This window comes from Pagrus major, chromosome 2 (assembly GCF_040436345.1).
Source record: "Pagrus major chromosome 2, Pma_NU_1.0".
NCBI lineage: Eukaryota > Metazoa > Chordata > Actinopteri > Spariformes > Sparidae > Pagrus > Pagrus major.
Window position 1 is genome coordinate 3,758,002 of NC_133216.1, and position 67,031 is coordinate 3,825,032.

A 67,031-nucleotide genomic window follows, 5' to 3' on the forward strand; every position below is an offset into this window, starting at 1 on the left:
CTCCCTCCTCATAAACCCGTCCTTTAGACAGCTTATATTTCTTCATCTATACACAACAATAGGCTTATTTTCTCAATGTAGATCTTTTTTATCTCTATATTGCCTTCTTTACTTGATTGATTCACCGGTGAGCAATGTGATAACGTGTTGATTGTCTAGTCAGCTCAAGAGTAAAAACAGGGTTGAAATTCGTGCTTGTAACTCGTAGCCTGTGCACACAGAGATAGTACATTTGTATTTCCATCACTAGGACTTTATGTGACCTCGCAGTTAAAAATGTTCCTGCACAAATTTTAATTACACATCTGTAAAGCTTAATGTAAATGACCGGTAAATAAATATTTCTTTGTTAATTATTTTTATTAAAAACATCCATCATGCGGATTGAACTAAAGACGAGATAAGGTGTAGAGTTGTTTGCTGTTGGCTGTATTATCTCTGGTTGCTAACACCCGACAAAGCATCTTTATCATCCCATCAGCACCCTGCTAACATTTCAACGTACATCTGATAAGGCAGCAGTGAGCTTTGGGGCTCAGATTGCTTTACCTTAACTTGATAACAGGTAGCTTCATGCCTGCTGCCAGGTCACCTGAAGACAGAGACAGGTTTGCCCTCCACTACCTCTCCTGCTTCACGTGGTGTCTCTTTAGCAGGTAATTATCACAATAACAGCGGGAGCTGCTTTATGACATGCAGGTGAGAAAAGAGAGGGGGGAGGATGATAAACAAATGAAGACACCAGAGAAAGGGAAGATGAAGGCAGAATTGAAACAAGATGTAGGTTTTGAACAACAGGAGAATTTAAAACACAAAGAATTAAACAATAAGACAGAAGAAATATAAAGGAACCAGACAGGCAGTTGTGTGTGTATTTGAAGTTTTGTGTGCAAAGTTAATAGGAAGGAAGGATGGAGGGATGACTAAAGCTGAGATTAAAGTAAATAAATCAGTCAGTACCTGTGGTGATCCTCTGACTTTTCATCCTGCACAATCTTTTACTTGTACAGCCTCATAGAGCCACAAGTATGGCTGTAGGAAATGCAACCAGAAATGCAGCTACCTGCAAATGCAGTATCTTTTATAATAACCTGTTAATTGATCTCTTGTACTTTAAAGTGGCTGCTATTTATATTGTCATATCAATGACAACATTGTTGTTATGATAAACCTGCAGAGAATTATCATCTGAATCTGCAGCTCCGCTCAACTTTACAGAGCTGAGTTTCAGCTCATTGCTTAGATTAGTTTTGATTCACTCTCACAGCTCTCAGAGCAGCAGTCACAGAAATACTGACAACAAACAGATAATTGACTAAAAACAAAACAGAGAACAAATAAAAAGATGTAAAACCAGAATGACACTCACATACCTCAACCAAGCCCAACAGTCCTCTTTAATTCAATCAAGTCTAATCTAATATTAAATACAACATATCTAAATCCACTAGACCAGGATTTTTATTAGGATCTGGATCAAATTGTTCTCACTCATATGTGCCAGCCGCCTAAATGTCATCAGGGTCCATGCATTATTGCCCTAACGGAAGTGATGCAATAACACCCTGTCTCACACCGTTAGAGAAAGAGAGAAAAACTTCCTGGATCCTTCGCTTCATCTGGACCCACACCAAAAGTAAATGGGGTCAGTTCTGGGCTGAGACTCATCCTCCATCCAAGTTTCCATGAAAATCTGTTCATTAGTTTTTGTGTAATCCTGCTGTCAAACCAAACAACCAACAAACCAACCAAAAAACAACGGGACACGGGCGAAAACACAACCTCCTTGGCAGAGATAACACCTAAGAAGAGACGCAGAACGGTTTAAAAAAAATGTAAAATGGCTGCAATAAGAAGTTAGATGAGATAAAACGACTACAAAGAGAATTTAACGACTAATGAGACGTAGAACGACTAAAAAGAGATGCAAAATAACTAAAAAGAGATTTAAAACTACTGATAGGAATTTAAATGAATAAAAACACACATAAAATGGCTAAAAACAGCTAAAAAATATACCTAAAAGGACTCAAGAGACATAAAACAATGCAGTTGTACTTTCAGTTGAATTTTGCTCCCCTGTCTGACCCGTCTGTTCAAAGGTCTCTAACCCCCTGGATGAAGGCAGTGGGTCAGTGTGTGGAGGAGGTGAAGGTGAACCGAATGATGTCATCGTAACAACCCAAACACTGGCTCAGCTTTCAGTTGTGGGGACACACGCTGAGGCCTTCTGTTATGGTTACGACAGGACAAATATCACACACAGACACTTGACGGGGATTTCTCCTCCCTGTCAGAGGTTCTCATCATGTCCATGTCTTCCACCTGCTACCAGATTCAACTATGGTGAGAGAGAGGAGAGAAAAGGAGAGAGGCCGAGTGTAAGGTTGACTCAGTCGGCTTTGACCTTTTACTTTGAAAAAGAGCAGGCGAGAGGTGTAGTTATGGTAAAACGGTAGAATAAAGACACTGCTGAGATGAAAACAGACCACACTGATCACATCCATGTGCTGTACACCTGTCACATGATTAAAATGTGTGTGAGGATCCATGTCACCAAACACCACCCTCTGATTTCCACTGTCAGTGGGCGGGTGAACGTCTCATCCCTGAAATGTCAACTTTTAAGGAACTAAGAAAAACAAAGTGGCCCAGTTTTAAATCTAACAACCACACGTTTCAGTTTCTTTTATTAGTTTTGAGAAGGTTCCAGACGCCTGAATGTTTTTGAAGTTTTTCCTCAAACCACAGAGATTATATAACTCTGCATTTAAAGTTGGACACCAGTCACAAGGCTTTCATGTGAGAGTGATGTAGGTGCAGTCATGATCTTCAAAGTAGAAGGATTAAGTAACAGAGAGCAGCCACAACATGTTCACCATGAAATACAGTTTGATTAAAATACGATCATAAAATCAAACACATTCAAGCTCTGACATAGTTTTATTTTGTATGCAATGACAATAAAAACAAAACAAAACACTATATATCAGGCTCTCAATGATAACAAACTAAAGTATTACAAATTCAGCAGTGAGCTGGTTACAGTTTGTAAATCATTTCTTCACAACAGTCTGGATTTGAATTACACAACACTTGTGGTTCTTCTATTTAAATCACATGAGCAGAATGTGAAGAGAGTTCATAGACATATTTATCAGAGGTCAGAGGTCAGAGGTCAGCCTCGTGGACACAACAGTAACAATACACCAGGTCAGTGATCATCCAGGTGGCTTGAAAGGTGCTTTAACACAGAATATTAAGAGGGGCTTTGGGAGACATTTGATGATTGGTTATTCTAAATGTAAATTTTTCATATACTGGAGGGGATTATAAACTTGACTGAAGGGCAGAGAGAAGAGAGGAGCGACCTGGTTGAGAGTAAATGAGACACAAGGCAGCAGATCTCATTTACATTCACAGCTGTGACCTGTCGAAGCATGGAGTGTGTGTGTGTGTGTGTGTGTGTGTGTGTGTGAGAGAGAGAGAGAGAGAGAGAGAGAGAGAGAGAGTGAGATGCAGGTGAACACAAAAACAGGCTCAGAGCTGTGGGTTCACCTTATCTGGTGCCGTCATGTCTCTCTAGTTGCATGGCTGCACTCATGTTACAGTGTGTGTAACCCCTCCAATACACACACACACACGCACACACACACACACACACACACACACACACACACACACACACACACTCTGCAGGACAGAAAACAATGTTGATGGAACCAAAAACCTGGCAGGTGACATCAGCACAGGTGGCATCAGTCCTGGACTGGCATCAGCAGGTGTTTTGGCAGCCGAGTGTTAAGCTGATGTGTGTCTGACCCTTTAGACGACACTCGTTCTCCTGTTGAATCTGCGTAGTAAGAACAATCAGAATCAAAACAGTTTATGAGTCAGCAAATTCAGATTAAGATGATTAAGATATTTGACACAATAACATTTTATTGCACTATGATCATCTTTATTTGTGGGATGAGAAACAGCCACAGAGAACTTTTCATTTAAAAAACTGTTTAGATAAACACAAGAATACAAGGCTGCCCAAAGTTGGACCGCCATAATAATAATATTCGGTTCGGCCCGTCAGTTTGTAGCAGACTAAAACTAAAAGCATTAGCACACACCACGTCTGAAGTGGGTGCAGAGCTCGACCGCATGTCAAGGGTGTGAAAACCGTCTTTTCATGTCAATTTTGGATCTCAGAGCTTCCATAGACTTGGATTTACTGGACAAGTTGTATGGAGCCATTTTATTTTTTTAAGTATCTAAAACAAGATACTTCAGTTTTTTTTAGGAGAATGCTGCAACATTGTTTTGCTGTGAAGCTCCAGAAATGTTTTGTGGGCTACAAAAATGTATCCAACTTTTCATCAGCATGGGGGGAGGAGATAATGACAAAATTTTCATTTCTGAAGTACATTTGGACAATTCATCCAAGACGCATGCTGAATAGAGAGACAGGTGGTTAAACTGGGCTTTGCAAAAATGATTTGATGATACTGAGAAGAAAAAGAAAGAGATGACTGACGATAAAGTTTAAGAAAAATAATATATTAGGATTATATCTTGGAAGAAATTACTGCAGCAATTATCACAATTTTCACCAAATGCTGTAGGTTGATTTTTGAAATGGAGGTTTTGTTTTGACTTGTGTGCAGGTTGTGCCTCTTGAATAGTGCAAAAAGATCTGAGAAGCTTTTGACAGCTAATTATCTAAAAGTAATTCATGGTTTTCACAATAAGACAGCTGTAACAGGAGAACAAAAGCACTCTAATCAGATTTGAACCTGCATTAGCAGTCATGATCTCATCTCTACAAGATAACTGTTGACCACATATCAGCCAGTCTGTTTGTCTGTCTGTCTGTCTCAAGGCTGGCAGAGGAGGATGTTCGCCCGGGCATGTACCTGAGAGGAGACCCACCCCCGTCCTCCCCAAACAAAGGGGTGTGCACCAATCTGCTGCGAGAGGAGGAGGTTGGAAGGGGGGGACCCTGAGACAAGCTGCCATTTCCAGCCGATTAAACAGCCTCCGACCCGCAGCTCAGCTCAGCCTCCACTGTCTCATGCCCTGCAGCTGAGGGGTGTGTTCAGGAGACAATGATCCGAGGGTCAGGGGTCAGGGGTCGAGACGGCGGGGGTGTCTGAAGTCATTTGGGATGCTAATGTTATGCAGGGTTTTCACGCTATAGGGTGTAAAAGCCTGAACAATTAGGCTGCTGTTGTGACTTTACTGCAGGCTTCTCTCATGAATAATCACTGTAATAAGTGTGAATGTTGCAGTGTACAAGTGAAGTGAGATTAAAAGCAAATATGAGTAAAAAGAGACGCACATAAGCACAAACAGATGTCTTTTAAAATGTGCCTGTGAACTACCCAATAAATCCATATGTGTTTAACGACTGACTTCATATTGGGATTATACGATTTGTCATAAATGGATTCCAGTGTTAACAAAACATTCACTAATCCCAGATTATAGTCTCTAATGTTTGGGTTTAGGAAATCAATCCTGAATGCCATCAAAAGGATTTCTACTGAATCTGTAAATGCAGGGAGTCAGTTTGCATTTCAAAGGATTTCTGCTTGTGTAGCTGATACAGTCACTTCAGAGGGAAACTGATAAACACACAGATCTGTTTGGTTTTTCTCTGAAGGTGGACTCAAATCTGCATTGCTAATCGATGACATGATGACATCCAGGAAGAGAAAAAACCTATAACACAATGTTCACCAAGTAACTAGATCAAAAGCAATGAAAAATATGACAAAAACATTTTATTTTGAAGGGTAGCTTGAGCCATATGTCCTCATTAATATCTGCAAGGATACAATCTTTATTACTGATGCACGTGTATAAAAAATGAGGACAGAGAATATTGAATATTCATTGTAAATTTGATGTCAGAAGCTTTCTCATTAAAACTGTTTCTGGGTTTTTTTCGTCTACTTAATAATGCAAGACAATCTGTTGGACAGCTCCAACATCTGTGCAGCTTCAACAAATGTCTTCACTGGACTAGATTAAAATTTGATGAGTTTATAGACTTATTATAAAGCATTATATTTGTGTACACCTTAATGATGAACTTAATCTCCTTAATGCTGATATCAACCTCCTTTAGAAATGATGTAAATCACTGAATATGATCTTTTCAGGATCAAAATACACAACAGTCAAATCAGCATCCTTCATTTTATTTTTTGTTTCAGTTCATTGGTTTGACAGTGATGATACATGTAGGCATTGTTACAATACATTGTTCTAACAACATGTAACTGATGTAATGTCTATAGGACTTCCAGCCGTAGCTAATTTCCAGTCCTTACCCCTGGTTAGAATTTTAAGGGAATAAAATACATAATACAACAATAATATGGCATAAACAAAAACAATAAAACAGACATAAACTGGCAGCCACCGCAAGCGATTGTAACAATGACAGAGAACAACAATGAAAAATAATGACTCAAAATAATAATTATCTTAATCATTATTTGCAGTCCATGTAAAATGCATAAAATGTGGAATCTAATCACAGTTATTCGAGAGCAGGGCTGTCCGAAGAGGAGCCTGCGAGCCAAAGTTGACCCGCGATAAGGTTCAATTTGACCATCTAATTAAAAAAAATTGAGAATAAATTGTAGTTTATGCTGTTTTATTTTTGTGAGGTAATGCTCTTTACAAATGCAGGGTCTATTATTATCTTTATTTTGTTTTGATTGCATTTATCATTATTATTTTCATAATTAAAGCATGGCTGACACAGTGACACTTTACACAGGGTAGTCAGTCAATAAGGGGACCTTAACAATACAATACAATAGGTGTACATTTTTGACCAGTGGCCGAGCATAAATTTGAGTTTTAGTCCTCCAAGTGAAAATGGTTTGGCACCAGTGGTCAAGAGTAAGTAGTGTTTGTACAAGGCTACGATCCAGAGCTATAGTTACATGTCACTTAACCACCTTATAGCTTCTTCATGCATCAACTGGAAACCTTTGGACTTGCCAAATAATCTACAGGGATGAAAAGTCTTCTACAGGGGAATCCCGGGAATCCTAAACCTCCACAGGGTTGTTTACACCCTGACGTCACACGGACGACTGGTGACCCATCAGAGGTTTATCTCTCTGCATGAATCAAACTACATCACAACTGTCAGAACTGATTTCAGGTCCTAATGGTTTCGACACTCTCAGTTCACTTAAATTAGTGTCACAATAAACAGAGTTGCCTCACACTAAAGGCTGACTCAGCTACTCTCCACACAGCACATTGTGTTCATTTACAGCCGCTGCACGTGTCAAGCCGAGGAGGAAACTAAGGGGGGGAAGCCAGAGGTGGGTGGGGGGGTGTTTTGTTGATGAGGAAGTGTTGTTTGTCCTGAGATAGGAGATAAGATTTTAAAGAGTGAGAGGAGGGAAAATACAGGATGTGAGGAGTTCATCCCTATAAAGTACAGATGCACAGATGCAAGTAAATAAAAAAAAAATGTTTTTTAGTGCTGCAGGAAGTCTTAGGTCAGATACAATTAAAAACAAGAGAGGAATAAAAAAAGACAGAGATAATATGTGTGTGTGTGTGTGTGTGTGTGTGTGTGTGAGTGTGGGTGGGGGGATAGAAAGGGAAACAGCAGCATCCTGTCATGTCGGGGAGCATGTCAGCACTTGTTGAGGAGGAGAGAGGGGCGTGGTGACGGAAGTGGAATGAACCAGACAACACTGTGGTTCGGGCTATCAAAATAAAAGCATGTTGGAAAAGAAGCACATTTGCTGGCGAGGACTGACAGAAATTTAAATGGAGATAAAAATTGGTATCGAAAACGCAGCTGGTACATTTATAACTTATTATTATACAGTTATGGTCAGCCTGGAGACTCTCTCCAACTCCCAACACTTGCCTAAAAAGAGACAAAACACATAAAAAAAGAAAGAAAGAATCACTATTATGAATTCTTTGTGGTAAGATTATGGTGTAGTGAAAATCTGATGTGACAATCGACATGTCAGAGCGTGCATGCATGTTGACACACACACACATATATAACTATCACACTATATCAATGAACCACAATCATGTTAAAATAGTGTTTATGTGTCGGTTCTGCTGTAAAACAAACACGATGGAGGTTGGTGTGTGTTTTATTTTGAAACTTCCCACCGGATACCCTGTCTTCTTCTTCTTCTTCTTCTTCGTTGACAAATACATCAGCGTTAAAAACGGAGAAACCCGCTCAGACCGTGAAGAAGCTCTGACAGGGAGCAGCTCCGCCACTAAGCTGCTCCGCTATTCGTCTCATGTCGTCGATATTTGTGTCTTGATGGGTTAATCTGCGACGGAACCACGAGCTGAGACAACCCGAACCAGGACACTTGACATGGAATGACACATCTCTCTCCGAGTTGGACTTTTTCCCTGAACATCGTCTTGTGGTCGCATCAGCTGCTCGTTCTTATCCCCTCTGATGTCCACCTGTTACCGGCTGGCTCTTACCTGCAAGACAGCCTCACCACGGATCGTCAGATAGACCAAGTGAGTTGCCCGTGAAGTTGTTGAATCGTGTGGGGTTTGTTTGTGTCGCTGCAGAAGTTGGTGTTGGATCTGACAGCTCGACGTTGCATCATCTGCCCAGCTGTCAGGGAAAAGCACGCCGTGTTTCTGCCGCTGTGTCCCGCCGCTAGCTTACAGCTACTGAAGTTACCGAACACAACTCAAACTTACGGGTTTCTTCTTGTTGTTAACCAGTGAGCCGGTCTGACTAAGATCGTTTTCGTGTTTGTTTTACTTTCCCGACAGGTCCCGACTTGTTGGATACAGAAAGGTGAACAACGAGCTGATCAACAGAGGAAAAAAACTCAAAATAGACTTTAAACTTGTCGATATTAAATGTGAAATAGAAATATGTCTCATTCAAATCGTGTTTCGCGGCGATACACGGTCATAAAGTCGTTATTAACACCTCCGAGTCACACGAAATGACCGACGTTGCTCCCAAGAAAAGGATTTTATTTTTTTTTTTTACTCGTTTTCTATGTTTTACGTCATTTTGAAACGTTAAACTCGACATTTTCCTCAGAAATACGCGCCATTTTAAGTGTTTCTGACCATTTTTATCGTCTAATCTTCACGTCTCTCCAACAGACTAACCGTTAAATGCTGCCGTTAAAACTCGCCGCTGCGCTCGAGCCAAAAGCGCGCGTGTGTGTGTGTGTGTGTGTGTGTGTGCGTGCGCGCGCTTCCTCGTGCTCGGGCGGCACGGATTTGTTTACAAACACGAGTCTCGTGCTGTTGGAGGGAGGCCGCCGGGCTGCCCCCTAGCGGCCGGCAGGAGATGTAGGTCGGTGGGTCAAAGTGGTGACGAGCAGGGCGGAGAGAAAAAAACAACAATGGTGCTAAAATTAGAACTGGATTTATGTTTTATACCGGAAAATACTCGTTTTATTTACATTTAAAATAAAAAAAAAATCAGATCATTCAGTGGCTATTTTTCTCGAGTAAAAATATAATTGTGCATAATTCTTATTGGATTTAATTTAATTCAATTTAATTTAAAATTAGCATTTAAATGTGTATCACTATCATATTATGTGTTGATTTGAATAAAGATGCATGTATTTCTCAGATGACCACGTGTTTAAACGTGCACTTACTGGCAGTCTGTGTATGTATATTTGTGCATGCATGTGTTCTAGGACTGCAGCCGGCGATTTTTTTCATTGTTCAGTGAATCTTGTCCAGTATTTTATTAGTTATCAATTAGTTGTTTGGTCCATAAAGTGTCAGTAAATGATAAAAAAAAAATGTCGGTCAATGTTTCCGAAAGCCCAAGATGACGTCCTCAGTTGGGTTGTTTTGTCCACAACCCCAAATATATTCAGTTAACTGTCATACAGGAGGAAAGAAACCAGGAAATATTCACATTGAAAAAGCTGATTAATCAATTAACAAAATTGTTGGCAATTAACTTAATACTTGACGATAAATCGATTAATTGTTTCCCTTGTGTGATTCAGACTTCTACTGAGATGGCCCGTGCAGAGACCATCGAGAGCGCCGGGGAGACCGGAGGAGGAGGAAACGGCCCTCTTCCTCGCCACAACACCTGCCGCATGGAGCTGCCTCGTCCATTCCACACCTGGCCGGGCCTGCTCACCACCACCATCACCACCGGCTCTGGGACTGGCACCGGTCCCATGAACCTCCATCATAATCACCACCATCTGCACCCTTTGCAGGCCATCTATCTCTCGTACCCGCTGCCTTACCCCCACCCAGAGGGCCAGGATGAGCCCCAGTCCCACCAGCAGTTACCTGCGTTATCGCCATCACCAACGCCTCCGTCTTCGCCACCCTGCAATCAGAGGGAAGAGAGAGGTGGAGGCAACTCAGGAGAGCAGACAGGTAAGATAATGGTGTTCACTTATAACCAATTATAACTGTGCTGAAGAAGCTTAAAAACAATGTTAAGTGGTGGAAAAAAATCTTAATAGAAAGTGAGTTGTAGCATGGTGTCTTTAAAACCATGAGGGTTACGTCTCCCTTTGTTATGACTGACAGGGAAAGGGCAAATGTAACACCAAGATCTGCATCAAGGCATGTCAGTACTCATTTATCCTGCCAGAACGAGCAGCAACAGGGCCAACATTGATTTATGGCCGATGTTGGCAGGTTCACCACCGCAGGAACAAGCTGTAGATATAACAGACGAGCAGCAGTGGGTGCAGGTTCTGACAAAACAGTGCTAAACGTCAGCCACAGCTCAGTTTGCCTTTTGGACCTCCACCCTTAAATAAACATTGAAGTTATCAGTTAGCAGGAGAGTCATGTGCACCCGCGGCTGTATCTCCATGACAGGAGACTGTTTGGGCGGTGTTGATGGAGGGCAGTTGAAGGGGGGAGTACAGTATGAGGAGATGAGGAGGAGGAGATGTGTTACAGCTGTCACAGGGATAATAACATGAGACTCTACTGCTGCAGACTGGCCTTGTATCCAGCTGGTGTATCAGGAAGCTGCAAAAGACTCAGACAGTAAAACAGGCCAAACCGGTTTTCTTCACCAGACGAAGTATAATGTCTGTCTTGTGTTCACGAGGTAGCAATCATAGACGTTACTACGGAAAACAAACTCTCTTTCTTCATTTGTGTCAAATTTGGGCAAACGTTCATCGACTTTGCACCTTTTTCTTGGCTATGCATTGTCAAATAGAGGAGATAAAGGATAAGTTCACAAAAAATGACAATTCAGTCATTATCAATTCACCCACATGCTGATGGAAAGTCAGGTGAAGTTTTGTAGTCTGTCTGCTGTGAAGCTCTAGAAATGCTTTGTGGACTACGAAACTTCACCTGACTTTTCATCAGCACGGGCGTGAGTATAACAGTTTTTTGGGTGAACTGATTAAAGTAGAAACCTTGAAAGTAGCTGGTTCTATTTATGTTTGTATCTTGGGGAAAAGATGTCCATCTGGTTGGTAAAAATGTCTATAAATTGTTGATTTATGTGTCAAGCAGTTCACTATCAGTGAGTCAATGATTTCACAGTTTGTTTGATTTGGGCTCTTGTGTTTAGTCAAAACAGGAGAGCTTTGAGTGCATCATGTATTATCCTGGGATGGATCATGTTGAGTCAGTCTAAACATTCAGTATCCTGGAGGGATGGAAAGGGAAATTCAGGTGGCAGCAGCAGCCCAGCGGGTTTCAGGAAAGGCAGGTTTAAATGTTGGCACTGATCCAATGTGTTATGACAGATTTGAAGCAATGTAAACAGATAAGTTCCCCTCCTCCTCCTCCTCCTCCTCCTCCTCCTCCTCCACCACCGGCTCAGCTGTAGGTCAGCTGTGCATCAGACATGTTCAGACTTGTCCTCTGCCTGCTGGCTGCAATGAGAAACAGTGTGCAGCATTTCCTGCCACTCTGAGCGGCTCAGCTAGGCAGGACAAAGTCAAGTCAACCAGTCAGAAGTCCTCCTCAGTGTGTCACAGCAAACAGGAACTGTGTCCATTCAGAAAGCTCATTTTAAGCCGTTTATTAGTGAGGTCGTTAAGTTTGTTAGTTAAAGGGTCAGATTGAGAAAAGCCAGTTTGTCAGACTGAAAGTTTTTTAATCAGGCTTATCAGTCCAACAGGGAATCTGTTTGTTATCCAGTTAGTAAGTGGGTCAATTATTCAGTTATCTACCCAGCAGCCTGGTTAATCAATTAGTCAGACACTAATCCACAAGTCTCCTAATCAATGAGTCAATTAACCAGTAAGGCAGAGAAACAGTCAGAAACAGTTTCACTGTTCTGTTCACAGGAACATGAAAGAGATGAAAAATAAGGTGTGCGTCAAAAAGTTAATCAAACAAACATTGAACGATCCTTCATTGATCTCACTATTTAACAGCAATTTTGATCATTTTTGTTTGTTTTTATTTATTTTTTTGAGCCCTGTGTTTTTGACAATGTTTTTCTTTCCGTCGTGGGTTAAAGCTGTTTTTCAGAGCAGGTATTCAAATTATGTTGGTAGCAAAGAGTTATTTCATGGATTGATACCACAACATTTTTATTTGTACATTTATGTGGTTGTTGCTAGTACCGCAACTATTTAATTAATTGCCAAATATTTTGACAATCAATACATTTTCTTCTTCTACTACTTCTTAAATGTGAATATTTTCTGGTTTCTTTCCTCCTCTGTGACAGTAAACTGAATATCTTTGGGTTGTGAACAAAACAAAACATTTGACGACGTCATCTTGGGATTAGGGAAACACAGATTGACATTTTGCACCATTTTTTGACATTTCATTGACCAAACAACAATTGATTAATCGAGAAAATAATTTCCAGATTAATCAACAGTGAACATAATCACTAGTTGAAGCTTAAGGTTGAGCAAACACTTTGTGGAAGCTCACGTGAAAGAATAAACAGTCAGTGAGATACTGTAATTAGCTAATTAGTTTATTAGTGAGTCATTCAGTCAGGTATTAGGCACACGATGTGGATAACCGGTGTAAAGTTGTCACTTAATCAAGATTATCTGTAAACCTGCTGGCATGTCACGCTGTCAGACAGTCACACAGTCAGTTGTAATTAGGGCTGGGCGGTGGGGCCGTAAAATAATATCACGCTGTTTTTAAAGCTACATCACAGCATCGGATTTATAGGTCAGTGCTTTGAAATCTTCTCCGAAGCACTTCACAAATATTAGGACTGTGCTACAAAATGAAACATCAGGATACTTCTGACCAAATACCTTGTTGACGATATTGTGACAATACTGTAGTGTTGACTATTGGTACATTCACAAAATACTAACACGGTGAGATGTTTGATAAATAATAATTTCCAGTTATGTGTTTGGTCAGTCTGTCAGTGAATCAGTCTGTTTGTTGGGCTGTTGGTGGAGGAACAACAGAAGTTTGGGGGATTTCAGTCCCACCATGTTCGTGTATCTGCTTTAGTCTGTTGTGATCTTTACCGTCTCTCCTGCCTCCCTCATGCGACTGGTCAGTGGATCTCTCTGTCACCTTGTCAGGCTGTCAGCGTATCACACAGACAGGTTCATCCCCGGCCCCGCCCCCTTCCCTCCCGTCCACCCTATCACAGCTCGGCCCCGCGCTCTGTCGGCCAATCACACTTAAACTTCTCCAGGAGCGCTGCCTTAGAGTTACCTTGGCAACAAGCCAGGGTTTTCCACTTGTTTTTTTTTTTTCTAGCGCTCTCTCCTTTCTTTCTTTCTCCGTCTCTCTCTCTCCGTCTCTGTCTGGTCACCTGCATCTTTAAAGGATCAGTTGTAATCCTCTGAGCAAAGCAGATGCTGTGGTTGCCAGGGGCGCTTGTTTCTATGTGACGGAGACAGAAATTCAGATTTAATGCAGTGTAATTTAGGATAAACAAACAAGAGAAATAACAAGATCACTGTGCCAGTCAATTAGATTTGGGTCGTACTTTTCAATTTGTGTCAGCACTCTGGATTTCATGCAGTTATGATGCGTACAATCTTCTACATTGTTATTGAAGAAACAAATTTGAGCAAAGAAAAATAACTAAATAAGCAGGCTAGAAAGCATAAATAAACAGTAAACAAACAAATACTGTTTCTGAAACAGCCATAAAATGATTTAATCAGAAGAATCAGAAGCTTCCAAAAAATCATAATCTCTAGAAGTTTTAGGTCTGTTTATCACGCTAATGAGACCAGACAGACGTCGCAGGTATCTGTCTGTGAGAAACAACAAACACAAAGCCTGTAAACACAAACACACACACACACATACAGTACCTCTCCATACCAGACTTATTAAGCAGATTAAGAGATTATTCTCCCAAGTTCCATGAAGAGGAAAATAAGTCAGACCGTCAGGCTCCTTAAGAAATATTTGTGTTTGTGCCAGAGACTAAACAAGCCCATTGGCAAGTGCAGTAAATATATTTTTTATATATTTTTAAGGTCAAAGGTCAAGACAGAAGTTTAAACGTACACATTTCTTGTATCTCATGAAAACTCACTTCATCTCTTCCTGTTCTTTCTGTGTGATTTTTTCCACTTTATGCAAGCAAAAACACACATTTGCACACATTTGAAAGCAAAATATTGAACCTTTAAGGAAATAATTCTCTATATATTACCGCAAGATACCTGTAAAGTCACACTGACTGTCAGTGACGTCTCACGGGGGATTTCTTGGAAGTGTGATATCGTGAGTGTGTTTTGGGTGTGTTCTGGTGTGTTTGCTCGCTAAACAGGTCTCTGTTGCTTGGCAGCCCGGCCTGTACAGCCTGCCCATGTGTTACTATGTGTGCAGAGATTCCCCTGACTTGAACTGTCTACTGAGTGTGTAACGAGGCTATTAATGTACGTTGCTTGTTAAGAATCAATTAAGCATAACCAGAGGCTCTGCGCCTCTGTCTCTTCATACATGAGTGTTTGTTCTCACGAGAAACACAGACAGAGAGTCAGACATGAGGAAGAACAAAGGTGAAAAATAAACGACAGAGAGGGAGAAATGCTTTTTTTTCTCCTTTAATATCCTAATTGTTGAATTTATTTTGTCTTTCCTGCTGCAGACTCGGACAGAGAGGAGCTCCAGGAGGCCTGCAGCCGGCAGGGACCTCTGCCTGACCTGCTGCCCCAGAATGAGCACCCATCCTGGGCTTCACCACATCACAGAGCCCCCAGGGAAGAGGCAGTGCAGGAGCTGGAGGTCAGGAGAGTGGCCAACCAGCTGAGAGCCATCGGAGATGACTTCAACGCCACAGTTCTCCACAGAGCGGTAAGAGGAGGAGCGGGGCTTAGAGGTGTAATTTATTGATAGTTTAATAATGACTTAAGTTAGTTAGTTTGAATTGTGTAAGTTTTAAGGGGAGAAGAGAGAAGAAAGAGAATTATGTAGATTTTTGCTGCAACTAACTAACTTATTTTCATTGCCGACTAATCTGTTGATTATTTTCATGATTAATTTTTTTGCTTTTTGGTCGATAAAATATCAGAAAATGTGCGAAAAATGTTGATCAGTGTTTCCCAAAGCTGAAGCTGACATCCACAACCCAAATATATTCAGTTTACTGTCACAGAGGAGGAAAGAAACCAGAAAATATTCATATTTAAGAAGCTGGAATCAGAGTTTTAAGACGATCATTCAGTTGTAAAAATCATTGGCAATTAATATCATTGTTCGCATCTAATTGATTGATTGTTTAATTGTTGCAGCTCTATATTATATAGATTAATATAGACACTGAAGGAATGAACTTTTTTAGGAATGAGTATAAAAAAGACCCTTTCAGCAGATATGGGATATCAGCATGTTTAGCTTTGTGGCACTTTTCATGCGTTTTTTTGCCCAGTTGTGTGAGACTTTTTTAGTTTGCGTGCGCAGAATTTGCCACAGCTACGACCATTTCACCTCAGTCACAATATTAGATGTTATCTCTGCTTCCTCACTTACACGAACACGAGTGTAAGATATATCAGCAAGAGATGAAAAGTGTTAATGCCAATGTCCCAGAGCCCAAAGTGACGTCTTCAAGTTGCTTCTTTTTTCCAAACCAACAGTCCAAAACCCAAAGACTCTTTATTTATTCATTAATGACAAAGAAAAGCAGCAAATCCTCACATTTAAGAAGCTGGAACCGGCAAATGTTTGACAGTTGTGCTTGAAAAATTACAGAAAAGAGTCATCAGTTACCAAAGTTGGCAATGAGTTTTCTTTTGACTGACTGATCATTGCAGGTCTAGTCTAAAATCATATTTTAAATGTTTATCAGTTGAAGTTGTGAATGAGATGTTGGCTGTCAAAAAGCTGATAAAAACAACAAACTGTTGACGGGAGAGATGTGGGCGAACGTTGTTGTGGAGACATTTTTCCGTCCACCTGAGTTGAGCTGAGGTTGTGTGTGTTCTGTGGTTTCTGTGTCCTTGAATACAGCAGTCACATTGATTCTTATCAGTCCACTGTGTTCTTGCATGAATGAGCATGTGAGTTTGCATGCAAGTGTTATTACACGTGCGTGTGTGTGTGTGTGTGTGTGTGTGTGTGTGTGTGGAGGCAGATCAATACTTGCGTGTGTGTTAGACAGAGTGAATCGATGTCAGCTGTGAGCCAGATTTTCTCTTCCCCTTCCTCTCTCCCTCTCATTTCACTTTTTCTTCTTCTTTTAACGTTTTCTCTTTCTTTTTTTTATTGTTGATCTTTATATAAATCATTCTCTATTAAGATTCAATAAACTTTATTAGACACTATTTTTCAGACACAACAGTGACCAGTAAACACGCAGATTAATCGACATATTTTTCTCCACTGCTGTCAGTCTGTTTCACTTTATTGTTATTTCTTTATCTCGCCCTCTCCCGCCCCTCCCTCCCTCCCTCCCTCTGTACTCTAGATCGCGTGAGGAGTTGGCAGCAGCTCTCCACACACACACACACACACACACACACACACATGCACGCACACACACACACACCTCCCCACTTCTCTCTCTCTCTCTTGCACACAAACAAAGATGACGTCACCCACCCATGGCTCTGACTCAGACGTGGATTGCACACACACACACACACACTTTCTGAGGGTGTAACATCCCCTCTGCAGACATGTGTAGCAGGTTTCTGGGGTTGCTGCCCTCATTGAACTGTCTGTCGGCTGTGTGTGTGTGTGTGTGTGCACAAGAAAAACAGACAGATACTTTATTCTCCAGGGGAAATTGAGGAAATTATGTGTGTGAATGGTGTGTGTCTGTGTGTGTGTGTGTGTGTGTGTGTGTGTGTGTGTGTGTGTGTGTGTGTGTGTGTGTTGTTTACGACCCAAAAGCACAGTCAGACACTTTTTCTAAGCGGGCAGTTTGGAACAAAAGGAACAGGGGAAGGAGGGAAGGAGATTGTAAAGGAAGGATGGAGGGAGGGTTAACCACAGGCACGTGAGGTTCAGGCAGTTCAGAGTCGCATCCTGAACACACACACACACACACACACACACACACACACACACACACACACACATAGACACACTTGTTTATCCTCTTGTATGAGTTGTGCTGATTGTCTTTATAATTCCATTCAGTCATGTAGTCTCTCTTTCGCTCCCCAAATATGACATCATACTACATTTTATTTAATGCTTTTGCTTGTCGAATCATCTGTCTTTAAGAGACACTGAATAATCAACTTCAGGTTTTTAATATTTAGTTTTCAAGTGGTCTTTTTAAAATATTTGTTCAGAGACGCTGCAGCAGCCCAAACAATCAAACATTTACAGGATTCGGTATCTTTGTGGATATCAAGGTTCACTTCAGTGCCTTTTAACACTGTAAACAAGGACAATGGGGAACCGCATTGACTTGCATGAAGTTAAAGATTAAGTCTATTATGTCGTACGAGCTGTTTGTAGGTCACTCTGTCAATAAATGCGCATTTTTTAGCATCTAGGCCTGTCTGAAAAGGTCAGACATTGAATAATCCAGTGTGTCTGTGTTTTATAGCCATCATTATTGCAAAGCAAACTCAAAAGTCATACATGAAGATAAAGTGTTAAAATATTACTTTGGAAGAAGTGAAAGTCACCCATATAAATAGTACTTGAGTAAAAGACTTCAAGTATCTGTGTTAAATGTATGCACTTAAGTTTCAAAAGTAATTTTCTGGCAATAACTACATAAAAATGCGCTACTTTGGCTCTGATGGAGCAGGTCGTCACTAGTCACTAGTAACTGAAGTGATCAAATAAACGTAATAAATGTAGTGGAGTAAAAGTACTTGAGTAAATGTACTCTCTCTCTCTCTCTCTCTGTCTCACAGCATGCTGCCCCCCACTGGCAGGACTGGAGAGACGCCTGCCGAGGACTCCTGAACTTCATCACCCAGACTCTCAGCACTCTGTACAGGCTCACGTAGAGCGCCGTCGCACCTGGTTACCATGGCGACTTTTGACATTCAGGAATCGGCCGCTAAGCGAACAGAAGCACAGCGACTGGTTGATGCACTGATGGATTGAGGCGGCCTGAAATCAAACGTTTGCTTGAACAAAGAGTTTTTGGAAGATGAGACCAACAGCTGGAGGTGGCGGCGCCACCTGTGGGCTGGATCAGGGTGGTGTTACCTGTGGAAACCGGGACCTGCCTGTCTGTCTGCCTGACGGTCTGTCTGTCTGTCAGTCTGCTGGTACAGACTGCAGCTGATGGACTGACGGTCACTTTCCTACCTGTATATTTTGTAAAATCCACTTTCTTTCTCTGTCTTTGTCAACATCTCGGGGGCTCGATGTAGCAGAGGTGACTCACGTGTGTGTGAGTCAGCGTGTGCATGTGTGTGTGTGCACGTGGCAGACCTGGGTCAAACCGATGGGTTGTGTTTACTGATTGAGATGTCACTGCAAAAACATTTTTGTTCTTTTTTTTGGGAAATACAGGGGTTTTATGCCATTTTCATTCAAGATATTTCATTTAACTTTAAAATGTGTCTTTTTTTTCTCAAAATGGATGATATCTCATCAGTTCTTCCCTTCGATTATGGAAGATTATCTGGTTATCGTATCTTTTTATCCACATTTCTGTTGTGCTGCCTCACATCACCTGTGTCTCGGCCAAAAAGCTGCACTTGAACACACCGCAAAAACTACACCCAACGGCGTTCTGCACCTGCGTGAGAGGAAACAACCGGCCATACCTCCAGGTGGCAGTAGTCTGTAATCGTCATTAAAAAAGGGGAAACCGGAAAGACTCAGGACTGAAGATATACAAACTGTTGTTATGCTCAAGCTGCGTTTTCTGGCCAAGAGGCGGAAGAAGAAACTGCGCTAAATGGGTGAAATAATAAATAATACAGCAACAGGCTAAAGGGAATTTAGGCACTGATTTGCTCAGCTGAGCAGCCAATCAGAGCGATATCTCTCACCCACAGCTCCGCCAGCGATATAACATCTACAGTCGGCCAAAAACTAGGGCCACAGACCTTAGTTTTGACCAAGCATCATGCTGGTGTGTCAGGGCCTTTAAAACTAATTCAGAGAATTATAGCAGACACGATTTGACCCTCGTCTGATGTGTGCGTCTCACTGTTGTCTCTTTATTTTGCTTCCTGTGCCCCCATTCTTCATTATAAACTGTGAAACTGGACATTGTGTTTGCATGGCAGGGAAAAGTCGGGTGTTATTCCACTAGAGTGAACCTCTCTCCCAATCTGCTTCAGTTCATCAGACGATATATGTGCCTTTCTGCTCAGCGCTCTGTTGAGGCCTAATCTTTGACATCAGGACAATCAGCTATACACACATTCAGAGATACACACCCACGCTCTTTAAGTGCTTTGTTTGCAGTCACTAAACTCAAGTGTCATTTGCATCCCATTCAAATGGTTCAGCTTCAGCTGTGGTTTAAGGTCATTTAAGGACACAAACAGCTTAATCCCAGATGAGCACACACACATTCTGCCACTGTACATTCCTCCATACAGAAGTGTTGGGAGCTGGAGGGTCTCACCCGCCTGTGTCGACAGTGTTTATAGTTACTTGATCGATTTGTAAATACATTTCAGAAGATGAATTTAACTAATATGAAACCGTTTGATGGACTTTAAAAAGTGCTGATCAAAGCGAGGAAGGTTCACTGTGTTTGGGAGATCGTTGTGTATTTCTGAGCGGAGTTTGAATTTAAATCCAGTGGATTTGAGTTAAAGAAAAAATATATGATTTGGATCTTTTGATTGAAAAGTATTTGACCATGTTTGTAAAAAAAAAAAAAAAGAGAGAAAAAAAGACCCTTTTGGTTGTGCGATTATTATTTTCTTTGTAGTTTGGGAGAAAATGTTAATTTGTCATATTAAGAGTATAATTTATTTTGAAATGTAGCCTGTCTGTAGCTTGTTTTTTGGTTTCATTTTTTTAATGTAATGTATTATTTATTTTTTTCACATTCCTGATCAACTCTATGAATTAAGTTGTTCTTGAGTTGTAACTGTTAAAACAGAGATTGAGATAAAGCTGTCAGTATACACACTGCAAGTGGACACATCACTTCATTTCAGATGTTATCAGCTTTAGGAACCTTAAAATCTTGATTAATCATTTGAAACGGTACAATACTTTAAAGTAATTGTTTGATTATTATCATCAACATTCATGGCAAACAAAGATGTTATTGTGGATTACAGAATGTCCAAACTTCTCCAGAAACTCAAAGTGATGTATTAGCTTTCAGTGTGTATATAAGATGAAATGAAATGTACCAAAATTCTCCCTTTATAACTTCAAAGCACAAAAAAAAGATGAAATCACGCATCTCAAACTGTTAGCAATACTCAAAGTTTGTTTAACGGCTCAAACAGACTGAACTGAAAATCAGCTGGGTCAGCCTGTTTGGACAGCGTTACACACGCTGAAAATATAGGTTTTTGTACTGTTAACATACAGTTCCCACTTATTTCAACTTTTATATCAGGAAGCATCGACTGAAAAATGGCCCTTATTGATCTGTCTCACTTTAAAATGACTCAGAGGTTCAGGAGGGAAGTGATTGGCTGCGGCGGTTTTGTTTGGCCGTACACTTTGAACCACTCTCAGTTGGCCTTAGCTTCACTGTTTTGTATGTTTCTTAGTGTAGGACCTTGTTTTTAACATTTTGAAGCCTTGATGTATAAAGTCATATTGATACCAGAGCCTGCAGATGTTCAGCTGACATGATGCTAAGCAGAGAATAAACCACGCTAGCACTCGTTTACTGCTTGTACATTACTATATTTAGATCTGTTTGCTAGCAGTGCTCTTAGCCATGTTTGCTGTCATCACATAGGATTGCTAACAGGTTTAAGTCCTTCAGTCATTCAGCCTGCAGGTGATCGCCTCGCGGCGCGTGCACTCGCTCACTTCCTAGTTGTTTTTCTTGTGAGAGTGCACTTCCTGGTTCAGGGCTCACCTCCCTCCTACAACGATGCTCAGTGTCCTCACATGCAGTGTGTATTTGCTGTTTTTCAACTTTTTTCTATTGTTAACTTTCTACATGAATTTTGTACTTTTTTTCTTTTTTATACAATAAAGATAAGGAGAACTATAATCACTTGTCTGGTGTTTCATGTCGAACAGGAGATACTGTGTGTACTGTATAAATGTAAAACTAAATAAATTACATTATAACAAGAACAAATATCTTATTTTAGTTAAAACAGAAGTTTCAGCACTTTTGTTATCCAATCCTATGGGTTTTCGTCTGTTTTTGTCAAGTAACACAGACACTTGTTCAATGTCTTTTGAGAAAAAAGCAAAACTTTTTGAAATCTCAGGATAAAACATAAAATAAAGCATTTGTGTGTTGTAATCCTGCCAATCAACCAAAGTCAAACCTCTCATTAACCCTAATCCTAACCCTACTAATCCCCTAAAAAACACAACAAAAATTGAATTTTTGATGAGTGCCACATGGCTGCAGGTGCATGAAGGAACATGTGAGTACTCTGAGACATGAAGGGACTCTGTGCACCATCACAATCCAGTTCAGTAATTCGCTCCACCACTGAGGGACAGAGTTCAGAGCTTGTGTGTTTTCTGCCACCGCTTCACACCGTGGAAATCTCATTTTGGGATGACGTTACTGTGGCAGGACGGGTGAAGACAGCAGACATTTATTGGAATGTGTTGCAGCAGATGTTTACAGATGTTGTTGGCTCTTGGGGGGGTGGGAGGCGGAGCAGCAGCCCTCTGGCGTGACAGTGGACGGACAGACACCGCTGTGGTCTCTATCACATCTGGAGAGCGCCACGGATTAACAGACATGAGGTCAAGACCCTCGCTGCTCACACACACACACACACACAGCAGACCACAAGTGTTTACAATGATGGACAACATGACAATCTGCTACATGACCTGCATCAAAATACACCAGAGCATGTTTTGATGCTGTAAAGAGGCCTTGAATAACCCTGAACTGCACAGTGGATACAGTCTCTCATCCATTACATTCTTGATAACAGACCAAAACACATTAAGTTTTCAAATCAGACACACATCATGTTGTTCCCATGAGCGTAAGACAGCAGGAATGTATCAATAGACCAATAGTCCTACAGTTAACAATCAACAATTATTACTCTTTGTTATTTATTGTCTGGTTGGCTTGTTTTTTTATGCATGATACAACAATATGAGGGAAATGCTACAAGTGTGTTACTGGCAATTGAGAGTACTTAATGCTGAAAAATGCATATTTCATATGATGATCACGTGTTTTGTGTGTAAAACCTTGATCTGCAAAGTAACTAATAAATAAAGCTGTTCAATAAATACAGAGGAGTAAAAAGTACCAGTCCTTCTAAAATGTAGCGGAGTAGAAGTATATAAATACTCAAGAAAAGTACAAGTGCCTCAGATCTTGACTTGAGTAATGTACTTTGAAGAATGTAACTAAGTACATTACTCAATTCAGCAGGAGGCCCTTTAAGGATGCTGACACTCAAAGTAAAGGCAGAAAATGCTACAAAAAACATCTAGTGTCAGCATCCTTACAGGACCAGTTCAAGCTCCAGAAATGTTTTGTGGACTAGGAGCTTCGCCTGACTCTCCATGAGCGTGGGGGTGAGTAGATAATGACCACTGACACCTCCATTTTAAATCAGAAGTCAAGATTTCTGCTTCTGACCACAAAGAAGTTATTATGAGCTGTTATCTCTCTTCAAAACTATCATGAATCATTACTGCACCCCTTAATCTTTAGAGCTGTTAATCAAACATTTAGCCGATTAATCGATCACGCGAGACATAAAATACATTTTTGATGGTTGATTAATCATTTCAGTCTATCTTTGAGACATTTTTCACTATTTTTGTCCACTTTATAGACAAAATGATACATGAATGAATGAAGAAAAACTGGCAGATTAACTGATATTAAATATAATTGTTAGTTACAGTCTGACTAATCTTTACACAATAAAACATTTCATCACTTTATCAGGAATGAGACGGACCTCCTGTTGAGCCCACACACACACACACACACACTCACACACACACACACACACACACACACACACACACACACACACACACACACACACACACACACACACACACACACACACTTGTCTGTTACTGAGTCAACAGGCAGCATTGGGACCAAATATCCTCTGTTAAACTCCTCTGCAGAACGAGCCAATCGTGCAGCCCGCAGAGTAAAATCAGCGATCTGATTGGCTGCAACAGCAGGCACTTGGCCTTTGCTGCTAAGTGGAGGCGAACAAGAGAGAGTGACCACACAGCAGGGGCACAGGGCTGAGATTTAACTGTGTGTGTGTGTGTGTGTGTGTGTGTGAGAGAGAGAGAGAGAGAGAGTGAGAGAATTAAAGGACAAACGAGAGACGAAAGAGAAGATGCAGAGAGAAATGCAGTACAGCAGAGTCAGCATGTAGAGTGTGTGAGGAGTGCAGTGAGTGTGTGTCGGCAGATAAGAGTTGAGGTTTAATTAAAGGGGCAGAATGAGCTTAAAGGGACGTTCCATAATTAATCTCCTTTCTTAATCCCAGGAAAAGAGCAGTGGCACCCTGCGCCGCCTAATCACTCCTCTGGTTTCATTACAAGACTTGTTTTGGTGCTCGGCAGTAAACACAACAAACACTCAGAGACACACCCACCCTGTTACTTCATGCTGTACGTGGTTATGGGTATTAATTTCCAACCAGGCCTGTCACTCATTCTTTTTTAAATCATTTCTTTTATTCCATCTCTCTCTGTGCTGAACTTACAATGAACCCGGTGAGTGAATCGACCAAATCCTTCATTAATTCAAACTAGAATTACTGCCTCGTGGTTGGATGCTTCTGTGCACCAGTCAAGCTCCAGTTTACATCCATATCAGTCAAGACTCGTATAATATAGCCAGTGTAGGGAGGACATTGAAGGCTGTCTTGGTGAAATGGAGGTTAGGATTATATTGACATGTTTGATTCCGGTGAAACATGCTGTCGTCAGTTAGGGTGCTTTCTCACTTGAAAGTCGAAACCAAGTTTCATGTTTTTGTGACATTGTGTACATTCAATCTGGTGAGTTTTAGTTTCACACTGCAGTTATACGAGCAGACTTAACATCTTGACATGACATACCTACGTCCTGTCGTCATCACCTGCGTGGGCTGTGTCTCCCTGTACTTCACATCGGCAGGTTTGTTGGTGTGCATCAGCGTGTTGCCTTCAGCTTCCATCTATGAAGATTAATGAATGAACATATTCATGTAGTTGCCACCATAATATTGCAAAAATTCCCAGTTGTGGGACTGATAAAGGATTATCTTATCATAATATATAGATTATGTTTAACGACTTTATAGAGTCAGCTGGAAAAAAACTAATTTAAATGCAGAGATTTTTCAATTGTTTTCCAAGAGGATAGGAGTGGATGGGGGAGCACCTGCAGATAAAGGTCTGAATGTCTGGACCAAACAAGGCAGGTGCAGAAGCATCCTTAGAGACTATTTTTACAGAGTAACTTGTTTGAAATGAAATGAAAAAAACCCTTAGTGATTATAAATTCAGCTGGGAGAAGTGTTTAAAGGTGCACTGTGTAGTTTTGGGGATTTCACTGACAAACTAAATAAACAAACTCTCTTTGTTTCAATGCTTTTTCAGTATCTCCCGTTGCAGCAGGCAACACCCAGCTTTAAGCACTTGTTAAGCTGAATCAAAATAAGTGTCATTTTTTCCATCTGCAGTCAGACACATCTCTGCTGCTCAGGTTTCTCAGGTCTGACAGGTTAAACAGGTTCACCCAGCCACCACTGCCAGGGGCTGAGGTCAGACACGAGACCATACAGCTGGTTTTCCCCTCTGATGCTTTGTTGTTGTTGTTGCCATATTTGGGAGGAAGAAGATAGCAAATGCTTTGAGTTTGTCCCGAGGTTCATTTGAATGTCTGCCCCCGCCCTTATTATTCTGCCGCGGTGTCGCTCACACCCTACAGCCATGTTTGGTTTGATGAGTCACTGCCTGGCTGTGAGAAGTTATTACCAAATACAGTCATAATGCAGTCAAATACTCTGCTGAACTTCATGATCTGCTGTCTTTCCCTCATTTAAACTCTGACATACTGTACAGAAATCACACTGGTCTGTTCACAGCTGAGATTCTCAGCTTCATTTAATTACTTAAACTCAAATATTTCCAGTTAAACCTTTAAAATTCCCCTTCAGAAGATTTTTAAACATCACATAAATTTAAGGATGCACCTGTTCATTGGCTCAACATCTGTATAGGCTGATACTTGCCTTATCGTCTGCTCTTGGCACATTCGATTATGTTCACCAACAGCAGCGGTCGGTGTTTATCTGTTGTGCCACATTCATTTTTGTGTTGGCACATTCACAAGCTGCCGGCTCGTGACTTCCCCGTCATCGGTTTGTAACCGTCTTTGTAGGTCCTGAGAAATTCTCATAATTGAGAAGGTGGTTGTGTTGCAGGTTAAAGAAGCTTTTGAATAAGTCACTTTAAAGAGTCTTTTTTGCATGAAAGGTTATAATAAGTGTTGTTTCATACATGTGTGTGATCGAATGTGTGCCGTTTCACAGGTGTGTGATGAATTAATGATTGACTTTTATAACAGCTCAGGTATTTGTTTATAATGGTGTCTTTGTTTCCATGGCACAAAAGGAGGGATAAATAACAATAAATAAATAAAAGATATAACTAAAAACCCACTGAAACCAGGATCAGCTATCAGCTAAGTTGCACCTTTACATCAGAGGAAAAGTGAAACATGTCTGCTTATCCTCGAGCGGTATCTGCTTGTTTACTGCAATACTTCACTATTGTTCTTGAAAAAGTGCAGCACTCCCTATAATTTCTCTTCATGCTTTACAGATTTCCTTGTTATCCACCACGAAGTGTCTGACAACAAATGATAAAGCTCTTGGGTGCTTATCCACACGGCATTAGTTTGTAGTGTTGTACATGACACAAGGGTCTGTGGTGCTTAACGTCTTGACTGAATTAAAGTACTTGATTGTTATGATTTTGACTCATGTTTGTTGTTAAGGTTCAATTTTCAGAGAAAACAGCACCTGAATCTTAAAATGTCCCCAGCAGCACATGAATGCAGCATAATAACTATGGCTAAAGTTTTAGACTACAAACATCAGACAACATAAAGTACCACCTGAGGCAGAATCTTTTATTAAACAATGTTTTATTAGGAAATGTAAAAAACCCAACAACGTACTTGAGACCAGACCAAAACTGGAACAACAGATTAATTTTATGAATCGTGGAGCAAATACTGATATAAATAATCTGACAAACTAACAGAAAGACAGAAGTTTGTTGGACTTGTTTTGTGTGTAAAACCGTCGTGTGCACAGGCGTGACGTGTTTAGTTTGGTCCAAAGTAGTCGACCATGCCGTTGCCTTTACGACCATCGAAGAAGAAGAAGTTCCGGTGTGGAGGGTCTCTTTGGGAGAGAGCCTGAAGAGAAAGACAAAAGGAAGTCAGTCTGCAAAATATAATACGACACGATGAAAATGTTCAAGTAACCTTCTTTAACGCCACAGAAACATTTTAAAGGTAAAATTGTAAAGGACTGAGTTTCAAAGAATCAACCAGAAAAAACTACTTTAACGCCAGTTTAGTATTTTATTTCCAACACACAGACCCACACAAACACTCATTCAGCCTCTTGTGTCACACTTAAAGTTCTGAGTGGTTCAGCCCAGTTCAGGTGAGTGAAATCAGTCAGATTCACCCGGAGAGGCTTCAGTCGGCCAGTTGCAGGGGGTTTCATCATCTTCATGGAGAAAGCAGGTTGGCCTTGTGCCAATATAATGCAGACTGATTGTGAACTGTCAGACCCCTCTCTACACACACACACACACACACACACACACACACACACACACACACACACACACACAGACACTCACGCAGACACACTATCCTGATGTGAACTCCTGCTTCCCTCAGCCTGAGGTCACACAGCTCAGACTGCTCAGTGATGTAACTGAAGTCTTATTCAGGTCACGCTGAGAAAACATTCTCTGTATGTGTGTGTGAGACAGTCTGCATTAAAAAATGATGCTGTTTTTATATGTGAGATGAGTCTTAATGGTTCTAACAACCTTAGATAACATACTGCGACTGTGAATCCTACCAGAGGAAATTATTTAACTTAATCAAGCTGGACACCAAAATCTAATTGAAAGACTTCAGTAATTATAGTTCAATATAATTATAAAGTCTTTTTGCTGAAATATAACAAAAACAAAGTCATCAAACTAAAACTGGCATATGAAATAGTAAAAGACTCATTATGTGTTACTCTTGTCAATGTAAGAAGTCCATGAGTCACTGGATTTTCACCAAACTTTAAAGAATGATGCATCTTATTAGTCAGTTTCTATATATTCATACCTAGCTTTTCTTATGATGTATTTTTTTAGTGATGTTCAGAGTTCTGTACTGTTTTATTTACCTCAACTTTGACCTCTGTAATGTTGCAACAATTTAATCGATTAGTTGTCGGTGCCTTTTCACGGGTATCTACACTTTACATGTCTTTCATCAGGGTAAACAGGCAAGCTGTAACCATGGTAACAACAACGCGACAGGGTAACACAAATTCACAATTCACAATCTATATTTGATTTCTGTGCAAACAAAGCACAAAATAAATACAGTCCTTTCGAAGAAATAATCATTTCAGTAATGTTTTTGAGAGAAACAAGTCTAATTCTCTGATTCCAGCTCCTGTTTTCTGGTTTCTTTCCTCCTCTATGACAGTAAACTGAATATCTCTGGGTTGTGGACACAACAAGACATTTGACGACGTCGTCTTGCTCTTTGAGAAACCCTGAATGACATTTTTCAGCCCTCCATCTTTGACGGTAACGTTTATTGCTAAACTGTAAAACATCCTGCTACAGGCCACATGAATTATTTTTAGATCATTGACAAAAATGTTTGTGTATGAAAGGATTATCTGCCACTTTAATTTACTCTCCAATATCACCAAAAATCCAATCTCCGTCAGGCTCAACATGAATCTGTGGGAACACTGTATGTGTAAGTGTAACGGGCTCAGTCATATGTCTTCCGTTGGATTTCCCACCAATGGTCCCATTATGTTCTTTTATGTTGTAATATCAATGAGTTTATTATGTTGTTGAGCCGGAGGACTATGAATCATTTCTCCTTTTGCTGCCAGAGCGTCACACTGAGTTTCTCTGTGGTCACAGTGAAAATCACTTCTGCACAGAGAAGAAGCTGCCGTGTTTCTGACGCTGACCCAGAAACCAGCTGAGCAGCCACCTGTCAGCTGACTGACTCCCTCCCGTCTTCATCGTTTACTACAGCTCAGTGAATACTGTAACATACATCACAGTTGATGTATTTCTTGAAGTAATGATGTTCATATTTTATTATTTACATTTACAGTTTGTCTGAAATGCTTTCTTTCTCTGTTTGTGTACATGCTTACCTTGACGACTTCCTGTCCCAGAACTCCTCCCACGACGGCGCACACCGGAGACATCTCAGAGAAGCAGTAGCTGAGGACAAACAGTACAAGGAAACATGACCCACTGCGACTAAATAGAAAGTGTGATGTTAAGTAACTGAGAAACTGAGAAAGTGATTCGCTCCAGAGTCACTAAAGCAAAAAATGTCCGTCTGGAGCTTTGTTAGTTTGCCAGCTGATTTATGTGTTATGACAGTGGACGCACAGATGTTTGGGTTAATCAGAGTCACATCGCCCCCTTCCACAGACTTCATTACTGTCAGTCTTTCTCTGTTTCTCTCTGCTCGAGCTGCACGGTGTGGTTGTGAATTCAGGCTTTTTTGCATTGCAATAGGATGAAAAATCTCAAATATGAAACTGGAAAATTTGAATTTCGGCCAGGAAAAAGTGGCAAGCAGACAGAAAAAAAGATCTGCAGGCAAGCTTTTTATCAGGAATGTTTATTGTTGGAGCAGCTGAACTACACAATACGTTTTTTTTCTCCATTCCTTCATTATCTGTTCTGTTATTGTTGTAAACAATGTCTGATATGAAAAATCTGAATAATGTCCAGATCTCCATCCATTTACAGTACTACAACACATGCTGCGGTCACTGTCAGCAGGCAGCATCACTACGACTTGCCACCGCAGTAATGGCGGCGCCGCTAGATGGCAGAACAAATCCGTTACTAGATTCGTCTATATTTCCATCATCAGAAATTGTTGTTGTGTGGGTCGGTCTTGCTGTCTTGCTTCCAAGACATTCCAGCAGTTAGTTCACTTGAATTGCACATGAATCTTCATTGAGTGAATTGTCAATATCTAATGTGTAAAATTTAGGTCCAATGACAGGTGAAGATGCTTTATACCTCGTGAAGTCATCGCTCAGGAGCTCACTGCTCACTGCCAAGGCCTCGAGGACGTCATCACGGATCTGTTTCAGGAGCTGACTGTCTTCAGCAAAGGATTGTGGGTCAGGGTCGCGGCCTTTGTCTGTACGAAACTTCAACAGAACTGTGGAGACAGAGGGAGGCAGAGAAGAGAGAAGGGAGGAGAGCAGGAGAAACATAAACGGAAGGAAATGAACGTCAGTTATAAAGCTGGAACAAGTTTTTCAAAAGCAATATTTTCCGTATAATCTATTGCACTATTGCCATTTATAATTTCATCACGCTGTCAAGAGACTTCCACGGTGAATTATCATCTCATGGAAAGACAACATCTCATCTTGACTGCTGCTCCCTTTGAAACAGGATGAAGTCGGTATGTGGTTGCACCATTTCATCCGATTTGGCCTACGCTTCCCCACATCAAATTAACAGCGTGCACACACAAACTCATGCATGCAAAGACTCTCACAAACATCTGCACATGTTCAGTAAGGAAACATTAGAGTGAGAAAAAAAAAAACCTCCTTCCTGTGCTGGCTCGAGGACTCACCGAGAATTAAAAATCTGAAGATCGCTCTTTATTTGGTCATGAGCAATATTTCTAACAGCAACTGACAACTACACAGACGCACACATCAACACGTCGCCCCCGTGTTTCCTGTTCGTCCATTAACTTAAAACCACATGAGGAAGTCAAATCCTCCCACGGCCATTTCCACCAGCGTGGCACACCAAACACACACTTGTATGTCGTGGCGATGAATCATTCTCACACCTCAGCTCTGCCCTTTATCATTCAAACTTTTGTTAAAAGAGAGTTAAAGAGAAATGGCATCACACTGCACCAGCATGGCAGGAAATCAAAACAGAATTACATAACAGATTATAATAATGTGCTCATGGATGGAACAATGATAGTATCTCTAAACCTACACAAGTAGTAGTGATGCGTAATAGATTAAAGTGGAGGGGAAAAATATTCAAGATGGCCCTTTAAGTCGAAACCTGCATATGAAGGTCAACAGACATTTTGTTTTCCATATATTAATGCAACATCTGTACAGTTAGAGTTCATGTGGCAGAGCTGGCAGGAGAACATCTAACTGTTTGTCAAAGCAAAGCATAGACATAAATCCCAGGGTGGACAGACAAGACGCCACCTGAACGCACCATGAAGTCCCTCTGAGTGTGTAAAACCATCGATACTGCATTTGATGTCAATTGTCGAAGTTGAAGTCTCACTTCGATCAAGTTTCGATTAAAATTTAAATTGTGAAACCCTGAATTGTGTGCGACCTCCTGTAAGTAGTTCAAACACAGGATATTTATTTACTATACCACTCAATGCAATGAAACACAAATGCAGAATAACATGATGACAGGCCACTCTCTATGTTAGCTCGCAGCTAGCTGATGTTAGCAACAGTATACAGTCAACCAGTGTTTGCAGGCTGTTTGAATTTGAGTCAATGAGAGCAGCTGGCTATGAATTGATTTTCCTTAGCTGGCAGGGCGATGGAGTGTCGTAGGCTGAGTTACAACACAACGAAACTTCTTCAGTTGATTACTTACATCAAGAGATTATTTTTTGTACTACACGTTACTACACACGTGTCATCTCATTTTTAAAAAAACACACGTTTGCATGATGTTGATGACATGTTGATGACATGTTAGCGTCAAAGATTTTTTCAGAGGGGACTTTGGATCTCTCTTTTTATCAGTCAGCTGGCATAAAAAAGTACATTTTCAAATGTTTAAAACGAACAATGTTTTCTTTCCACAAAGACATGTTTTCACTTGTAGTGTTTCCCCTCCAGTAGATTTTGTTATTCTTATTATGTTCTGTAATTCACAAGAACCTTCCTCAGTTTCTGCTTTGTCCAAATATTTATGTACATGGTCATATTTTCTCTTGCTGCTCATCTCATCAGTCTGCCAATATAATAAAAGAGAATTATCTAGATAATGAGAATAACATCCATATGCGGTTCAGATTAGCTGACTGTTCCTAGTGAGACAGGAAGCAGTCGTAACAGAGGAAGAGCCACTTCCTCATCGGTCGCCCCAAAAAAAACAACAACCGCTGGCTCCAATTATAGAAACAACGCAGGATAATAACACTGCCTCCTGTCTCAAATGTACCAAATTAAAAAAACAACTAGGCGGTGTTTCCACTCAGAAATGAGCCGAAATGCAGCAAACAGGGCGAGGCTGCAGAGGGTAGGTGGGTTTCAGAGTGGAGAGCCATTAGACTAAAGGTCACAGAGGGTGTGACCCATGAACCTAAAATAAAACAAACGGGATGTTCAGAAATGTTCATATGATGAGCGACTAAGAAGCAAATTTGCTGTTTAGTAAACAAATGTACATCACATGACAGCACCTGGATGTGTGGGTGACCTCCCAGACATAATTTCAGTTTCTGCCACCTCTGTTTTTTGGGGTTTTTTTTTTTTTGGCCATTGGCCTTCTCTAAAAAAATACATCTATTTTAAAATCGTCAAACCTTAAACCCTGTCATCAAGAACAACCAGGTAAGTAATCTCCCTCCTCTAGTCATTAACCATCTGTACCACATCATGAACGAACACGGCTGACAAAGGTCTGGTCTTGATCTTTTTTTGATGGAGCAGTTATCTCATTTGACAGATTACAAAAGGATTCATATTTTTTGATAAAAAATATGTATAATTTCCTCCCCAGCCATCTCTAAATATATAAAATATAACGGATTCTCTCTTGGCAGGGGGGTCAGTGGAGAGTTAAAGCCTGCAGCTTGCAATATGCCTCCCAAGTCCTCAGACGTGATGGATAAAGACTTTCCTTTCTGCTTTGGAGCAGTGTCCATCTGCAGTGCGTTTCCTCTAACTTCTGTTAGTTAACAACTTTATAAACATGGGAAGATCTTTGTAACTTATAACATGGTGTAGATATGTACTGTTGTTTTTTGTTAGATTCACTTTCTAATAATCCAGCAGAACTGCATTGATCCGTTCAGTGTTTACGACCTTTGCATGCTGCCTAAATGTCATTGAATTTTCATTATTTACTACATTTACACAGAGAAAACAGTGTGCAACCGTTTTGTGGTGATTTCCTGTTCCTATGCTTGTTGTCATGTGGAGTAGGTGTCGGGCTGTTCTCTATTCTACGCTCAGTGCACATGACTGGCCATGGACAGCCTGTGATGGAAACTAGCATGCAGTGTGGTGCAGGGCCAGGTGACAGGAGGGACAATAACAACTCTTTAAGGAAGGTCATCAGACACTGTAAATAACCTAAAAAAAACAGGAAGGCGTATTTCACATTTACTTAAAGGGTCAAAAAGTTCCTTTGGGTTGATGGTTCCTCAACAGGTCACAGGTCAGAGATCACAGATTACTCAGGTGCAACTCAGTGTAACGATATTTTCAATCAAAGTGCAGGTTGAATTAAGATGGAACTAAATTTGATTTGTTTTTGTAGTTTCTTTTCAAACCCCGCCACCATCCATTCACAAAAGGTTGAAACAACTCGTTGCCCTTTGCTCTGGAATGAATTTTAACTAACTTTAAGGACATTATTTTCCGTGCACGTGCAATGATAGCTCACCAGCTAAATCAGAAGCAGCGACTTTGCATGGTCATGGTATATGTTTCAGTCTCGCTGCAGAGTTCCTACGCATTTTCAGTTTCAAATTTCTAAACGTTTTTAGACCTTTCAGGATTCTTTGTCTTATTTGATCGAACGGAAAATTCTGTGTCTGTCCTGCCTCCTACACAGAAATGTCAGAAGATCTCCATATACTCTGCATCTGCTCTGTAACTGATCGTTGTTTAAATAATATCACCTAAAGACTTAAACAATTTAAACTTCAAATTTGAAAACATTTTACAATCTAGAAAATTAACCATTCTATGGTTACAGCTACTGATTATCATCTCATACTTTTTATCTATTAGTCTGTATAAACTTTCACATAATTAATTAATTGTTTAAAATGCAAATAAAACCATTAAAAAAACACCACAGGTTTTAAATTTGCAATGACATAAATCACAGAAGAAAAAACTATTTTCCCATCTAGAACCTGATGCCACGAAAGCTTTTCTACTTTAAAAACAATGCTCATTGAAATGACTCTCAAAGTACCGTGAAGCAGGAAGTAGTCCACTGGAGTTCGCTTCAGAGCGGCTTTGGCCTTCTCAGTCGTCCAGTCGACCTCCAGAGCCTCCTTCAGAGCGCAGAAACTGGCCGTCTGATAAGTGACAGATTAAACAAATGTCAACAAGTGGTTAACCGCCGACCTCAAAAATGATTTAAAGTGTTTTTCCGTTTTGTATGATTTTCTCAATGTGATCCACTCCTCTGGACTTAAAACTTAGACTGGAGGTACCTTTTAAAAAATGTTATTCACCATTCAAACTATTGATTTTCATCTATGAGGCTCTTATGTGACAGTTCTTCATATCAGGTTGACTGGTAGAAAAAATATTTAGTCGTGAATTAAATCCTTCGTCAACCTACCTTTTTCACCATGGTGGTTTCGTTGGGGTCCACTTTGGCTTTCTTCGCTTCAGGACCGTCATTAGAATTTACACTTGGTTTCACCAGTTTAGGTTTCTCCCTAAAAAGAGAGTGAAGAGAAAGATTTCCTACATTATCAGGAAACAATCAAGCTCACAAACAAAAGTTTTGTGCTGCTGTGTAAGAAACATACAGTACATTAGTTACCTACTAGAATTGAAACATGAAATTTCAGCAGAGAGCAGCTGAATGACTGCAGGAAGCATTAAATATCACACCGGCGTGTCAATGCTGCAGAAAATGAGAACTGATACTGATATTTTCTGACAAACATCACTGTGATATTTGACATTTTCGTGTGAAATTACAAAAGTCAAAAACGTTCCAGTTTAACACACACACACTCTAAACTACTGCCCACACTTACTCAACGTAGTTGTGCTCCTTCCCGAGGTTGCAGAACATGTAACCATAGTAACCGTAGATATCCCCGCAGAAGACTTTGATGTTGCGCTGAGAACAGAGCTGGTCCACCCGCACCATCAGGTCTCTGGAGCAGCCTGTCAGACACACCTGAGGGAGAAGAAACACGCCCGGTGAAAGGCTGGTCAGAGCGTCGTCCTGATCAGCCGCCAATACTTCAAGAACCTGGACGTTATGGAGTACCAGTTAACAACAGTTAAAGACAATAAAGCAATTCTTCCTCAGAGCTTACTGAGCATGTCGTTCAATGCAGTTTTACAACATTTAAATCAGACTCAGAGGGAAAAAAATAACTTTTGAATTTGCTGCCAGTTTCAGAAGTAAGTAGCCCTTAAATCACAAGCCAGACTTCAACCCACTTCCAGAGACACATCTTAATATTTGCAGTTTAAACATTTGCTGCATCTGTTTCACTTTTCTCTGTCCCCATATCATCAATGTATTGTTAAAGGACATTATGTTTGGCAAAAATCTTGTCTTATTTGTTTCTGCAAATATTTTACAGCTGCACCAGCGTATGTGAAGAGATGAGCAACTTCCTGTAAACAAGTACTGTTGCATATGTACTGTAAGATTAGAATTTTCTCCACTTCTCAGCACCGTTTATCTCTGAAATCAAAATGTATGAAACTGAACTCCCACTGTGTTGATCTGTTGATCACCGTCACATCCTCTAATACACATGGCATTTTGTTTTTGTGTGGTTATTTGCTCATTTCCATTTCTATTAACATAACCCTAAAACTGCTTGCAATAACAGAAAATAACAAACGATATAGCCGTCTTGTGTTTACTCCCTAAGGGACCCACAGACATATCTCACTTCTGAAATTTGGCTGCAATTCCCTTACAAAAAAAAATCATCAGTGAGTTTTCACCCTCTCAATGCTTAGAACAACAAAGCAGCTGTGATCAGTATCTGGTCATCTGCCAAACAGAGTGAGACACACCTACTGTAGCAGCAAAACACAGCAGCAACTGGGGAAAGTTCACCTCCCTGAGTAAAGACCAAACATGGACACAGCCAACACAGTGAGAGAGTACCACTCTGTACCATGACTTCGTACACAGTGTACCATGGTCAAACCAGGGTGGGCTGATGCCTGACTGTAAACAACTGTGCTGTGGGCTGGGTCCACCTTATCCTGCTGACCCAGTCCAGCACACCCAAAACACCCTCAGCTCACTGATAAGACTGATGCTGCATCTCAGGCATCACTGAGTCCCACACAGCAGCACACAGACCAGAGTCTAGTACCAGTGATACCAAAGAGGATACGTCTACAGACCTATGACAGACTGCAGAGTTGGGCCTCCATATCTGAAACTTTAACAAAATATTTGAAACTTTAAAACGTTTTATCACAAAGTGCAACAACTTAAAAAAGGTGCAAAAGAGGAGCTACTTTTACAGCCTGGTGGAGACATCGGTCATTAACCTTCATCTTTTTCCTTCCTGGCAAGGATTAACAAGCCTTATTTGACCCACAGAGTGATCAGAGTATCGGAAGTCATGGGAGGAAAACAGGAAACTCAATCAAGGAAAGCCTATTTTATCTATTTTTATGAGCCACACAATACTACATAAACATCATATTAGCAAAATAAGAACAACACTGGTCGTCTCTCATCAGACATTTGTGTGTGTGCTCTTCTCACTTGTGAACCAGTGGGAAAGGTGACATCAGGTATTTCAATGTAGTTTTGACTTATAAATTGTATTTCCATCATCATCGCGATATAGACATGTGCAACAAACATCACAAACGACTGCTGAAATGTGAAGGAAAATAACTTTTTTTGCATGTATTCACACTCTGCATGCAAACATTTAACCTATCAGATGGAGTCCTGGATACACGGGTCATGTGTTCACAACATTTGGCTAATCAGATGAAGCTGCAGCTGAATGTCAGCTACCCTCAGATTAATTGATATCAGTTTGGTGGTGACTGCAAGGTCAGCTAGCATGAAGGCTAAAGGGGAGAGAGGAGCTAATATGGGCGCATCAATATTTGTTTATTTAAGCAGCAAGTGACATCATCAATTTCGTCACACAATGCATATTTTCCTCATATCGTGCAGACATATATCAATCTACCATCTCAATCTAATGACAGTTATTGACATGTTTTTTGAGCTCCCAGGGAGACAGCATTGTCAATCAAATGTCGTCAAACCACACCATAGCAGCCCTGATAACAACATTGTTTTAACTTTATATTTAATGTTGCAAATGTAATCACAAAAAATAAACATCATGCTAAATACCCTAAATGTAAATGTAAATGTAGGAATACTAAGAATAGAGGACAAGTTTTCAGGTGCTTTGAATGTGTGAAAAACGGGAAAAGTTGCACATTTGTTGGCTGTTCATGATGTTACTACTATGTGGTATTTTTTCTTCCTTCTTGCATGAATCTAAAATTAACCACTGCAGAAAAAATTAACTATTGTACTGTGTTATACAAAGGGAGCGACTGAGAGTATCAGTAGCGAGTTAGCTGTACTCTGCAAGTACCCAGATGGACAGTCTGTGTTTTCTATTGTGTTCAGCTCTCAGTAATTAGGCCTTTCATATGAAAACTGTGACCACACTGTAGCCGCTCCACTTTAATCACCCTCCATCTTCCCGCTGAGCCACACACACACGTTCGTGGAAGCAGATGAAAGCGACGAGTGGTTTACAGCAGAGTGAGAAGATAAAGAGACCCCCTTCTGTTTTCCCATTTTTTAAATTTATCTCAGGCTTTTTAAATTGTCCCGCCTCTCACCCTCCCTCCCTCTGTCCTACTAACATCTAGCTCATCCCGTCCTCACTTCACTCTGTCCTACTTCCATCCTCCTCCGTGTTCCTCCCATATCACTCTCCCTCCTCCTGACCCTCACTTGGCACCCCCAGAGGGAGGAAGACTGCCGTCAATTCAGACACAACGGGAGGAAAAAAATCTCTGTTTTTCCTCTGATGGCGTTCAAATACATTCCTGCCTTCAGCAGTGAGAAAATGAGTTTCAGCCTATGTGTATAGCTGCCTGTGGAAATAAATGCGACATGCTCAAGCAACTTACATCATCTTACATAAAAAGATGAAAATGATCATCCTTTTATTGCTAAACTAACCATATCTACTGTCTTAAAAAAATATAATCAGAGTATTTGTTATAGTGTATTGTACTAACTAAGGACAGAGGGTGTCCTACGCTGTTCGGACTGTTAAAGCCCCTGTTGGGAAATTGTGATTTAGCTGTATGAATAAAATTTGACTTGACGTCATCTTGTGTTACCACGGGAATTTACCCAGTGGGAATGAAAGTTCAACAACAGGGAGTCAAAACCTTGATCTTTTCTTCACACTATCTGATATATAAGAAAAATAACTTTGTGAACTTGAAAGTTCAGGTCATACAATCAGAAAATCCAAGAAGGTCTTGCAACCAGAGTTTGAGTTATGATGCAATAAAATCTAATGTTCACAGCACAGTATACTCAAGCACACTGGATTTGAAATACAATAATAACACCCTTACAGTTAACTTTAATAGTGTTTAAGGGTGTTTACATCTTTATTAGGTCAACAGTGTAGAAAATACAGTCTTTCTTCTACACAACCCCCCAGTTTTTGAACAGTGCAGGAGGACAATGACACTGCTATATGTCCCACTGTTCAGCCAGTATAGATGTAAGCAGGGTTGGGAAATATATTTCAATATTATATATTTATCGTGATATGAGACTTTATATGGTCTTAGATGATGGACATCGTTATATCATGATGTGGCAGTAAAGTGATGTAAACCAGACTGTTGTACTCGCTCTAATACTTGTTTTTACCCACCTAGTCATTACATCCACATTACTAAAGATTATCAAAAGTCTCATTTGTTAATGTTTTGACAGAGTAGAAACAGTCTCCCTAGAATATTGTCAAAATATCGATATAGAGGTATTGGGTCAAAAATATTGTGATATTTGATTTTGTCGCCCAGTGCAACCAGTTTTATGTGTCAATGTTTAAATGCTTAAATGCTTTTAAATGCTTAGGATCACAACCAATTGTAATTTTCATCATCAATTGCTCTGGCCATTATTTTCACAATTAATCAATTAATCATTTAGTCCAAAGTGGTGTCTTCCACACGCTTATTTAGTGCAACCAACAGTCCCAACTCAAAGACTCTTCATAAATGACAAAGAAAAGCAGCAAAACCTCACATTTAAGAAGCATGAACAAGAAAATGGTCATATGAAAGTACAAACAGTGCCATCCTCCACCCGCTCAATACTGCCGTGAACCATACACGACCTTATAAGGCAAAAACAGACCTGTCCTTGTTACATAATTAACAGGAAAATTACGTCACAAAACCAGTCGGAAGAAAGACATAAAAACAAAAAAAATCCCTTACTAATGACTGAACTATAAATCTGAGCTCGTGCCATTACTGCAGGGCTCCTTCAACTTAAAGCAGGTGCTTTGGTCCTCACAGAGAAAAAACAAGGTGAGCTTTGGATTTATGATATGGGCTACAAGCAACATCTAGTGGTCAGACTGGTAATGTCAGCGCTCAGACTTCTGTCACTCAGAGAGGAAACACTGTAAGGTAACCAGATTAAGACTTCCAAATGACATCATGTGACCTACATCTGGACAGTGGTCAACAAGAACTGGAAAAACAGTTTAACAGTGTTAAACATGAATGAGAGAAAGTATATCGCTACCAAACATTTTCACATACTTTAAGTGTGAAGATTGGATCGCTCCTTCAATATGTTTCAACGTCTGATTTCAAAAACAGCAAGATTTGCTGTAAATTTAAGTCAAATCATTCAGCTTCCCTCTCAACATTCTTTTTTTTTTTTTTTGTATATTTGAACAAGGATGTCTTGAATAAACTTTTAGATCGCTCACCGCGTCAAATTGCAGAAAGAAGTCATCTGGTTTGTCTTCGATTCTCGTTGAGTCAGCGTGGACCTCCACCATCGGGTTGAGGTTCTGCGCTCGCTCCAAAGAGGCCTGGGCTCGATTCTGACCCTGAGCTGTCACCGGGACCAGGAACTGAGCTCGACATGACTCCTCTGACACCTGGCACAGGCAGAGAAGGGGAATGTAAAGCAGGGAGAGGACTCAGCTTTGCGTGTAAAGAGGTTTTCTTTTGTTTTTTTAGAGTTCCTTACACACAGCATGCAGATAAGACTGTCTGGATGTGATTTAGCCAAACATAATTTACACTGTGTATCTAGGGGACATTTCTCTCCAAATTCTGTGTTGCCGTATCAATTATGCAATCACACGTAGCCGCAGAGGGCAATAGATCAAAATTTCACTTCAGAATGCAATGAACCCAGAAATAAGCTGTTGTAATGCTATCACGATGCAAAGCAATGCAAAACAGCCGGTTTGTTTCCTCACTAGTGAAATGTAGTTAAAAACATTGAAGACTATTACTTTGCCAAAGGCACCATCTAGTGGACGTACAAAGTAATGAAGCCATCAACTATGCCAATATATTTATGGGTTATGAATAAATCACACAGATGTGCAGTTGATAACTAAGAACAAATAATTTTAGACTTAAACTGAAGCCAAAGTCCACTCTGTAGGTGACAGTGTGCTCGGATGAGGAAAGGAAAGAGAGGCCCTGAGCATGGTTTTCGTGTGCACAGTTTAAGTGTGTGTACCTGTTCATGATCCAGCAAAGTGAGTCCTTTAACTCCAGCCAGGATCAGGTTCTTGGCCACTTCTGCCCCCAGACCCCCTAAACCTGCCAGGAGCACACGGGACCCTCGCAACCTGTAAAACAAAATGCAGACTGCATGTCATGCAAGTGTATGGATTATGTTTGTAGCTAATTATTTTATTAACCTTTGTTTGAATTACAGATCTCAATAAAAAAGACTTTGCAGTAGAGATACTTTTACAGATAAACGTGGAGACACGTTCAGCAACAACATACAGGTAAACCAATATAATATACGACCTCAATGTGTATCTAAAAGCAACAAGTTTAACGTTATTGTATAGTAACTTGCTTGTAACTTCCTCTTTCGTCATGGTAAAAACTAAAAAAAGATACCGACCTATACAAGTATCGATATCAATATTGTCATTGAATACACCCCACACGACACACTCTGATAATAATCAAATCACAACTGTTTGCACATCTAAAAAAACGTGTTAAATTAAACACTCTGGTCAAACCGGTGCAGCAACAGTGCAACAACCCACATCTTCCGCTGCACCGATTAGCCTGGCAGGCTAACTAAGCTAACTGACCTCTTTTGGGCATCTAGCCCCCACAATCGGATCTGGCGGTCATACTGTGCCGCCTCCTCCTCGCTGATGATCGGGTCCTCTTTCTCGATCATATCGATCATTTCAGTTCACTGCAAAGACGGTTAAAACGGCGTAAAGTGGCTTTTTTTATGGCGCTAGCGATGTAAGATGTTTCAAATGGCCGCGACGGTCCCGCTGAATGGGCGCAGGGTGATGACGTCACAGAAAGAAACAATAGACGTCTTTTCTCGCATATTTATTTAATCGGGTTTTTTTTAATTTATTTATTTGGATGCTTTCGTTTTTATTTCCGGATTTGTTGATTGAAGTTCGTATATCACACATTTATTAGTCGTCGTGTTAATTTTGAAGTTTGCCTATTTGTTTGCAGTGTTCATTTAAATATTAACAATAGAAAGCCTAAATAATGTGTCGCTTTTTGCATTAAGCCCTGCAGTATCATGTTAAAGTCAGCTGTAAACCCGTAGCTTTTGTTCCGTAAGTGTTGTCTTTATCTCGTAGCTTTGAGCATCAACGAGCGTCAAGGCAGACACGTGGGTAAATTTATCCCTGAGTTTAGTCTTTATGAACAATTTTTACAGCCATTTTAAAGACTCTGCTTATTGTTTGCCTTCAGATGATGAATCCAGTGCGAACAACCGGATGAGCAGTTGATGCATTTGAAAAAAAAAATGGCCCTAAGCTGAGTTTGTGGTAATTAGATTAATTGTTTAAGTGAATGAATAATGGAAGTGAAATAAAAAAGAAAGTCAGGAGAGGCATGTCCTGCATTTGGGGGCATGCTTTGTAGAGGGAGCCTGTGTCAACATCTAGTATGTAGATGTTTCATTTTTCAGTTAAATTTGCACACATACCGTGCATATTCAAAAAGGACTTTGGGTTTAGACAACACGTAATTCATCTACAGACAGCAAACCTTTACATATTGTATTTCTGCATAGCCTCCTGCAATATTTGGCCTGGGAACCTGACATTTGCTCAGTCCAGTTGAACTTAACCAGTCTACCTATTTTGCTTACAAATACCACACAACCAAAAGAAGTTGCGATCGCATTTACGGTGGATAAAATGCTCTTCAAGTGTGCTTTCAGATTAGACTGACTTATTTTACACGAACATCATGCCTAATTACGCTGTAATTACTCGAATACGCTGTAATCACTATTTGGTCTGCAAGTGCACCTGCGAGTCAAACTCGGGGGCTGGTTTCACCCTCCGCCTTCCCCGCTCGGTAATTTCCGTGAGACGCGTACAGGAACGTTATTCGTCGTGACGTCACTCTCGGAGAATCCCGCCCCCTTTCTCCTTGGAGAAGACCGTCGGCCATTTTAAGTTCACCAGTCGTCATTTCACATCGCTACAGTAGGACGGAGAACGTCAGGACTCACTTTCATCATATTTCTCTTACAACTGTAGTGGAGAATTGCCTACTATGAACAGAAACTCTTCCTAATAATCAAAACAAGTAGATCCTAGTGAAGTGACGCATAAGCCAGTAGATTCCAGTGTCGAGTTGTACTTTTTTGCACCTCAATGTAACGTAACGTTAGCTAGAGGAAATGGCTGTGGAAAGCATGACTGTCCATCCAAACTCCCCAACTACCAACCACGAACACAACAGTCTCCTGACTGACGAAAGGTCGAGTAATTCTACAGTCATATTTAAATGAAATTATTTATTTGTCCTGTGCTTTTACACAAAAAGCCCGGGGTTTCTTTTTCTTTTTCTGTCAGTGGGATTAAACTCGCCTTTTCTGGAAAACGAGTACAGAGGTAAAGAACGCCATGTTGACACGACAACGCCAACTGGGAGGCCAAATATCACCTGGGATAACGTTATTTCCCTTAATTTTTTGTTACGTTGTCACAATCAACGATCAATCGACTCAAGCCAACTTGTCTGAAGAAAAAAAGACGAGGTCGAAACAGCTGATCAATCATACTTTCACCGCCATTCTCAGCAAATTCAACGGTTATAAAGCCGCGGTTAATTATGTTCCCATTGTGAAGAGCAGTTTTTTACTAATTTACGTTAATTCAATTAATTGTGTGGGTGTGATAATTATTGTAATGCAACTGATGCGAAAAGTCCAAAACAATTGTCTTTTTGCTAACGACGGGCCTACCTTCAGGCTAATTTAGCAGTGTTAGCTTGTTGGCTAATGTGACCAAGTAGCACAGTTGGCAAGAGGGAGGCTAGGCTAATGGCTAATGGTTTTGTTAATAGTAATTTGCTATTCATTGGCAATCCCAATAGCTGCATTATCGAATTAAATTTAGCGGTAACTAACACTGTCAGACCAGATTGATGAATGTTATTTGATCAGTATGGGCTATTAAACTATTTTATCATCCGTTTAATCCAGTGTAGCTAACGCTAATCGTGTTGCCAACGTGAAGCAACTTGTCGTGCTCTACGCACTTTTCATTTCTACTCAAGTCATCGTCTTTCTGCCTAAATAGCACTGGGAACAACGCTTATTTTGACTTCCGAGCACACTTTAACGATTGCTTTTTCTTCCACTCATGTCTTTTAATGATAACTATATTCAAAGTATTGTTTTTTTGAAAGTTATCGACTAATCCGTGTTGTTCCCCGTTACATTTGCTAGCTTTTTTTAAAACGCGTTTGTGCTGCTTTGTCGGTCATGGATATTTGTGTCTAACATAACACTTATTATTCACAGTCGTGCCCACACTGACTCGTCCCCAAACATCCACAAAAGTCCCCCCCAAAATGTGCAAAACGTCTGCAAAGCATCCCAGAAGTGTTTCAAGTCAAACACAAAGCTCCCTTTTTCCACAGTCCCCCCAGTTGGCAAATTTGCTGTATGTTACCCAGTTTGGCCCCAAATCCAAAACTCACAGACCCCACTAGTGTCCCAAAAAGGTTAGCGAAAAACCTTTTTCAATGGTTTTGAGTGCAAAATGTGAAGAAAACCTCTCACAGTAAGTATTCCCCATTTTAATCATGCCCCTTTGCTTATAGACTTAATGAAGTTTATGGACTCGGCTGAGCTAATAATGTACCATAATGCATGGTAAATCCTTTAATTCAACCATCTTTAATAGACCAGAATAATCTTGTTCTCTGTTGAACTTTGCACAGTTGTCTGCTAAGTAGGTGTGTGGAGAAGTTTGAGCATCAGCTGGCTACAGTGTTGATGGAAATTTGTGGAAGATTGATTGGCAGAGTTTACATGGACGACAGACCTGGTTTTTACTGTTTTGGTTGTCAGCAGTATATTGACACCTTGGTAGGGTTTAATCAATAACTTTTTAAGTTAGTAGCTGTCTTTCCTCTTCACAGATAAGTAAGCATATGTTTGTGTTGGTAAACTACATTAACTCTTGAGTTAACTCTTAATTTCTTGGCTGAGAGAGAGAAGTTTGTACTGAAAGTTGTCCTCCTCGCTGGCACATTGTTGGCAGCAGGTGATGTTTGTATAATATGGACAGGCCAGCGAGGCCATCAGCTTCTGCCCATAGTGAATCCCCGCCACTCCCTTTCCACAGCAACCTGCTTCCATAATACAGCCAAATCCCTGTTAGATAGAGCCCTCCACTGTGTTAGGGGAGTTTTCCTTGTTGCAGGTCCGTGTGCCCCGGTCACACAGGTTTTGAGTAACGGGCCAGCTTCATGGCATATGTCAGTAGTGAGGTAGAGGAGTGACTTGGCTGCTGAGATGATACCCCTGTTTGTGGTGTTGTATGAAAGCCAATGGCTGGTGCAGGACAAAGGACCTGTGAGAGGTTAGCAAAGTATTTGAGGCTGTGTTTGAGTAAAATAGAAAAAGAGTTGTTGGTATCTGATACTGAACTTTTGCATTGAGCCAATATTTGCCAAAACAGTGCATAATCTGTATATATTAATACTTTTGAGGCTACTTTGCATAGATTGAGTGAGGACAAATGGTAAAAGAAACTGAGAAACTATTTTCAAGGTGAGTATAGCAAGTTTGGGATTTTGTTATGGCTTTTGGTCAGAGCAAAATCAAATTAGCTCAAATATGAGGACCAATTTTGTTGTTTATTCAGGGTTGTGCTCCAGATGACAGGGTTCTGTCCTTGGAGCAGCTCCAGTGTGTAATACGAGGGCCCAGTGTAAATATTAAATTAGATTACCTAATTATTTGGTTAACTTTGCTGCATAAAACCTGGCGCTCCCTCAAATCTGGAACAAGGACTGACGAAGGAAGATATCTCCGGGGTTTATTTAGCACATTTATCCAGATAACTTGGTAAACTTACCCCTTGGAGCATTGTGCTGATAGTTTCTGTCTCTGTAGTGTCTTTAACCTCACATTGTGATACTATGTTCAGAAATAATGATTTTACAAAGTTGTGTACTTTTAGAATCTGTTTTTGTTTTGTTGACGGGATTTAAACCCACTAATGTGTAGCATTCACTGGGAGCGCTGTTAGGTGGAATCTAGTTTCTGAATCTGATGAACACTTTATTCGTGACACAGCTCAGATTATCAAGGCCGGTTATCCGCTCTCCCCACATGAAGCTGACATGCTGAGGATGTGGTGGGGTTTTGGTACACGTAGAGCGCAGTTGACATTTTGCTTCACAGCAGGTCGACTAAACTCCCCACCTGCCTTGTCTCAGTTCACACTGTATGCGCTTCGAAGGACAAAACCAGTCTTTGAGTAGTCAAACATTGTAAGGCAATGGAAAAGTGGAGTGGCCTCTGGCCTCACTCCCAGGCTCCTGCAGACAGTACTTGTCAGCCTACTTTGGGTGTGGGCCTTTGTGGGAGAGCCAGGATTGAATTATTCAAATAGGCAGTGTCAAATATTACATCTCTTCAGATACATCTCTTGACTAAATGTTCACCCCTGCTCTTGCCCTTTCCATAAATCATATCACATAGTTGCCAGTGAAAATGGCAGACAAACAAAGACCAGTCTAACTATGTCAGGAATGTGTATGGTCAGTAGTTGGATGGGATCTTGTGCTTGGATAAAACTGGCCTTCTGAGAGTGGCTAATATTATCAGTTTTAATGTCATTATCATCAGTGTTTTTGAAATTTGGATTAATGGCAGCTGAAGAGATTTCCCTAGAGAGGATGTGTTACCTTTCTCTCCATTGCTGTTGAGCTTTTCAAAGCCATGTTCTCCCTTCCACTTGTCCTCACTGTGTGTTGCCTGCACTCTAACCCTCCCCTCAGCCACCAGTCGCTGCAGGAGGAGGCCTTCATGTGATCCATGTCAATTAGGATCTCATGGTTTTGCTCATGTTGGCTCATGTGAGGGTCCTCCCTGGTAGTGAACGACAGGAACAGCACATGAATAATTCTGCCTTCCCCCCAGGCTATGGGCATTTTAGGGGTTTGAGGAGTTTGAACTCTAAAACCCAAATAGTACTTTTTTTTGCTGGAGGAGTTTTGTTTTCTCACCATTTAAAACAGGAGCAAAAAAAAATCCATATACACTTGTGCAGAGTTTTATATGGTGTGGTTAAATCTGTCTAGAAAGGTGTTTATGATGTTGTGTCTTGAGAAGTTGACTATGCATGTGAAATAGTGACGTGTGCAGAACTTACTGTATAGTACTCTCCATTAGATAACTTGACTTATTTTCCTATGGCAGCTTGTTTGACTGATGACATTGACAGTTGCTTAATGTCTTGAGAGGTCAGTTTTAAGTGATTCCATGTTTCATTTTTGTGTACACTTATATGTGAAGTAGAGGCATCTGTCCAAATGTATTCACCAATAGATTAAACAGGCTAACACCTGTGAGAAATAGAGGAGCTGTGTAAATACACCTGGCAGAGTCACAGGCACACATTAAAAAAACACAAATGTGTATGTTATGCCCGTGTTACACCAGTAATACATAGTCAAACCAGTGCTCTCTTAAAATATAAAATACATAGCCTGATACTGCTGTTTAGTGTCAGAAATCTTCATGACAGAAAGCAAAAGGGGCTAACAATCGCACATTGTAAGTGGGCACAAGGCCACACATTTTTACCTAGTTAATTTTCTTTCTTTACAATAAAAGTTAAAAGATATTTTCTCACATTAGCTCTTACAGTATTTATATCCTAACTATTTTTTAGCCCAAGTTATGGCTCAGGGTCGCAGTTATGTTAAAGATATGATATGTAACATGTCTGCATTATAATGTCTCAAACTGACTTGACCTTTGCTATATATTTTGTTGAGTGGCTATCGCGAATGTTTCCAACAAACTCAGAAATCCATAATTTTATTCAAGGTAACGGTGCGTTTCATTTGGTCGCCTGTCACCATAACGAGTGGGGAAACAGATGCTATGTCAAAGAGTGAGCAAGGAAGTCTACGAACATGGCTAAACCTGGAATGAAACTTTCTTACATTACCTCGTCCATGAACATTTCTGATCAGGTCAAAGCAAATAGATTTTCATCAGCAGGGGTGGTTGTACAACATTGAAGACAACAACTCCCATGGTCCCATGCTACGTCGCAACGCCATCAAACCACATCTACCGTTTTCATTGATTTGATAGATTTAAAATGGCAAAATGTTTGTTGAATCCTCTTAAGAAAATTGCTTTCGTAAACACCTTGACAAATGCAAATAATGCGCCTTTTACAGTGACGTCTGATGTTAGATTTTAGTCAACCCTACAAAGCCTCTGTACTTGTTTTCCATGAGATTCATCTGCGACAGCTGAAACAAACCACTAAATGTCAATTTTTTATTTATTTTGTTATACATTCATCATTTATAGATTTGTGTCCTAAAACTTGAGGCTGTCAGACTGACCCACAGCCTAGTAAAAGATGAGATATGTAACTTCTCTCCATGTGCGTTCTTTACATATACAGGCCGGAGGATGGAGAGCTGGAGGAGGGAGAATTGGAAGATGATGGGGGAGATGTGGAGCAGGAAGAAACGGGTGGAGGTACGTCCGCAGCAGTAGGAGCTGGAGATGGGGGCGATGAAGCAGGCGGAGGAGGTGAAGCAGCAGGGGAAGGGACTGAGGAGCGGCGACGGCGAAGCCGGGAGCGCCACGGCAGCAGCAATTCGGACGATGAGAGAGCCCACCGTCGCAAGAGAAAGAGGAAGAAAGAGAAGGAGCGAGAGAGGGAGAAGAGGAGGTCGAAGAAGAAACGCAAATCCAAACACAAAGTATGAACGTTGACAACTCTGGAGCAGAAATAGACCCATCTAGTTATGTGCAGCCATCTGTCTTAATCTATAAAATGACCGTGTGTCAGTGTATCTCTACCAACTCTTTTCTGAATATATCTCTCTGTTTTGCACTCCCTCAGCGTCATGCATCCTCTGATGATGACCACTCGGACTTCAGCGATGACTCTGACTACAGTCCCAGTGAGAAGAGGGTGAAGTACAGAGAGTACAGTCCACAGTACCCCCCTCCTGTAAGTCTCAAGAATCTTTACATATGCATCTTAATTAGATTATTTTTTAAGTGCTATATATCAGCAGTCCTGACACATCAGGTGAACTTAAACAATATCATATTGTTCATTTTTGTGGAAAGTAAAATCACCTTATATGTTTACCTGTCTCTAGTCTCATGGGGGCTACGGTGGCTCAAAGAAAGGCAGCTATATGAAAATGGACAAGCAGAGCTACGGAGGCTACGATGACTATGAAGAGGACAATTATGAAGGAGAGGAAGAAGAGGAGATGGGCGACGAAGAATATGACGACTTCACCAAGGAGCTCAACCAGTACCGCAAAGCCAAGGAGGGAGGAGGTGGCCGCGGTAGAGGTGTGTACATGGCAGTCAGGCTAAAGCTGTTAAAGTAGAAAAATAGACTCATTATCTTGAGCTTGCTGTTTTACTGAATAGTTTGCATAGTTGTGGACAGACAAAGGAACTTATTTGCAAACGTTTCTTAACATTAAAAATTCCACAGATACAATAACCAACTTGGTCTTTGTGTCTCTGCAGGCGGTAAAGGTCGTATGAAGAACCAGAGAGGTCGAGGAGGAATGAGGGGAGGGAGGAGAGGAAGAGGGGGAAGCAGAGGAAGAGGAGGTCGAGGTGGAGGTGGAGGAGGAGGAGGAAAGATGGGAGGAGACAATGACGATGGAGACGGCTATGGAGAAGAGATGGAGGTGAGGGTTTCGAATTCTTTGTCCATTTACTTTGGTCAAAGTACATGAAACAAGTTGTTATTCTCCTGCTTTATTTTGTGTATTCAAACATATTTCAGATGGAAAAATTCCAGTGAACAAAAAACTCTCTGAGCTGTCATTTCCTCATTTGTATGTGTTTATTCTGGGTTAGACAAACATGGAATATCTGTTATGAAACAATACTTGTGAATCCTCAAGTCAGTGACACTTGAATCTGTCATAACAGTATGGAGATGATGACTACGACAACATGGGGGATGATGACTACGATGACTACTCAAAAGAACTCAATCAGTACAAGAAGTGCAAAGACAGAGGCAGAGGTGAGTTTGGACTTCTTACTACTTACCATTTACTTTGATACCAGTACCTGACAGTGTTGACTCTCTTTGTTGCTCAGAATTTAACTCAATGTCCCCCTGTCTTCAATTTCTGTTTCTGCCCCAGGAGGAAAAGGTGGCCGCGGGCGAGGGAGGGGTAAAGGAGGGCGTGGTATGATCAGAGGAGGAAGAGGTCGAAACCGCGGCAGAGGAAGAGGTGACATGGGGATGGATGACGACAACAACGGCGACATGGACAACGGGGTAAGGCTTTTGTGAAACCAATCTGATAATAATAAAGTGTATTCTTGCAAATAATCAATGCAGATAAGCAAAGGCTGCTTCACTCAGTCGGGTGGACAAATTCCTTTATATTTATTAGACTTGAGGAATAAAATGATATGAATCTTCTTTGTTATTTTTTTTGCTTGACACTCTTCTCTCTCCTTTTGTTAATGTGTTGGTTTGTGTGTATGTATTTTAGGACGGAGGTGGAGGAGGCGATGGAGGAGGACTCGGGAGAAGGAATCAGAATGAGAAGCACCAGGATAAGAAAGGAAAGGCCATCTGCAAGTACTATATCGAGGGGAGATGCACTTGGGTAAGATGGCACTAATTTTCACTACTTTTGCTTTAAATTTGTATGTTGACAGAGTTTGGACTGTATCACACAGCCTTTAAATGCTACATGTTTTAAACGATCTTTTTTCCTTTATACAGTTCAGTTGCTCTTCTGAGCTGTCTATGCTCATTAAAAATCCACTGTAATTTTAGATTTGTATAGTTTTATTGCAAAAGTTGGGCTACATTTCAATGATTTGAAATGTTTTTGGTAACTCAAATGCGATACAGATTCCTCCAAAAAGCCTGGAATTTGAAGTTGTTTGCAAACCAGTTTTGGTCAGCATCCTAAAACAGCTGCAAGGCCTAATGACCTCAGGGACCACTGTGGCCTAATATGTGGTTAAACTGGAAAGAAATGACTCTCAAAGAGAACTTTGAAGAAATTTTGGCCCCAGTGAACTGGAGCAAGATGAAAAGATTGTGTGAAAGTGTGTTTAAGCTGCCAAAAAATCCCGAAGGCAACATTCTACATCTAATATTAGGCAACAGAATACAAAAACAAACCCCAAAGGAAAATAGTTGACATTTTGTTGTTTATTTTATCCTTTCTTGATGTATCACTTCTTTACTTTAGCAACTCTCTCACATTTGTCAGTCATGAGCCGTCAGAATCACACATTTCATTATGACCTTTTTTCCTCTCCAGGGGGACCACTGCAACTTCAGCCACGACATTGAGCTGCCCAAGAAGAAGGAGCTGTGCAAGTTCTACATCACTGGATTTTGTGCCAGAGCTGACCACTGTCCTTACATGCATGATATCCTTCACTAGTGACCACACAAAGAGACTCTTTATAAGTACAAGTGTATACTGATATATACCTGTTCGTATATCTCTTAAAATTCCATTAAGCTAATTACACCTAACTGAAAATGTGATAAGTTTGCATTAGTCTCAGAATTCAAATGAGGAGTTTTCTGTCCAGCATCTATGTGAATGTTTCTCCTTGACTCCCATGCTACGTGAATTCCCTTGTAAGCTGTTCCACACCACAGGGAACTGTGTCAATAACGATGAGTGCATGTTCTCACATGAAGCACTCAATGATGACACACAGGAGCTGCTCAACAAGGTAGGGTCCTCAAACACTGTATTCAATTCTGAAAAACATTTTTCAGAAGTGTTGTACATACATTCAGGGTCTTTAATGATCTAATATACGGTGAAGTACTTTTCAAATTATACATCTTGTTGTTGAAAAAATTGTCAGAGTTATCATTTTTGATGTTTGATTACGGAAATGTCTTGAGAAAATGTTTCAGATGAACTTAACTGGATATTTTTGTGACATGTTTTCTAGATGCTGGCAGAAGATGCAGAAGCTGGAGCGGAGGATGAGAAGGAGGTTGAGGAGCTGAAGAAGCAGGGCATCAACCCTCTACCCAAACCTCCTCCTGGAGTTGGCCTCCTCCCTACCCCTCCTCGGCCTGTTCCTATAGATGCCAACACAGGGGCTGGGGATTTTGGCGGACCTCCACCAGGTGACTTTGGGGGACCTCCTGGACCTAACCAGGGGCCCATGCCCAGTAAAGGTCCCCCAGGACCAGGGCCTGTTCCTGGGCCCAACCCCTGCGTTGGTCCCCCTGTGCTTGGCCCTGAAGGAAATCCCTTCCAAGGTGGGCCCCCAAATCCCAACTGCCCTCCTCCTCCCCACATGGGCCCTCCACCCCCTTGTGGTGGAGGGGGAGGTGGCGCAGGGAAGAAGATCCCCTCATTGTTTGAGATTAAAGTTCAGCCGACTGGACAGCTGGCTCAGAAACTGGCCGTCAGGTAAGAGAAGGATAAACTAATAGTTTCATATTCACATCTGTAGAAAATGAGTAACTCAAAAAAGTGAATTTAGTGCTAACTTTTTAAACTCTTCCTGATTTCAACCTTTTAAGATCCACTCTGATCTGAATCTTAACTCCTGCTCTTCTTCTTCTGTCAGAAGCCAGACTCCCAGTGGTACCCAGGGTCAGGCTTCATCTCCTGGACCCCAAGGGGCCCCTGGTGCCCCTCCACCCCGGTTCCCTGCCCCTCCGGGCATGATGTCCCCCGACATGCAGAACATGGGCCCCAACCTTGGGATGAACCAGGGGCCCCCCAACATGGGCCCTGGTGGACCGCCCATGATGGGAGGATTTGCACCAGGTGACGGCCCTCCACATGGGGGTGCTATGCCTCCGTGTCCTCCTCAGGGTGGAGGAAACTTTTTCAACAACTTCTTCAATCAGCAGGACGGTATGGCGATGGAGGGAGTGGTGCAAGAAGGTGAGAGTGAATTTCAATGATTAAACTAAATAATTAAGAACTGAAAGAATAATACGTTGTAGTTAGTAGGGGATTGTTGCAAAGTTAGAGTTTCTGTACTGAGTACACTTGCTTTTCCCTCTCAGGTGACAACTACCAGGGTTTTGCTGGCATGGACGAGAGAGGAGGAGGGAAATTTGGTAATCAGTCAGGTGGCCAAGATGGCTCTGCTAATGGAGCATCAGCCAATCAGGGAGGGATTTCTGTGCCTGACTTTCTGCCTCCAGCGCAGCGTGTCCTGTTCATGAGGATCCAACAGAAGCAGCAGGAAGAAGAGGAAAGAGCTCGCAGGATGGCCGAGGGAGGAGCAGAGAAGAGTAGAGACACTGAAGGTAAATCATCTGCAACTGTTTGTTTCTAAACTGTTAGAAATTCTTTGGTAATAAGACGCGACTTAATTGTTCCCGCACTTGGGAGTTCAAGAGTCACAAGCAGAGGGGGAAAAAGTAATTGAGTGAAAGATAAAGATGAAACAAAATAGAGCAGGACTTCAAAAACAAAAAAGATGCCACGAAAAATTAAGACTGTATACAACTTTCACATATACAGACGTGATGAATATTTGTACCCATTAATGTAAAGCACACATGGTGTGTAGTATTTTATATAAATATGACTCATTTTAAAAAATCCTTAAAGGTTAATTAAATACATATCTGGTGTAAAAGTTATCGACAAAATATGAATTCTGGAGTTAACACCCAATCATCATCGTCTGTTGTTCTTTCATAGGTGACTCAGGGAACTGGTACTCCAGTGAGGATGAAGATGGCGGTGGTAGTGTGACCTCCATCTTGAAGACGCTTCGTCAACAGACACAGGTGCCTCAAAAATCTGATGGCCCTCCAAGTGACCCTCGCCTCCAGAAAGCCTCACCGGCCGGCGCTCTGGCTCGGCCAGCGGACCCCCGCTTGGCTCGGGACCCACGCCTGGCGCGTGCTGCAGAGTCAGCTCAACTCTCCGACTCCACCCACTCTATGCCTGCTCCATCTTCCTCTGGACCGCCTGCAGACCCCAGGTTAGCCCGGCTTACAGCTGCTGCATCAGCTGGATCAACGTCCCTCTCACCCCCTGCTGCTAAACCAGAGCCTCCTCTGGTCTACAAGCCCCCGCCACTCACAGCTCCAGCAGCGGATGAGGAGGAGACAGAGCGAGTTCTGCGTGACAAGCCGGTGCCGATTCCTCTGGACCCGCTCATGGGTATGGCTCTGAGAGACCCTCGCTCGCAGCTGCAACAGTTCAGCCACATCAAGAAGGATATCCTTCTCCACATGCCGGCCTTCTCCAAAGCCATCACCTGGTCGCCTGAAGATCTCCTTCCCCTCCCTATCCCCAAGCAGGACCTCCTTCCACTCCCACCAGGCATCCCTTCTGTATCCTCCATAGACCCCCGTCTGTCTCGTGCTCAGCAGCAGCAGCAACACAACACATCACTCCCTCACTCACAGCCTCCCCCTGTACAGCCTCCTCCCTCCTCGGACCCCCCTGCTCCCTCATCCTCCACCTCCTCCCTCCCAGACTTTGAGCTGCTGTCTCGTATCCTGAAGACTGTCAACTCCAGTCCGTCCCAGACTCCCTCCCCTCCTCTCTTACCCCCCCCTGCGGCCCCTGTGGCTCTGCTGGGCGCACCTCCCCCCGTGCCTCCTGCACCTGCAGAAAAGCCGGTAGACCCCCGTGTTGCCCGTAAAGTCCCCACAGACCCCCGTCTCCAGCCTCAGAAGTCTGCATTGAAGCAACCATCCGATCCCACTCCTCCTCCTGCCTCCTCTACCTCTCCAGCAACAACATCTAGCTCCTCTCCTCCTACCATTGCACCCTACGACCCCAGGCTGCTCTCCTCAGGTGGGGCAGGACGCGGTGTGGGAGCTGGGGCACCAGGGGGAGCCAGCGTCCTAAGCAGCATTAGTCTGTATGACCCTCGGACTAACAAACCAGGCAGCCCTGGTACCAGCAGTGGCTCTAACAACTCCCCCAACTCAGCCAGCACAGAGTCCAAGCCCAGTGAGCCCACAACGACTAAACCCAAGTCAAAGGAGCCCCTGTTTGTTCGGAAGTCTGCGTTGGACCAACCAGAGCCAGAGAAAAGTTCAGAGCAGGGGACTGATCGATACAACAGCTATAACAGGCCCAGGCCCAAGCCTGCACCCTCGCCTAACTCAACAGCTCAGGGAGGGCCAGCTGCAGCCGGAGCAGCCGCAGCTGGAGGTCAGGGTGCTCCTGGAGCTGCTGGGGATCAGGGGCCCGCTGGAGTCCACAACCTACCAGTTTCCTCTCTGTTTGGTGTTGTGAAGCAGGCGGGCAAACCAGGTGGGACGGGTAGCCCCTTTGGAGGCAACAGCCCGGTGCAGTCTGAGCAGGCAACCACAGAGCAGGACAACGCCTCGCTGAAGGAGGTTTTCAAAGGCTTTGACCCCACAGCCTCCCCCTTCTGCCAGTGACCCCCCGAACATTAACCAAAAGCTCAGCTGTTGGCTCGTTATAACATTTTTGGACACTGAGCAGATCAGTGAAGAGAAAGTAAAGCGCACTGAGGCAACTGCTTGCAAGACTGGTTAAGAAGACAAACTTTTGTGAACAAACTGATGTCACAGGACATATTTCTCTCTCTCTCTCTCACTCACACACACACACACACACACACACACACACACACACACACACCGCATTGTTGCAGATTAAGATTCTATAAAAGACTTTTGGGTTATGGGAAGGGTTTAAAGTTAAATCTCTAAAGCTCTATTTTAAACAGACGTATTGATGTATAAATAAATGTATTCTCTTCATCTCAATGCTTAATGAAAACAGTTATTCAGACAGCAGCAAGAACACATTTCTATGAACATTTTAGCTTCATCTTTTTTTCATTTCAGCTCCTCTGCTCAGTGCTTTTCTACAGTTTCTCCTCATCTTTAAACCGTTTGCGTGTTTGTTTTTTTGGGCAGTCAAAGTTGACAACGCTCTTGGCAACACATGACAAGATGGGAGACATCTAAATTTTTTCCAACAAGATATTACTTATTTGTGGTGTTTTTGTAATCAAATGCATAGCACTGAGGGAACTCCTTCAACACTGTTGCCCATCAGAAACAAATCCCCCTCTTTATCACTGCCTTTGCATCACTGTCCTCTTTAACCTCCTTTAACAAACTGTTCATTTTTGTCAAACCATTGCATTCATTTTGTCATTATGAGTCACCATGTCCGCAGAAACAAATACCTAAACGTAAATCTATATTCTGTTTTTTTTAGTATTTATTTTTCTACTTCTTTGCACTGTCAGTTTGTCCTCTGAGGGCTGTATTAATGTTTTTAATGTCTGTAGCTCCTCCACCTGTTCATATACTGTTTCATTTCATGTATTTAGCTCTTACCCACAACAGGTAACTTTATGACCTGTGACCTCTCAGTACTGCCTCTCTAACCACTAGTCCACTATTGTTCCTTTCCCCCCATTAGTCAGTTTTCACATGAACACTTTTTTTTTTTTATCAGTTTTTGCAAATGGAGAGCCTTTAGTTTATAAATGACAGCTTCTTTAAGGTGGAAGAGATGTAAAACAGACCCCCATGTCCCTCTCAAGCAGCAGATTTTAGCTGGATGGTGGTGAGCCATAGCATCTGCTGAAAACTTGATTTCAAAGGTTCCAAGCCCTTTTTCACCTTGATCAAAATAGGACAGTTCGAGTTCATCAAGCCTTTAGCTTTTAGTTTTGTTTTTATTAACTGTCAGTTAAGAATCAAAGGAGAACTAACAGGACAACACTGCAGATTTCTGCGATTGTTTGGTAAAACAGAATATTTTGCAGCCTCGCAGCATAAACTTATCAGCTGTTGGCTCCAGTGGCTGGTGACAGTGTGACAATCATAAACTAGACTTGGACCTAAAATTCAGTTAATGCATGAATCTTGCAGTGATCTGTGCATTATAGGTGTTTACACTACTGCACAGATTAAAAATTAAGAAGTGCACACTGCATAGTGGAAACGGAGGACGGATTAACAGTTTCAAATGTTTAAATATTTTCTTCCGAACCTCCCTTCTTAGTTTCTTCCCCTCAGAGTAAACAGTTCGTCAGAATTTTGTACAGTGTCTGAATCAGGGTGAGGATAAGCAAGTGATGTCATTGGTCGGCTTGTTTGAAAATCTTTAAACGTGGGGTCACTGTCGAGGAGCTCATATAAGTTTTTCACTTCCAGAAGGTTAAGATTGTACAACAGACCGTCTTGTGTATAAATGTTGATCATTTTAATTTATTTTTTTATACTTGGGTAAATATACTTCCTCACTTTACATTTTTTGAACTGAATCATTTTATATGCCAGGAATATGTGATTATCACTCACTACTACAAGATTAGTGGGACGTTGGCAGCCTGTGACAGTGTGAAAAGACGAGAAAGACGTATTTTTTATTTGGTTTTGTGTATAAAGATTCAAACTAACAAAAAAAAATCACCTTAACTCCCTCCTGCCAGGTCATGAAAAAGCCTGTTAGGAGGCTGAGTTTCAGCTATAGGAAGTGTGAAACTTATTGTTGATTTGTTCTTTCCTTCATGGCTTTGTTGTTTTATAAGTTAGTTTTTTTTTTCCTGCTCTGTAAATTTGACCAGTATCCTGTCTTTGGAGGAGTGGAGTTTTCTAACTGTACACTGTAGGTGAGGTTGTCAAAGTATTTAAATAAAGTTGATACATGATCAACCAGCTAAAACTGTTTTCTGTATTTTTATTACCTCAGTTGATTCAGTTTTCTATCTGCCGTGGTTGTGAGGCTGTTTTGTAAGCTGAATCAAAATGAATAAACATGACCGGTCGTCTGGCGTCATCTCAGACCAAACATTGCATTTTTGACCTACTTGCAGTAAGAATCTAAGAAGAACAATGTGTCCATCTTTTACACATACAACAATTTTCTTTTCTCTTTGTCAGAAACAGTCTACCCAAAATCAGCTCGACTGAGTCAGTGATTTCTCCAAAACATACTTTCCTGATTTTACTTGACTTTCCTTTTTTGTTTTTTTAACTGTCTTCTTGTTTTTCAATGTTTTCTTTTAACAGGTTTAACAAACCTGATGATTTTATGACTTATCTGTTTTATTTTACTGCCTTTGTGAAGCACTTTGAAACATGGACTTTCTGACATGGAAGTGCTCTATAAATAAAGATTATTATCATTTTACCTTTCTGGTGTGTGATGAGTATCTCAGCGTCACGATGGCAGTAGTGTAGCTATAAACTTGTAATCTTGTAATGTTGTTACAGTCTGTTGGCAGTAGAGGCACCTAAAGATGTAAAACTGTCATCATAGCAGGCTAAAAAAGAAAAAAAAAAGCATTTTGAGTGGGATTCTGTGTGTTTTTCTTTGTTTTCTGAATACACATCTAGCAAGGAAACTCTTATACTTATTTTAAGCAACTCAGAGAACCAGACGGGTGGAGTTTGGTAGATCAGGACCATTCCGGCGGGGTGAGACTGTGGTCACTGAGCTGACCTTTCTTTCCTGTGACTATTTAAACTTTCTTTCCCTTGTTCTGTTGTTAATCTGTCATCCTGTCTGTCTCCAGTGAAATCATGATTTATTTGGAAATGACCTTTGACCCAGAAGAAGAAGAAAGTCCCTTCATTTTCTTATTTTCTAATAATTCTTTATTGTGATATTTGACAGGTTGTACCAAGACTGCATGGTGTATTCAGTGACTTGTTATCAGTGCTGTAAAAAGTAGGGTTGGGGTACACAAGCTCGACTGCACGTCAAGGGTGTAAATAACATCTTTTCAAATCAATTTGTGATCTCTTGGTTTCCAGGGACTTGGATGACGCTGGACGAGCTGTATTTTATTTCATTTCTTTCATTCAAAGAAAATTAGGCATCTGGTGAGTAAGGCAGCAAAAGTGATTCTCTCAGTTAATCTGTTCATTCAAGACAAGCAGGCGTGTTGCTGCTATCTTTAGGTTTCCAGTGATTCAAGCTGTGCGTCTCTTGACTCGACCTCTGTGGATTTGGATCGGCACCCCAGCAGCATGCAGCCTGTTTCCTGGTTGCCTACGATCCTCTACTGACTCACTTCCTGCTCCCCTCCCATCCTGCAACACACTGGCACCAGGAAGACTAACTATTCATCAAGTACCTCAAAGGCTTCCTATCACACACACACACACACACACTGAGCTGCAGGTTTGTTAACTATCTAGCAGCATGTTGCACTTCTTTTGATCTGAAGAGCAGCTGTTACGCATCATGGATATACAAACTGTTGGATGTTTTTGTGTTGCTGCAAACTGAGCAGTCCTTTCCAGAATCAAAGGTTCTTAATGGGGTTCAAACTTGGAGACGGTGCAGACTGTTGAGGGAATGTTAACTCAATGACACAATCCTGGGAGTATTCTGTGATGACATGTGCCTTGAGACATGATGAATCGTTATGTGTTTTATTATATAAGACAAACAGCTAAAGATGGCCACATCAAATAATACCTTTAATAGTACCACATACAGTTATAAACATCACTCACTGTGCCTGTTTCAAACCTCAACTGAACCTGAACTAGTGCTGGAGATGCTGCTCTGGATACCACAGTAATGTGATGTACATTACAACTTGTGTATACCTGAAAACTCACCTACAAGTCAGAGCACAATGAGTGATGCAAGCTGCGGTCACAGTCGAGTGGGTGGGTCTTACGACATACTGTACCTACTGTATGAATCATTGTCTCTCCCACGGTGGTTCCCTGAGACACATTTATAGATAAAAATCCTGCAGACATTCATAATCCAGCCGGGTAGATTCCTGTACTGTGCAACTATCAGCTCTGTGGAAGTGAATCACATGAGAAATACTTTTGATTTGACTGGAAACTTTTGACAGCACAGCATCACTGTAGATAATTGCTGTGTAACAATGTCTGCAGCTTTTGTCATGTGTACATTACGCAAGCAGAAACTGTCAGGAATGAAGAAGTTAAGAAGTGAACTTTAAGATGTTTCGTCTGTGACTTTGGTGGATTTGTCTTCAGATTTTAATGTGTTGGTTTGTTTGGAGCTCTTAAGTAAGTGAGTAAAACTTAATCATGATGTGCCTTTCAAAACCAAAACCATACAGCAGATGTTTCCAGGGGTCGGGCATCCCCAGGGGGAATCCACAGTATCAGGGGAGGCTCAGTGACTGGAAGTGAAAACACATTAAATTAGTTATTCAAAAGAAATCACATAGCATTAGCCTGGGAAACAGATGGATCTGCAAAATCATGTTTAATTTGCTCCAGCAGATGCCCATTTGCAAACTAGTATGGCTGTGCCTGGCTAACATACGTATATAGATAGCACAGTAGGCTATATTGGAGGAATTTTACTGGTTTTTCTACTTTCCCAGAGTCAGAAACTAATACATGCCTTTTTTATGTTGTCAAACAGTAATATTAGGCTTGTTTGAGTGTCTCTGGGATCAAATAACATAATCAATATCCCATAGACATCCATCAATCAAATGAAACTAAGCAAGTAAACTAAGGTACAACCACATACAACATATTAAATATGTCATGGACGGGTCGGCCGCCATCCCAAAGCGTCAGTTTTTGACTAGTTGGGAAACCCAGTGCTTCATTATTTGATGAGTCGTAAATGAGACTTTTCTTACAAAAAGCAGCTTTAATGTCGACCAGTGGAACGTAACTTTCTGTCTTTGGAAGGTATTCAATTGAAAATAGGTCGAAAATGATTTGCAAAGCATTGCATTGTATTTTTATACACATCACAACTTTTTTGAATCAGGGTTGTCAGACAACTCAGAAGCATTAAAACAGAAAGAGCGATTGGGAAATTTGTTGCATGTCCCTTCTCGTCTCTGTCCATTCATTTCCTGTCTCCTCCCTAAAGTTGTCTGTCTGATAAATGAATACAATCACCAAACAGCACCTTTAAGAAAATTCTGTTTAATGTTATTATATATTTCTAACATGATGCAAACAGGGTTCAATGATTTACAAATATCACTCAGCCCATTCTTTGTATTTTCCTTCACAATGTCCCTCCTTGTGTTTTCCCAGAGATCCCTGAAACACTGATGAGTCGTGAGTTCACTGTATCTTTTATCGTTAATCTGCTTAGCTCCCTGTTCAGGGAAGCTACCTGTGGCGAGTGTATATATAGAAGATCTGATCCTCTTAGAGGATGACTTGGGCTGGGATTTGGAGATTGACGGCCTGTCAGCTGCAGTGCTGTTCCTGCAGTTGTGGGGGCGTCGTGTTTGAACCTTCGGCCTCCATTCAAAAGATGTGTTGTGTCTCTCTCTGCTTGTTTCTGTCTGTCTCATTATCCTTTGAATCACTGCTTCATTGATGTTAATATACTGCAAAAAGGACTTAACAGAAAGGAGGACACTGAGGTTAAAGGAATAATGGAGATTTATTCCACACAGAGGACAGACAATTAGTATGAAAGACCTTCTTTGCCCAAAAACAATTAGACGGCATTAAACAACAGCTCAGCTCAAGCCATTATCTGCGTCACACAGAAAATAAAAGTGAGCACAATGTTTTCCTGTGATAGTTTGACGCCCACACTGTCCAGTCTGGGAGTCTGTCTGTCTGTCTCTGCGAGTTGCCTGTTATAAGCTGCTCCAGATAAGATTGTACATTCCTGCCACTGATTCCCTCTCTGTCTCTGTCTCATTATGTTGGGAGAAAGTCAAGTTCAAAATCTGTGTATTCACTTGAAAATTACTTCCAGACTTGCTTTCCAAATTCTGTGAAACTGCACCATCCACCTGAGGTAAAATCCACTCACAGGTTCACTAAAATACCTCTGATGTTGTTGTCTGTCTGTTGTCTGTGCAGTGTGCATCTTCATAGTATTTAATGGAAAAGTTCACCCAAAAGTGAAAATTTAGTTACTATCTACTCATCCCCATGCTGATGGAAAGTCGGGTCAAGTTTCGTAGCTCACAAAACATTTCTGGAGCTTCACAGCAAAACAGCGTTGCAGCAACTGAAGTAGCTGGAGACTTATTTATTTAAAACAACTGAAAAAAACATCAATTGACTCTATGTAGCTCGTCCAGCATAATCCACATCTCTGGAAGACCCGAGACCCCAAATTGATTTAATAGGACATAATTTATGTCATTATTCAAGCTGAAATCTTCACTGTAGCGTTAGGGTACACCCCGTCTGAAGCAACTGTGTATCGAGGGTGTAAATAACGTCTTTTCAAATCAAGCTGGGGTCTCAGGGCTTCCACAAACTAGGATCATGGTGGATAAGAGGTATGGAGCCATTTTATTTATTTTATTTATTTTATTTATTTTATTTATTTTATTTTTTTACATTTAAACAAGCCCTGTAAAACTCTGAAACTTCACCTGTCTTTCCATCAGCGTGAGCAGATACTGAATGAATTTTTATTTTTGGGTGAATTGTTTCTTTAAACTGCTTCACCATCCTGTTTATTGGACTAGAAGGAACTGTGTGTTCTGGAGCTAACATCCCAGCAGATAAAATACTGCACACTCCATCATTGTGTTATATCAGAAGGACATGTTGTCACTGAGGATGACCTCAAAAATGTCTGCTGTGTGCTGTGTCATCTAACCAGATTAGCCTCTTAAATGACATTACAGAAAACCTTTATCCAGTCTGAGAAGAAAACACCAGGCTAGTGAGACAGCTGTGAGGAACTTCTGACAGTCTGACAGACTCAAACTGGGGATATAATTGTGTGAAGGAATCTGATAAATGAAATACTCCATTGTTCACACACCATGTGACCCACATTGGTTAAATTTCTATCAAACAGGACATGATTTATGGTTTGAGTTGACGGAAACAAGCCATGTCGAGAGTTACATGCTGAGTTATACGATCATAATTTAGTTGTAGCACAAGCTATAATCCAAATGTACGTAACCAAAATTGTCACTACCAACAAAGACACAACACTGTGAAGTGAAGCTGGTCCATTGAATTATCCTCATCTGAGAAATACACAAAATGTTTCATCTATAACGCAGCTTTTTTCAGTTATACATATATTTAAATCAACCACAAATTTATGTCATGATATATATGGACTGAGCATTGGAGAAAGTGAACGATACGATACGATACGATACGATACGATACGATACGATACGATACGATACGATACGATACGATACGAACCAGGATTCAGCTGGTGCACCAGGACAAACATTGAAGGTGCTTCAGCAAACTTCCTTGGCGGTGTACAGCAAATTAATTTCCAACCCAGTCTCTCTTCCAGCTTGTGATTTCTAATACTCCAATCTCATTGGACCCAGAGTCCAGCTTGATTTAATATTCTTTTTCGTCCATTTGTCTGCAGTAATTGTTATGTGTCAGTGTGATAGCATAGTAGATATGACCTCAGAACGGTCTGCACAAACACTTCAGGGTCAGCTGTTACTGAGCTGATATCGTCAGATAAAGATACAATTCTTACAACCCCGACGCCAAAAAGTCGGCACACTGTGTAAAACATAATATGCCAAGGCTTTTTTGAAATATACTCAATTGAAAACAGTACAAAGACAATATATTTAATGCTTAACCTCATCAACTTCATTGATTTTTGTAAATATATGTTTATCCTGGATCTGGTGCCAGCACGTTTAAACCCGTTGGGACAGGAGCAACTGAAGAGTGTGGAAGTTGTGGAATGCTGCAAAAAACCTGTTTGGAAAATTCCACAGGTAAACAGGTTTATTGGAAAGTATCATGACTGCGTACAAAGGAGCATCCTCGACAGGCTCAGTTGTTCACGAGCAAGGATGGGTCGAGGTTCAACACTTTGTGAATCTAATTATATTACTCTCAGAAACACAGTTTGTTTGCAAATGGTTGGATTTTATTTTTATTATTGTTCGGTCGTGTACCTCTGCTTTAGAGGATTTTTTTCTCACAACTGTTGCCTTCTTGTACTCTCATTTGTTAGTGTATAAACAATATTACACAAATCATGCAAGAATATTTTGGAACACAACCCAGTTTTGTTTGGCGTTGTTGCACTTTCACACATGTCACCAGAGGATCCAGAGAATAAATGAGTTCTGGCTGTTGGAGAGAAATCTGAGTTTATCGACCACGAGAGACTCTGACAGAAAAAAAAGACTGGACTGTGTTCACTTTGTCCTTCAGCTGCAGAGTTTCTGATGAATAGATCAGCAGCCTGAGGTTGAGATGAACAAACTGACATCACTGTGTTGGTATGTATCTGCTCAACATGTGACAGGGGCCTTTGTGGTAGCCACATGTTTGCGGTGCCTGTGTGAGTGTGCATGAGTGTAGTCCTATAAGTCTGTGCTGCTGTGCCGAGTCCTCGCACAATTCAGTGTTTGTGTCTGGATGTATGACTGCATGTGTGGGTGTTTGCGAGGTTCCTTGCCCTCATCTCATTTCTCGTAAATGTACATCTCAGATCAGTCGTTTCCAATCATGTAATTTCACACTAAAATCAGTGCTTTTGCTTTGGTGAGCGTGCACATTCATGCACTGACCAACAGCAATGTGGAGGGCACGGACGCACTGTGGAGTCTAAAATGAAGGAACCATTTCCTTAAACTGGCAATAGACAAGTTTACTGTGTTACTTAACATTATAAAGTAAATGGTGATTGCACAATGTAATGGCTACAGAATAATGACACCATCTGTGTTGAGATTGGTTCCCTATAAACCTTTCTTTCACTTTGCAATGTTGTCTGTGACTGGGCACAAAATCTACTAGGAAACTGAAGGCTGACTGGGGAAGTCTTTGTTCAGGGTCAGTGAACAGGCACTTAGTTGCTCTTTTATGCCCCCGATCTTGTTTGGGACATCCTGATCATTATGAATGTACTTGAAATTTCTGTCTGCAGTCTTGGAGGCAGCCAAAAGCGTCAGCTAGACAGTTAGACGATTGAATAATGGGAGATGTCCTATGAATCAACATCCAGGGGATGTCTGGATTTAGGCGTGGTGGACAGAAACATGTTATCTGGATTAGCGTGGACATGGGGACAGACGAATGCTCGGGAATGTTAAGTGGTCAGCTATGTCCCTTTGTGTAAATATGTTTGTGTGTGTATGTGTGTGTGCGTTGTAAGTTATGTCATATCAGAGTCTGGGATTGTCAAGTCTGCAGTTCCCATGTGGCCTTGGCACACACACACACACACACACACACACACACACACACACACACACACACACACACACCCTGCTTCCTGTCCCTGTTGAAAGAATTCCTGCCGTCACTGCTCTCATCCTGGGAACACTCCTCCTTCCCTTTCTTTAGTTTCCTCTCCTGTCCTTTCCTTGTCCTTTCGCCTCGTTCCCTTTCCTTTCTCTCTGTCAGTGCTGAGGTTACTGCAGTTCAGGTCCATGTGCATGAGCTCCACTCGTGGTTTGATGGCCAGCGTCCTCGCTCTCATCAAAACAAATTCTTTCCATATCTCCTCCTGTTTTCCTCTTCGTGCTCCATATTGGTCGGAGTGGGACGAGCCCTTCTCTCCTCCTTGATGGATCACTTCTCTAACAATGTACACAATGTTGTGCCTTCCTGTCAAAAGCAAAAGGAACATTACATCCTCATGACAGGCTCCGGCCAGACAGCCCGTCTGTCTGTCCGCTTGAAAAACGCCGTTCCTCTAACGTTTTCCTTTGTATTATCATCCTTGAATTGAAAGTTAAAGTCGTCTGAGAGTTTCTTGGCGCCCTGAACCGGGGAAACCTGCCAAAATCATGAGATATATTGTCAGAAACCATGTAGAAATCTGCATGTCACATTCTCTCTCTATTTCTTCTTCTGCTGTTGCACTGCTTGGATTTGATGGTCCAATAATAATTAAACTTACATAACTTGTTTTTATTCTGATGTTGCTCTTTGGCTGCATGAAGTCAGTTTATTAAACATCTGGTGAGTGTAATCTGAGAGGCTTTATTAGGCTGCGGTTCTGGTGTCCATGCTGTTTTGATAATGTTTATTTACACAGCAGCAGCCAACGAAGCATGCTCAGTACAACTCTAACGTCTTGAGAATGAGAGGAAGGACATGTTTCAGTAATCCCAAATACTATTAACTAATGGAGATTCTCTGGAGAAAATTATTCACTAAATTTAACCCCAAATCTATAACAACTGTGAAGATGTTCCTAGTCAAAGATGCTGGTTACACATATACTATGTAGTAACATTTAAAACTTATATTTATATTTAATTATATTTCTTTCTAAGGCCTTTTAAGATTAAGATTTAACAGGGATTCTCAGCTAAACTGAGTTAAAATCTAAATGTTTCTAAAGGTTTGTTAGAGAACGCACAGCTCTTTGGTGATTCCCTGACTTTTACTCTGGTGTCATCATTAGGTTGAAATTATTTGTTTTTAGTTAAATCTCTCAACCCAAAAACATGCATTTTCATCGTGCTAATGTTAGCATTTAGCTCAAAGCACCCTGTCAAGTCAGGTCAAGCGGCAACTCTCTGGCTGAGAAATGAAGCCAATGTGGAAGTGACAGAAAACAGTTCCTCAAATGGGCACTTGAGGCTGGAAACAAAAGCAAGTAAATCCCCCATACAACAGAAATAAACATGTTTACAGTCTGGTACACAAAACTGGTTTTGGTCTCAATGGCAAATTTCCCTGCTCATGACAACGCCGATCATCCCTCATCTCACCCGGTGAGACGGTGGCTGCGAACGTTTATAAAGAGAAAGGTCTCTCTGGAGCCAGTGTTTGGTAGGTCCATTGTGGGCGAATGTGGGAACATGGCGTGCAAAATGGAGGACTCTCATCTGTAGATATACAGTAAATGACTCACTCTAAAGCATTTCTGCCAATAGATCCCCCTGAGTCCTGGGCCGAGTCCAAGGCTTAAAGTTATGCATGGTTTAGGGCGTGGCTGCTTTGAGTGACAGCTAGCCTAGCTGTCGAGCTACCTGTCGCTTCATGTAGTCCACTTTAGCTCCACCCACGCTCCACCTCTTTGCCCATTTTTAGATTAGCTGGCAGGTAAGTGGAGTCAGGCACCACCAAGATGGCGACGGCTTGAGCCGTCACACTGAGCTTCACAATGGCTCTTTAGAAAACTATGGGTGACGTCATGTAGACGAGGCTACGTCAATGTCTTGCACAGTGTCACACAGCTGCTCGCACAGCTGCAGACAGTAAGTCATGTCAGTTATCTTGGAGAGGATTTTTTTTGCCACCAGTTTATTGAAACCTCTGTAGTTCTTGAAGAAGTGAGAGAAACTGTAGCTGTTAAAAATTCAGAAAACAAACCTAGTGGGAAACTCAGATGAGATGTGAGCCGTCTCATCTTTCTAAGCTGAACTCGAGCGCTTCCACCCGCATCCAGCTGAGATTGAGTTCACCCACGGGAGCACTCATTTTTGTTAAACTCACGGGAACAATTTCAAATGACGTCGATTTGACTTGTGGGGGTGTGTCACGCCTCGTCATCCTCTGTTCCCAGAGACTCCAGCATCAACATCTTAACTTCCTGTTGTGGAGCGCACTGAACCAATCCACAGGACACATTTAAAAGTGGACACGGCTGGCAT

At 41.3% G+C, this 67,031-nt stretch overlaps 3 protein-coding genes across 4 annotated transcripts; 2 read left to right on the forward strand and 1 right to left on the reverse strand.

Moving 5' to 3' along the window:
* The first annotated feature begins 8,238 nt into the window (after nt 1-8,238).
* On the forward strand, nt 8,239-21,532 carry bbc3 (BCL2 binding component 3). The gene is made up of 4 exons (XM_073491901.1): nt 8,239-8,535; nt 10,017-10,404; nt 15,056-15,261; nt 18,285-21,532. The coding sequence occupies exons 1-4, from the start codon at nt 8,386-8,388 to the stop codon at nt 18,378-18,380; spliced, it is 840 nt and encodes a 279-aa protein (XP_073348002.1). The 5' UTR covers nt 8,239-8,385; the 3' UTR covers nt 18,381-21,532.
* A 5,095-nt stretch (nt 21,533-26,627) lies between these two features.
* sae1 (SUMO1 activating enzyme subunit 1) lies at nt 26,628-41,308 on the reverse strand. The gene is made up of 9 exons (XM_073487653.1): nt 41,110-41,308; nt 40,512-40,623; nt 39,742-39,915; nt 34,777-34,922; nt 34,350-34,449; nt 33,975-34,080; nt 29,820-29,964; nt 28,931-29,000; nt 26,628-26,922 (listed from the first exon to the last, which is right to left on the reverse strand). Exons 1-9 carry the CDS (start codon nt 41,208-41,210, stop codon nt 26,830-26,832), a joined length of 1,047 nt encoding a protein of 348 aa, XP_073343754.1. The 5' UTR covers nt 41,211-41,308; the 3' UTR covers nt 26,628-26,829.
* A 1,197-nt stretch (nt 41,309-42,505) lies between these two features.
* zc3h4 (zinc finger CCCH-type containing 4) lies at nt 42,506-57,187 on the forward strand. 2 transcript variants are annotated; one of them, XM_073483753.1, is made up of 14 exons: nt 42,506-42,769; nt 47,959-48,262; nt 48,406-48,516; nt 48,671-48,872; nt 49,056-49,222; nt 49,470-49,566; nt 49,691-49,827; nt 50,048-50,164; nt 50,834-50,945; nt 51,151-51,260; nt 51,489-51,958; nt 52,119-52,441; nt 52,567-52,812; nt 53,213-57,187. In XM_073483753.1, the coding sequence occupies exons 1-14, from the start codon at nt 42,690-42,692 to the stop codon at nt 54,916-54,918; spliced, it is 4,182 nt and encodes a 1,393-aa protein (XP_073339854.1). In that variant the 5' UTR covers nt 42,506-42,689; the 3' UTR covers nt 54,919-57,187. The 2 variants fall into 2 exon arrangements, with proteins under 2 accessions (XP_073339854.1, XP_073339863.1); XM_073483762.1 differs by having other exon boundaries at nt 52,122-52,441.
* Nucleotides 57,188-67,031: the final 9,844 nt, after the last annotated feature.

Excerpts from the sequence above, each read along its gene's own strand:
- bbc3 (XM_073491901.1), top strand. The coding sequence starts at position 8,386 with ATGACACATCTCTCTCCGAGTTGGACTTTTTCCCTGAACATCGTCTTG. Across the intron at positions 8,536-10,016 it reads CGGATCGTCAGATAGACCAA|ACTTCTACTGAGATGGCCCG; the intron begins GTGAGTTGCCCG and ends TGTGTGATTCAG. Across the intron at positions 10,405-15,055 it reads CAACTCAGGAGAGCAGACAG|ACTCGGACAGAGAGGAGCTC; the intron begins GTAAGATAATGG and ends TTCCTGCTGCAG.
- zc3h4 (XM_073483753.1), top strand. The coding sequence starts at position 42,690 with ATGGCTGTGGAAAGCATGACTGTCCATCCAAACTCCCCAACTACCAAC. Across the intron at positions 50,165-50,833 it reads TCGAGGGGAGATGCACTTGG|GGGGACCACTGCAACTTCAG; the intron begins GTAAGATGGCAC and ends TTTCCTCTCCAG. Across the intron at positions 51,959-52,118 it reads GCTCAGAAACTGGCCGTCAG|AAGCCAGACTCCCAGTGGTA; the intron begins GTAAGAGAAGGA and ends TTCTTCTGTCAG.
- sae1 (XM_073487653.1), bottom strand. The coding sequence starts at position 41,210 with ATGATCGATATGATCGAGAAAGAGGACCCGATCATCAGCGAGGAGGAG. Across the intron at positions 34,450-34,776 it reads AAGGAGCACAACTACGTTGA|GGAGAAACCTAAACTGGTGA; the intron begins GTAAGTGTGGGC and ends CTCTCTTTTTAG. Across the intron at positions 29,965-33,974 it reads GGACTACTTCCTGCTTCACG|TTCTGTTGAAGTTTCGTACA; the intron begins GTACTTTGAGAG and ends CTGTCTCCACAG.